At 40.1% G+C, this 72,089-nt stretch overlaps 1 protein-coding gene and 2 pseudogenes across 1 annotated transcript; 1 reads left to right on the plus strand and 2 right to left on the minus strand.

Moving 5' to 3' along the window:
- Nucleotides 1-21,395: 21,395 nt before the first annotated feature.
- LOC145087227 (RING-H2 finger protein ATL8 pseudogene) lies at nt 21,396-22,310 on the minus strand (annotated as a pseudogene).
- Nucleotides 22,311-39,199: 16,889 nt separating this feature from the next.
- Nucleotides 39,200-40,320, minus strand: LOC145087228 (putative E3 ubiquitin-protein ligase ATL44 pseudogene; annotated as a pseudogene).
- Nucleotides 40,321-41,596: 1,276 nt separating this feature from the next.
- LOC145089728 (uncharacterized) lies at nt 41,597-42,307 on the plus strand. The gene has a single exon (XM_079028127.1). The coding sequence runs from the start codon at nt 41,597-41,599 to the stop codon at nt 42,305-42,307; it is 711 nt and encodes a 236-aa protein (XP_078884253.1).
- The last annotated feature ends 29,782 nt before the right edge of the window (nt 42,308-72,089 follow it).

The following is a 72,089-nucleotide window of genomic DNA, read 5'->3' on the forward strand; positions in this document are numbered from 1 at the left end:
GCAGGACCGGTGCAGGCTCCAGCATCGGTCACTTTGAGGATCACGGGTGGAGGTCAGGGTGGAGCGGATCCCCCAAGGGCTCAGGGTCGTGCTTTTCAGCTTACAGCAGAGGAGGTCAGAGCAGTGCCGGATGCAACTGCGGGTATGTTTCTTTCTTGATGTCTTGTTATCTTGTGATTATTGTGGAGAAGTATTTATCTGCTAGTCTTATTATGTGGTTTTCGGTGCGGTATTCGTTGTTCTTTGAGGGTTATGGTTTGGTTATGGGTTAGTGTTGGGAATTTCGTTGGTTATCCTTCATGAGGGTTATTAGTGGAAATCTGGCGTTGGTCTGGATGCCAGGTAGCATCTGCATTCTGAGGATTGGTTAGCCGCAGATTGAGGTTCTTTTGAGCTCGGGTCGATCAGTGTTGATATGTGATTTTGTGAAGGTTGTTAGTGCTAGTGGGTATCAGTCCGCATGTAAGTGTTGGTTTTGTGCAGGGTTGTTTTGGGAGGTCGGTAATAGCGACCGGTGGTTGATAGACAGTCCCCTAAGTGGGGGAGAATTGGAAAATTCTCCGGAAGATCGATGAGCATGTGAGGTTGCTTAAGTGTTTGGGATTCCGCAGTGATCTATCAGCCCAGAGTGTAGGCTGGTATGAGTAAGTGTCAGGCATGCGGGGCAGGATACAGACCTAGGGCATTTGATTATGGAAGGCCTGGGATCGGGCCGGGATCGAGTATGTATGATGGAGATAGAGTTCGGAACCCCTAGAGGGCTAGAACAGTATGCATGGGAGGATTTCCCGAAGAGATAGCTCGGAATGATGAAGGTTAGTTGAGCGGTCCGGATAGACTGAAGGCCGGTAGGTGTACCAGTCAGGCCGAAGGCTCGAAGAACAGTCCAGCCAGACTGAAGGCACTGGAGGGAGATCCAGATTGGCTGAAGGTTCTGAGAGTGGTCCAGATTGGCTGAAGGCCTATTAAGGCGGTCCAGTCATGCTGAAGACTCTGCGGGTATTGTTAGATCGGTTCAAGGATATGGATTGTGTATGTTGCGGTGTGATAGCATTAGAAGGTCTGGCCCCGAGTATTGATTTTGATCAGTGAAGGTAGTGCATGGACTTGAGAGTCCTGGCGAGCAGATTCAGAGCATGTGTGTTGCATGGATAGCGGTTATGCTATAAAGGAGTGGTGTAGCGTGGGGTGAACACCGTGGCACTTGTTGTAGTGACAAGGTGGCCAAGTGGATTTCCTTGGTAAGGGAAAGAGAGAGGAGTGTAACTCTGAGAGGGAGTGCAAATTCACGGAAGTGAAAGCAACAGCGCAGAGTTATGTTTGGAGTAATCCAAGTATGGTTATTGAGTAGCATGTTTGCGGCAGTGGAATGGAATCACATCCGGTTTGGGATGTCTGCTAAGGTCGCTGAAGGAATTCTGCAGGTGTAGAGCCAAGAAGGCTCGGAAGGGATGCAGGGAGGGAGTCTTGGGCTCTCAGTATGATTCTGATAAGGGAATTGTGTATGTAGTAGTGGTTCATCCTGGGGGATGTTTGGAGATGTTGTCAGTGTAACGGGTTTCCCAACCCGAGGGTGCTAGAGCTAGTTCAACATGTGTATGTGATTGCAAGAGGAGAACTCATGGGAGTTGCTATGAAGAATGTGTCTTTCTGTCAGCGGAATGGATAGAGTTGGACTCGGATCGGGAATCCGGTGGTGCATGGTTACTTCTAGCTCATATGGATCGAGTGATGGTTGCGATTTGGAGCAGTGTTGCATCATGAGTAGTACTTAGTTGTTAAGTGGGGTTATCAGAGGGTGAAGCCGGTGGCCGGCTTGAGACGGTGGTCAGGACACCGTAAGAAAGGAGAAAGTGAGTTCGAGTTTCGATGGTTGTGCCTTGAGGAACCTGGTCTGGGTAATGCCAGGTGGCGCGTTGCGGGAGTATTTCTAGAGTTGAGTTGCTGCAGGCTTCGAGGGCGAAGCCTAATTTAAGTGGGGGAGAATTGTAACATCACGGAATTGTTGGAATTGTGTCTAAGGCTGCAACTATATTAGGCAAGTATTTGACCCGATTGTGCATGGTCCTTTTGGGTTGCCTTCACCGTAGCAACTTGATAGGATGATTTATTAAGAGAGAATAAATATTATTAATATATTATGAGAATAATATAAGGAATAATAATATTGTTATTTGATTAATATAAGTCATAAATTAATTAGTATTAATTTGGTGACTTAAAGAGATTAATTAAATAAGTGGGTATAAACTGTCAATTGTTTGATAGTTACACTTTAGACTGTAAATCCTTAAGAGATAGGGATTGGACGGATTCTAGAGCTTTGGATAGCTCAAAATCGTCCATGACTTATCTATGGTAAGGATTTGGATTGCTTTAAGGAAAGGATTGTCCAACTAGGGTTTAAGGTGAAACCCTTAAGGAGTCTGCAAGTATAAATAGACCCCATGGCATAGGGAAATCGGCACCTCATAAGAAGAAAGAAACCCTGGCCGAATCTTCCCTCTCCTCTCTCTCTCAAATCATCTTCTTTGCTTATTGGTGTTTGTAAGCCATTAGAGGAGTGACAATTGTGACTCTAGAGCTCCAAGACAACAAGATCAAACAAGAGTTTCAAATGTATACTTCTAGATCTGATTTTGTATTGTTTTATACCTAATTAGTTGTTAGAAGTCTTGGATTCAAAGCATGTTTAATTAGAAAACCTAGATCCAAGCATTAGGGTTTTGCATGCGCACATAGGAAAATTCTTATGGCTAAAACCCATCAGTGGTATCAGAGCCTAGATTGGTTTCTATTAAATTGTTGCTTGTTTGTTTGAAACTTGTGTGCAAAATACGATTTTTGTGTTTCTGAGTCATGGACTCGGCGAGTTCCATAGTGGACTCGGCGAGTTGGCCTGACTCGGCGAGTCCGAGCGTCAGGAAAGGCCAGATTCGGGATTTTTGATGATTATCTTATGGAAACTTACCTTAATCATATTAGATCAACCCAAATCCGATTTTTTGATATATATGACTATAATCTTGATCTAATTAAAGATATTTATCAACTAATAAAATATTTAATTTCCTTATGTGATAATTAATTAATTATTTTGATTAAATTGGTAATTATCTTGCAAGAAATCTTGAATAAATCAAATATAGATAATTAGGAAATTAATTGTTAATTAAAAATATTTGTTATTTGATCCTCCATGTTTTAAATGTTTAAAACTTGTCCTCAAGTTTTGAAATTTATGTTTTGTGATTAAAAGTTTTAATTTAGACAATTTAAATTTCAAACCCTAGATTTTAAAAGTTTAAAATACAACCCTATACTAATATAATATTACAAGATTAATATATATATATATATATATATATATATATATATATATATATATATATGTATGTATAACTAAAATGCTAGTCTTACCGTTAGTAGGCCTCATTCACGAAGCCGATCTATAAGGTGTGTATAAGGTTGCGGCCTATAAAATGGCGCTTAATGGGTGTACACTCACACCCACCGCTTGCTTGATCGGTGGAGGGTCGTTAGCCGAACGGGTAGGATAGGGCAACCTCATCCTCTCATTAAAAGTATAATATGAAATACAAAGTAACTATACATTTTTCTTAAAAAATTTCCCAATCTTAGTTACTTTAGGAAAAGTGAATTGATGCAATCCCATGAAATTACACTTTGCACCCTTGCTAAGAAGTTAGTGGAGCGTGTGTGGTTTACCGGCACACTAATTGGTTCTAAGCAAAGGTGGCAAAGGGTGATTCATTGTTTATCATAGTACGATGGAGCGTGTGTGGTTTACCAGCACATCGAATAGGTGATCGTTACAATGAAGGCACCATGTGAATTTGCATGGTAATTCACACCCGCTTTGTGACCCTCGGTATCCCAGTCACAAACAAGAGGGGCATATCGAGATTTAAACATGCCATTGAATAGTTTCAATGAATCTCATCCGAACCTAGGAATTCTCAATACATTTAGGACTTAAAGTTATGTTGGTGGAGAATTAGTGAATCGTCATTCACTTACCTTCATATTATTTGCATGTTAGATTACGACATCCCTTTTCTAATATGTAAATATTGTTGTTGGATCCTAGCCCTAATTTTTCTTATTGGGTGATAATTAGGGATTCATATTCTAATCTATCTTCGTCCTTTCTATTTGTAGATGTCGAACGCAAACAACGCTGCTGCTAGTTCTTTCACATTGATGAGCCTTTGTAAAAAGGTCACTTTCGATGGGACGAACTTTAGCGAATGGATAAGATACATTCACACCATTGCTCGCTATGAGGATAAGGAGTATGTCCTCGATGAGAAGCTCGAGAAAATCAACCCTGAAATCGCTACTCCGGCTGAAATGACCGCTTTTGAAACTCATGAGCGAGATGCAACGAAGGTACATTGCATCATGATAGCCACCATGAACTCCGAATTCCAAAAGTCCTATGAGGACATGTAACTGTACGAGATGCATCAAGACTTATTGGAGAGATACCATCAAAACGCGAGACAAGAGCGTTATGAGATTTTCACTAACATGATTTCCGCTAAGATGGGTCATGGAGAGTCTCTTACCGTGCACCTGCAAAAGATGCAAAGGTATGTCGACCGCCTTCGCAAGTTAAATGTTGACTTTGGGGAAGACTTGGCGATCGACATGGTGCTTCACTCTTTGCCTCCGAGCTACAATCAATTTAGGATGACCTACCACATGAACAAAGAGGAGGTCACCCTAATCAAACTCCAAGGTCTCTTGAGGGTCGCTGAGAGCAACTTCAAGGACAAGTCTGTTGCACCAACTCCCAATCCACCTGCTGCTCCTGTCTTGGCTATTGGACAAGGAAAGGGAAAGAAGAGGAAGGCTTCGTCTAAGAACTATCGTAAGGTTAAAGCCCAAGATGGTGCCTCTTCTAGTGGGACCAAAGTTGATCCCGCTAAGCCCTGCCCTAACCCAAAGGAGGCAGAATGCCACCACTGCCACAAGATAGGACATTGGAAGAGAAGCTGCCCAGAGTACCTGCAAGCCATCAAGGAAGGAAAGATCAAGCCATCTTTCGCAGGTATATACACAATTAAATCTAACGATTCTAATCATGTTATTTATTGGGTTCTTGATATCGGTTGTGGTTACCACATTTGCTCTAATGTGCAGGGACTAAGAAGAAGTAGGGATGTGGAGAAAGGAAAGATCAATCTAATCATGGAGAACAGAAGATTGTCGCCTGTGACCAAGATTGGAGTGTATTCTTTAGTGCTTAGGAATAGTTTATGTTTAGATTTGAAAAATTGTTGCTATTCGCCAGAAATGGCTAGAAACATCATTTCATTTCATGGGATGTTTAGACAAGGTTTTAGATTTTCTTTTAATAATGAGAATGGTTCTATTTTAGCTTATCTAAATGGTGTCTTTTATTTTGAAGCTATACCATGTAATGGAATATATGAAACTGTTATGATTGTTGATAACTTAGGAAATGATGTTTTAAACATAGATTCTTCCAATAGTGTGGATAGAGCATTCTTGTGGCACTGTCGTCTTGGACATGTCAACAAGAAACGCATAGCCCAACTCCAAAAGGATGGAGTGTTGGAGTCATTCGACCTTAGGGAAGATGAAACGTGCGAGTCTTGTTTACTTGGAAAGATGACTAAATCACCCATCACGAGTACGTGTGAAAGGGGTGAGGGTCTATTGGACCTAATACATACCGATGTATGTGGACCGTTTAGATCAACCACGAAGGATGGGAACCGCTTCTACGTGACTTTTACCGATGAGTATAGTAGATATGGGTATATCTATTTAATCAAGCAAAAGTCAGAAACTTTTGAAAAGTTCAAAGAGTTCAAGAATGAAGTGGAGAATCAATTGGGCAGGAAAATCAAGATGCTTCGATCCGATCGAGGAGGAGAGTACCTAAGTCTTGAATTCCACGATTATCTCAAGGAGTGTGGAATAGTTTCACAATTGACGCCACCTAGGACACCACAATTGAATGGTGTGGCAGAAAGGCGTAATCGAACCTTATTGGATATGGTTCGCTCTATGATGAGTCGTGCTTCACTACCAATCTCTTTTTGGGGGTATGCCTTAGAGACTGCCGCCCATATCCTTAACCGAGTCCCTACTAAGAAGGTTGCCAAAACACCTCATGAGATGTGGACAGGGAAAGCTCCCTCGTTAGCACATATCAAGGTTTGGGGTTACGAGGCTTTTGTAAGACGAGATACTCACGACAAGCTCGAACCTCGTAGTGAGTGATGTATTTTCATCGGCTACCCGCAGAAATCCTTTGGATATCTCTTCTATAGACCGAAGGACAATGTTGTCTTTGTTGCGAGGAGAGGGGTTTTCCGAGAGAGAACTCATAAGACAAGGAGACAGTGGGAGGCAAATCGAACTTGAAGAGATTCAAGAGTCGATAGATGAAGGAACCTCTACCGCTGACATTCAACCCGAAGAGGAAACTCCGGTTGAACCGATTGACGAGTCCTTACCTCTTAGACGTTCTGATAGAGTTAGAGTTGAACCCCAGTTTTATGGTTTTCATATTACTACCGAAGGGGATACGTATATTAGTGATGGTACACTAATAAATCTTGATGAACCTAATAGCTATAAGGAAGCCATGGCAGGCCCGAAGTCTGCGAAATGGAAAGAGGCAATGGATAGCGAGATCCAATCCATGTATGATAACCAAGTTTGGAATTTGGTTGATTATGTGCCCGGACGTAAGACCGTTGGGTGCAAATGGATCTTCAAGAAGAAGACCGACGTGGATGGTGTAACAACGCAAATTTTCAAACAAATTTTTCATCTTAAAAATATATTTATTTCCATTCAAAACAAGGCATAAATAGTTTAAGTATTCTGTCAAATACAAATAGTCCAAATCCCAAGATCATAAAAACATTCTTCAGTGTGTATCGATCACGCCGGCGCCTTCCCACGGTCCTCGCTAGTACCTGAAATACATGCACAACAACTGTAAGCATAAATGCTTAGTGAGTTCCCCAATATACAACTTACGCACATACGCCTTTCCAGGCCCTGACCTTCCGGTCCATGTGTCTCAGGGGACTTCCGTCCCTGCTGGGTAAACCTTCCGGTCCTACCCACGCCGACCTTCCGGTCCATCACACAATATATTGCCTTCCGGTCCATCACACAATATATTGCCTTCCGGCCCATAACATATTGCCTTCCGGCCCATAACATACATAGCACATATAACAAGCAGCTTACCACATATAGCATACATATCACATATCATAGCTGACCTTCCGGTCATACAGTCAAACCCTTCCGGGTACAGTATAGTGAGAAGACTCACCTCGCGAATGCTGAAAGCTAGCAAATCCTGAAATCACTCGTGCACAATCCGACGAGCTACAACCTCCCTATAGCATCACATATCCCTCATTAACACTTATATCTTCTAAGTGTGACTATCCCTAAGAAGTCAGACTTAGGTCAACTCTGGTCAACGGTCAACTCGACCGGACTCGGCGAGTGCCATGGCGACTCGGCGAGTCTAGACGTCCTCCCCAACTTCCCTTGATGTTCCCTTTCTACTCGTCGAGTATCCCTCTTGGCTCGACGAGATCCTCGTGGAAGAATCGCGGGGCCACCCCGACTCCACTCGTCGAGTCTGAAGAACAGCTCGACGAGTTCCAGTAATCTCCAAGCTACTCGCCGAGTCTGTTCATCGGACTCGGCGAGTCCATGCCATGCAGTCGATCAAACTGCTTCCTGAGATAAGTTTTGTCCCGAAATACACAAACATGGGACCTTCTGGACCTCTAAGGGTCCTAATACAGGGGTATAGTCGTTTGGGTAACAATGTATTAATTCATCTAACCACCAAATGGGTTCCATAAACCCTAAATCCATACACACATCAACAATACAGAAAGAATTCGAGATATTACCTGAATAACGCACTCTCTGTGTCCCCAAACCGCAGAACTCGAATCCCTTGCAGTTCCTTTAGCCAAAACTCTTCTCCTCCTTGCACCACAAATTCTTCAAAAGCCCTAATACCCTTCAATCTTGCTCTAGATGCCCACAGCCGTTTAGGGTTCTTCTCAATCGACTAAAAACGAACAATGACGGCATATGATGCGTTATATACGACCCAAACCTGAACGGTTAGGGTTTTCGTTAAACAGCGTAGACTCGCCGAGTCCATATCTGGACTCGTCGAGTCCGGTCGCGATCCCGCGACCAAGTCTGCGGTCCTACTCGGCGAGTCTAGGCTCCAACTCGCCGAGTCCCCTCTTAACTCACCCCAAAACATAATTTAACAATACCTGAGATTTCGGGCTGTTACAGATGGAAATATACACACATATAAAGCGCGATTAGTCGCGAAGGGCTTTACTCAAACTCCCGGAGTTGACTATGATGAAACCTTCTCACCAGTTGCGAAGATAAAATCTATTAGAGTGATGCTAGCGATTGCCGCATTTCATGATTATGAGATTTGGCAAATGGATGTCAAGACCGCTTTTCTTAACGGAAAGTTGGCTGAGGATGTTTACATGGCTCAGCCAGAGGGGTTTGTGGATCCGAAGCATCCAAATAGAGTGTGTAAGCTTGAGAAGTCCATTTATGGACTTAAGCAAGCATCTCGCATATGGAATCTTTGCTTCGATGAGAAAGTCAAAGAGTTTGGATTTGTACGAAGCAAAGATGAATCGTGTGTATATGTCAAAGTCAGTGGGAGTATAGTAAGCTTCCTCGTTCTATATGTCGATGACATATTGCTCATAGGAAACGACATCTCGACTCTGCAGGAGGTTAAGTCCTGGCTCAGGAAGTGCTTCGCTATGAAGGACCTCGGAGAGGCTTCTTACATTTTGGGAATAAGGATAGTAAGAGAAAGAAGTAAGAGACTAATAGGACTTAGTCAGAACACTTACTTAGAGAAGGTACTAAAACGTTTTAGTATGGAAAACTCGAAGAAGGGAGAATTACCGATACAAAGTAATGCCAAGTTGAGTAAGACTCAAAGTCTGAGTACCGAAGCTGAAATAGCAGAAATAAGCCGAGTACCATAAGCTTCCGCAGTTGGGTAAATCATGTACGCTATGACTTGTACTCGCCCTGATGTAGCCTTTGCTTTGAGCATGGTTAGTAGATATCAAGGGAACCTTGGCAGAGCCCATTGGATTGCGGTGAAGAATATCCTTAATTACCTTCGGAGGATGAAGGAATGGTTCTTAGTCCTCGGAGGGAGTGATGACTTGAAGGTGCGAGGGTATAGTGACGCCAGTTTTCAGACCGACAGGGACAACTACCATTCGCAGTCGGGCTGGGTCTTTACTCTGAATGAAGGAGAAGTGACATGGAAGAGTTCCAAGCAGGAAACCGTAGCTGATTCAACGTGCGAATCAGAGTACATTGCAGCGAGCGAAGCGTCGAAGGAGGCAATATAGCTGAAGAACTTCATCAGTGATCTTGGGGTTGTTCCCGCCATAAAGGAGCCCATGGAGATTTTCTGTGATAATGAAGGAGCGGTTGCCTTGACCAAGGAACCGAGGGATCATGGTAGATCTAGACATATCGACAGAAAATATCACTTTATTAGACATCGTGTAGAAGAAGGACAACTCGTAGTGAAGAGGATATCATCAGAAGATAACCCAGCAGATGCGCTTACGAAGGGACTGAGTAGGGTTAAGCACTTGCAGCATGCTAGGAGTATTGGGCTGAAGGATGATATTAGCATAGATTAGATAGTATTAGAAACGTGTAATAGATAAATGTAATTAACATTTGATGATTAAATAAAAGAGTTTTATTTATGAGTAATGTTACTGTCTTATGTTAATTGTTTAACTATTGTTTCATTTTGCATGTTTTGACTTCCAGAATAATTGAATTTGTTAAGAATAATCGGATTATTCAAATTGTCCACAATCATTCATATGTTGGAAGTAGATATGAATGAAGATTGTCGTGAATTGGTGCGTAGATTGTCTAAATGGTATTAGACATAGCAAGAGATTGTTGCGACGTTCATGAGTGCTTATGAACTGGTTTTGAGCATTGGAACAAACCCGTGCTTGCTAGAATCACCTTATGGAATATGATATAAAAGGGTGATCGCAAGATGATAATATCATATAGTCTTAAAACCTAAATATATGGTTTGTTATTTGTTAATTGGTTGTACATTGATAATGCGAAAACGCATTAGTAACTCGGTGTTATAAAACGCATTGTTGTGTATAGTTGATTAATGAATAAGTAAATGCATATAAGTCGAAGTTTATCTGTAACTTTTATCCTAAGAAGGTAAAAGCGATATCTCGGCCGCTCGATGATTTGATTTGACTTATGTGTCGGGCCCGGTTAGAACTGAATTGATGTGTTCGATTAAGTTCTATGTCAAATAAATCAGAGATCGAGAAACCTAAATGCTAGACTAATCATTCCATAGAATTGTCAGCATGATATCTAACAGAGGACTGTACGATCCCTTATCTAAAGGAAAAGATTGATTAGATCAGAGTTTGACAGCGTCTTTGAGAGCTATGATTGCAAATCGAATTGTACTTGTGCATATAGTTACTAGACTTATCCAAGTGGGAGACTGTTGGAATAGTGTCTAAGGCTGCAACTATATTAGGCAAGTATTTGACCCGATTGTGCATGGTCCTTTTGGGTTGCCTTCACCGTAGCAACTTGATAGGATGATTTATTAAGAGAGAATAAATATTATTAATATATTATGAGAATAATATAAGGAATAATAATATTGTTATTTGATTAATATAAGTCATAAATTAATTAGTATTAATTTGGTGACTTAAAGAGATTAATTAAATAAGAGGGTATAAACTGGCAATTGTTTGATAGTTACACTTTAGACTGTAAATCCTTAAGAGATAGGGATTGGACGGATTCTAGAGCTTTGGATAGCTCAAAATCGTCCATGACTTATCTATGCTAAGGATTTGGATTGCTTTAAGGAAAGGATTATCCAACTAGGGTTTAAGGTGAAACCCTTAAGGAGTCTACAAGTATAAATAGACCCCATGGCATAGGGAAATCGGCACCTCTTAAGAAGAAAGAAACCCTGGCTGAATCTTCCCTCTCCTCTCTCTCTCAAATCATCTTCTTTGCTTATTGGTGTTTGTAAGCCATTAGAGGAGTGACAATTGTGACTCTAGAGCTCCAAGACAACAAGGTCAAACAAGAGTTTCAAAGGTATACTTCTAGATATGATTTTGTATTGTTTTATACCTAATTAGTTGTTAGAAGTCTTGGATTCAAAGCATGTTTAATTAGAAAGCCTAGATCCAAGCATTAGGGTTTTGCATGCGCACATAGGAAAGTTCTTATGGCTAAAACCCATCAGGAATATCCAGAGTAAAGTTGAAGGGCTAAAAGAGTAAATTGGGAAGGGGAACTCGGCGAGTCCATGGGTGGACTCGGCGAGTAGGGTCGCGACATTGGTCGCGTGTTAAGCGGCCGACTCGGCGAGTCAGTGGATGGACTCGGCGAGTAGGCGTTGAGTGGAGAAAACCCTAAATTCGGAGGATGAGCCCTATATAAAGAACATAACATCCTTTCCCCCAGCCTCTCTACTCTCTCTTAAGTCCAGAAACGCTAGTTGTCGTGTGTGAGAGGATCAAGTGCATTTGGAGGCTTGAAGAAGTGATTGTTGAGGAAATCTTGAAGGTTAGGAGGCTTGGAGCAAGGGGCTTTGCTTAGATTCAGGTTTCATTGCTGTTGGGGCTTCCTTTTGAGGTATTATCTCGTTCTTGGGCTGTTATTCATATAGATGCATCATTTTGGAGGTGTTAGAGATCATATCTTGTGATGTATTGGAGTTTAGAGGTTAGATCTGAGGTTGCTACCTCAGATCTGGAATGGAAAAGGGTTAGAATGCATAAAAGTCCCTGTTTATGAGTGATTGAAGGAGCTAACTTGTCCCAAACCCAAACCCTAGAGTGAAAATGCCTAGATCTCCTTGGATTCACGTAAAGTTTGCCACTTTACGTGATGGATGGCCTTAGGAAGGGTAGATCTACGTTTTGGATCAATTGCATGGCCTGGAATGCTTCTGTATGGAATGAGATCGAGAGGCACTCAGCGAGTCACAAAGGTGAACTCGGCGAGTTGCTTGAAGATAGGCTGGAACTCGGCGAGTTGGAAGAACAACTCGGCGAGTAGGTTGAAGATAGCCTTGAACTCGGCGAGTTGGAAGAACAAATCGGTGAGTAGGGTGAATATAGCCTTAGACACGGCGAGTCTCTTCTTGGACTCGGCGAGTCTGGTCGTGAGGTCCCAATCTTTTCTGGTTGAGCCGAGAATGGGTGAGTCAAGGGATGACTCGGTGAGTTGTATGCGAGTGGACTCAGAATGGTTGAACTCAGCGAGTCTCGGGGTGACTCGACGAGTTGAGTCGCGGATTGGGAAATTTCTGAGCATGGGGACTCGGCGAGTCATCGGGTTGACTCGGCGAGTAGAGTCAGTCAGGGGTTGACTTTGACCTTGACTTTGACCAAGGGTTGACCAGTGATTCCAGGGGCATTTTGGTAATTGTTGGATATTGTTTTGAGTTCAGTGCCTTGGTGGTTGTCCAGTGGTGGAGATCGTATCAGTGATAGGAGCAACTTGGGTTATCTTTTCAGTCGGCAGTTTCGAGGTGAGTTATCCTCACTATATCAACAGGGTCTAAGGCACCAAGGTCGGCCCTTTATCGGATTGAGATCCGGGTATTTATTGTATGTTATTGCTTTGATATGTTGCATCCTGGTAGATAGGATGGTATATGTTAGAGACCTGGTTGAGATCGGTATCCTGAGATGTAGGGTGATGCTATGCTAGTGACCGGTTAGGTCGGTATCCTGGTTAGGATGATGATATATCATGTGATCTGTTGATCGGTTTGTTAACTGTGAATTGTTATATGATTGTATGTTTATGTGCACATGGTTGTTTGGACTGGAGTTGGGTTGAGGCGGGTCATGCTTTGTGTTGTAGGCCAAGATACCCAGGGCGGACCGGTTGTCCCGAAGGCCCAACGAGCGGTCCGGATAGGCTATAGGCCCCAAGAGGGTGGACCAGACGTGCCGAGGCTCGAAGAGTGGACCAGGCCGACTGAAGGCCCGATGCGGGCGGACCAGTCATACTGTAGACTCAGAGAGTGAACCAGGTGGATTGAAGGCCCGGTGTGGGTGGACCAATCACACTGCAGACTCGATGTATGTGGCTAGATTCGGAGAGTGGACCAGGTGGATTGAAGGCCCGGTGCGGGCGGACCAATCACACTGCAGACTCGAGGTATATGGCTAGACTCGGAGGGTGGACCAGGTGAACTGTTGGCCGGTGCGGCGGACCAGTCACACAGTAGACCCGAAGTGCATGGCTGTTCTGTGATTGGATATGTTATGGCATGTTATGCGTGTATGGTATATGTGGTTGGTATTTTGGGGATATCTCACTAAGATTTCAGGCTTACAGTTGTGGTTTAAAGTTTTTTTCAGGTTCTTCAGGAGACCATGGCAAGGCGAAGGCGTGATCGTACCGCTCCTCATGTTTGTCGTGATGTGATTCTGGGAATACTTTAAATAAATTGTATTGAAAACCTTTTTGTAATAACTTTAATGGAATCGGGTTGTTTTTGAAAAATTTAAATTGGTTGAAATTTTAAGGTCGTTACAATACATATAACAATCATATCACAAGCACAAACACTCGTACCTGGTCCAATCAGCCTCAAGCTGGAATACCAGGCACACCTACGACGGGTCCAGTCATCCCCAGGATGTAATACCCTCGTATCATGCAGATATTTGGCCCAATCAAACCTCGGGTTGGAATACCAAACATGTCAGGTCCAATCGATCATAGGGTCTGGTCATCCTCGGGATGGAATACCCTAGATTGGAACACCATTATATACATAACCCGGGTCTAAACTCATAACTCGAGATCTAGGGACCTACCCTTGCATTTCACCCAAATCTTCTGATCCAACACGACACCTTACTAAACCTGGATAAAAGATTTCCTCACTCGGGTCTAAACTCATAACCCGAGATCTAGGGTCCAGCCACCCGGTTCCCAGAACCTGGAAAACAGGGACATTCTACCCCAACCGTATTTGATTACACTATCGAGACGACCTTTCACCTCTCGCCTGTCACTCACGGCTCGCACCTCGAACCAAAAAGGTTCTCCACTTTACCTCATTGACCTCCAGAGTGCATGTCTCTCACGGATACACTTGCGATTCCCAACACAAGTTTCCACTATAAGCCATCCCGAAATGGTCGTCCATGAATCCACCCCAAGTTTCTAGCTGAAGATACCCTATATCATACAGAAAAGATCCTCAAACAGGTCGGTGATGAATCTTTCTCAAATTGAATCCATATGATACACGAAAACCTTAGTATAACCCTTGACTCTTTCCCATGCCATTAAGTAGATGATCAAACCAATAACTTTCGCAATTCTTCCGATCCCTAGAAACAACTTGCGAACAAATAGAAATACGGAGCACACATTCCGTAATTTCATTCTGATACCTGACTGGAACTCCCAATGGCCCTTGGCCATTCCCTATCCAAACCAACCGAATTATGGGTTCTCCGATCCCCATTAGCGCGTCACTACCGAGAGTATCACAAATAGATTAAATGAATAACTTGACCATTAGGCTCACAGCCTACGACTAGAATGCCCCCACTAGGTCCTCAACATAGGTCTGGTTTGCCTCTGAGCCCATATCATGAGTATGGAATGCCCTCCCCGGCCCTCAGCCCATACCTGGAATGCTCCCGGTCTCACACTGACCATGTCGGTATTACAACATTCGCCCAATACTCCAGGCTAAAAGATACTCACCTCCTTCCATTGCCTTGAAGGGACCTTAAAAAACTTCCCTCATACTTACCAATCGAGTACAACAATGTAGAAATCCTACCACACCCGATTCCCTTCACAAAGCAGGCTGTTACCCAAGCAAATCCTACGAAACCATGGGCACACATGACCCGAAAATAGGACAATGGTCGAACTCTTGACTTAGAATGAAGGCTATAATCCAACAGAACCATGCAAATTCTTAGGAAACCTAAACCTCATCCAAAATGAAAGACTTCCCGAGATAAAGCAACACACCACCTCCATTAATAACAGAAGACATCCAGATCACCAATCGAAACAAGATCCCATACTTGATCGAGACTGCACGGATCCTACCCACATGAACTAGCCCGAGAAGACTTCCAAGGCGATCTTGAAGGTTACCAAACCCGAGTCTGCTATGAATTAGAGATTCCACTCCACCATTGAGGGAGAACTTACCCAATGACCAAGGGAAGTATAAACACACTGCACTGGAGGGATTGACGCATTCATTGAATTATAATTGTCACCACTTAAATCCTTTTTGGAGAATTCTCGTTGAAAGACATAAACTCAATGACCAATGGTCTAGGACACCTTGACACATAAAATAGAGGACCACAAACCTACCTAGAGCTGGACTTATCTGCTTTTGGAGAGGATCCATCAACCAACATCTGCCCAACTAATCTGGTAACAGAAATCGAAACATGGAACTGATAATTTTCTCGATAACTGACATGCAGCCTGGGAATTCCCAGTTCTCCCCCACTTAGGGTTCTAACTGCCACCCAATGGTTAGAAATCAACTCAAAACTCAAACTGGCTCAACCAGGTACGATCATTCCTGACCATGGAATGAATAACGTACGCAAAATGATCCTTCCGATACAGATCAATCGGAACCCAAGAGAAACCTGAATTTCGGCTGCAGACTTCTGGCATTAAAATGGCATATCACGACCCTAAATAACCCAAAAATAGAAGAAAGTCAATCTAGGATACAACTTACCCAATCCATCAAAATTCCACCACAATACAATTTTCGATACAATCCCGAAGAATACAGGAGGTGTCACACTCTCAAAGGCATCCGAAGAAATCCTGACCTCCACCTCCTGAGGGCACGCATGAAAACTCCCCTTCGATCCCATGGGACACGAACTAATCCCTGTTGCAATCCAAATGAAAATTTGGCACCCGACCTGCCTGAGAATATGGTACATAACTTGCCTCACAAGGTCCTCATGCCACATCGATCCACCTGCGCTCGCCGGTACTGAAATACTGCCGCTAACTACTACGATCAATTGACCCCTAGCAGGAGATACAACCAGACCCTAGGGTCACAAGCCCGCTCATTCCTTCGAACCTGAAAAACTGAAAGAGTACAACCCTTTCCATAGATGACGAGATTCCAATCCATCAATCTACCATTCCACTTCCAGCTGCAAAACCCAACTGATCATAATCATCGGTCCCTTCATAAGTCCCCGCGACTCATATTCCCGACCTCGAAAAAACCCCCGAAGCCTCAAATCCAGAAACTCTTGTGCTAGCCTCTCCCTCTCAACCCGCAGAATGTAATGAGTACCAAACATCTCCCTGATCCCATGTAACTGCAGCTCTGTGCTCATCAGAATACGTCCAGTAACAAGTCCCCACCAGTCCTTTGCCCCGAACCTCAACAAGTTCAGAGCGCACCTGACCTTCTAGTCAGCAGAACATGAACATGTGAAGCAACATCCTTCCACGTCAGACAGCCACCTCATGGCTACAATCGGGTCCTGAACCCCATCGAAAGTCGGGGCTTCATGCTATCAAAGTCCCGATACTAGAAAGCCCGACTGGATCCTCCCCCTATCGCCGTTATAGCTGCTGCGGCAACCGTCTCAGCAATGGCTGCATAACGCTCGTTGAAATACTCAACCATGGCGGTCTTGGTAGACCAAATCATCTCCGGAATCAGTCCCCATACAATCTCGATCACCTCTTCCCAGATGATCTTCCTAACATGATCCTTCGACAATACTGGCCTATCCTAGCTGCCAGTTCCCAATCCTGATCCGGATCCGGTCTCAAAACGTCTCATATCCATCATTCGGATAATACACCAGAGAGATCTCAGATAATCCACATAATAACAGGGAACCAACTCCCAACTAAACCTCAGGGGTTGTGACTTCCTTGCTACGTGTATGGGTCTTGTGCTTTCAGTAGTACGAGCCCATACTACCTTCCGCATCTACTCATATTTGTCTCAAGTATCTATACAATGCCCTAACTGTATACATAACATGGCGAACGCTCAATCCTCACTCCTAGAGGAATGCTAAATATCTCATAATTGGCCTATCAGCCTCGCACAACCCACCCATCCATGAAACTTCCACCAACCCTGCAACACTAGTGTATGCTAGTCATACATAACGCTGGACCCTATAGACTTTCTAATACCTAATCCTACCATAAGCCCTTCATCATACAAGAATAGGAAATAAAGCCAAACCAAACATTCTCAGGCTATAGATCTTAATTATGTACGGCCATGATGCATACACTAAGCAACTACAGTAATGATGTCAATTACATATAAGGAAAACCCAATGCTATTAGGCATCATTCAAGAAACTCTATCATATAATTCCTGAAGATCCCTAGCCTAGTACTAGCATGTTGTTCTAACATATCACATAATCAAATAACTGCATGGTATTTTGGGGTCTACTTACTGGCTCTGGCTGATTGTAAGTAGGAGACTTTGCATCAAAATTTCATATGGTGTGGTTCCCTTTAAAAATTTAGAAGGTAAACGATTTATAATGTACGTAGCCGTTAAAACGCATCCGCCTGAAAATTTTATTGGTAAGTTAGCTTGAAAACCTAATGCTCTTGCGGTATTTAATATGTGTTTATGCTTTCTTTCAATCACATCATTTTTTTGCAGTGTGTCGATGTAAGAAGTTTCCAAAATGATTCCATTTTGTGATAGAAATGAGAAATGTAATGCGATTTCAACTCTAGCCCATTATCAGCCCTGATTCTCTTTATGGTCTTCCCATATTGGGTCTTGACCATGTTATAGAAGATGACCAACAACCGTTGCACCTCATACTTTTACTTAGTAAGAAATACGCAAACTCCTCTGATATAATCGTCAAAAACAGTTAGCAAATAATGTGCACCTATGAGAGAAGCAGTTTTGTATCCTACCAAAATATCACAATGAATCAATTCAAAACAATAAGATGTTTTTATTGAACTAGTGGGGAAAGGTAAGCATGTTTGTTTTCCTGTCATACAAGAATCGTATAAATTAATAAAGGAACAAACATGTTGAAGTTTCTCTTTTGATGCATGACCCAACCATCGGTGCCATGTTTCTAGCAAATATAGACCATTGCATTCCTTACCCATTCCAATCAGTTTCTTCAAGCGTAAGTCCTACATGCAAAAGAAGATTGGATAAAAGGTAAAAAAAAAGAGTTTATATCCTTAGCCATTTTGCTAACGAAATTAAGTTGCATTTGAAGTTGGGTATTTTGAAAACATTATCTATCTTTAAGCGATTTGGTAAAGTCAGGTTGCTAATGCGATTAACATGTACCCTTTTGCCATTTGGTATTGTTACTGTCACATCCCCATTAGAATGTGATGATTCAAGTGTCCCTTCTTCACATGTAATGTGTTATGTTTCCCCAAAATCGATTATCCAGGGACGACTTAATGGAAACTTACTTGCCATGTTTATTGTTAGAAATTCCTCATTGCTTTCTTCCTTTGCCTGATCTCGTCAATATTGTGTCATCAAGGTGAAATCTTCATTTGAGATTCCTTTTATCGGACATAATTTGACATGTGCAACCTTATTTGATTTTCTCCAGCCCTCACTTCTTGTTGTGCTATGTCTTTTTCCATCTCCGCTATTTGGATACTCCTCCATTTTTCTAGGATACCTAACAATGAGATAGTAATCCTCCATCCGGTGATTTTTTTTTCTCCCGCATATAGCGCACAATACTCTCTCCTTCCTGTCTACATATTGTGTTTTGTTTCTATTTTGGAATTGAAAGGCTACAACCTCGTTGTTGTTAGGATGCGCGACAATGGCGATCTCGCGTCTCTTTTCATCCTTCGAGACAAAATGTTAAGCAGCACTAAGGCTTGGTGTTGGCTTTGTGGTAAAGATTTGTGTCTTGATGGTGTTGAAGGCTTCATCGAGTCCCATGAGGAACTCATATAACTATTCCTTTTCCCGGTTCTCGACGAAATCCTTTGCTGCTGTGCAGGTTCATTTAGGTGCAAGAGAAATAGATTGGATCTCTTCCTATATCCCTCTGAGTTTCGTATAATACGTTGATACCTTCATGTTGTTTTGACGAGTTTGGGCAATATCTTGTCTTAACTTGTATGCCCGGGGAGCATTTCTGTGCCAAATCTCTGACAATTCGGTCCAAATTTGTTTTGCAGTCTTGGTATATTGAACTTTACTTCCGATCTCTTTGCTCATGGGTGCACTCAGGCATCCTCTGATCATGGTGTTGCATCGTTTCCATGATTCGTGGTCAGCTTCTCCTTCTTTAGGGGTAGGTACCGATCCATCGATAATACTCATTTTGTTCTTGGCTAGAAGAAAATTACTCATCTCAACTTCCCATTTATCATAGTTACCATGGTGAAGTTGTTATGTAACGTTAAGTTGTCCCGAACAATCGAATGGATGAAGATAGAATGGTGATTGTGTATCAGCATTTTGAGCTTCGCTCGAGGTGTTCTTTTCTTTATCAGGCATGGCTTGTTGTTCAGGTTTGAATGGAAGAAAAAATGAGAATTGGATGGTTTTAATATGACAGGATCGTACCATGCTCTGATACTATGTTGAAATTGGTATACAGTTATCACGAAAGAGAGAATTGTTCTTTTGATGTTAGAAATTTATTATGCAGTTGTACAAAGATACAAATATACAAGAGGTGGTCCATAATCTACTCCACCAGTTAAGCTATGTAAAAAGGAAACACAATATTACAGGAAAATTACAAGGTATCCCAAATGGAAATTCAATTATACTCAGTGATACCTAATATCCAATAGAAATCGTCATCATTGTCAAGATTCTACACCGTCTCTGCCGTGTTCGTGAACTTAGACTTGAACGTACTCGACCTGGTACTCCTCATTCTTCAAGAATTTGTATCACCGATAAACCCTAATGCTCCTTCTCGATAATCAAATGTAGAACACTCATTTCTTATATGTAACACCTTCTCAGAATCTCCCGTTTTCAGTGTTGATTCTATACAATCGTAAGTAATTTTGAGCTCCAATTGAAACGGTGATCGATTTGGAGGTTTGCGAGAATTTGGGGATTATTTTATATGTTACAAAAACAATACCAATATTTCCTATTATGATTGAATGGTTAATGTACAATACTGCCCTTTCATATCTGTTCCCCATTAATGAAATGCTTTTAATTTTTTTTTATTTAATTATAAAGGATAATCACTTTTTTAAATTAGCAAAAATGATTGAACCACAAAGGATCATTACATCTACACAATAGTTACAATCCACATCTCACAAGGGTTTACACTAAATCATTCCTCACGGTGAGAGCCAAAGGACTGAGGTACAAAAAATTCACATAGTATAGATGTTCAAAGTTTGAACTTTGCCGCATCCAAAATATCATTTATATTCCACAATTGACCTCGATCATGGATTTAAAGATGGGTTGATTTTGCCCGTTCATATGATCCAGTTTACTATTTGTTTTATATATTTAACAATGCAATAATACAAAATCAACCAATTAATGCTATTAATAGCCATAAAACAATTTGTTTTGGGTTTTGCCACGCCAGTCTAATGAAGGACCATACGACTTCTAAGTCATACATCGCACTCTGGTTTTACTGTCGAAATAAGAGTTCACATTAAGAATATCAATGAACAAGAATTAATAGCGTAAGATGTTGGAGATCAACAGAATATTTTAGGTGTTTGGTTTTGAACAATCGATCATCACAAAAAGTAAATTTAAACTATCATCTTTGAATTTAATCTCATCATAATGGTATCAATAATTGTATGTTCAAGATTCGTTATTAACATGTGTGTTTCTTTTAGAGTCACAACAAAAAGAAAAGTTAAATTGAAAAAAAGTAACCATTCTTGTTGTTACTCTCAAACCACAATCAAATACGTGGAGAATAACATCATTGACATGACATCATTCCCGCTTGAAATCGCTAGAACTTAAAACCAAAACTGTTCACAAAATCTTTATACAAAAATATTTTGAAATTTGATTTTTTTTTTTTTTTTTTTTTTTAATCTCAGATTCGATACAAAATCTGTTCACAAAATCTTTATACAAAAATATTTTGAAATTTGATTTTTTTTTTATCTCAGATTCGATACCCTGAATAACAATTCAAAAGAATTTTGAATTGCTTAACAGAATTCAAATTTGAAAAAACAGAATGACAACTAGAACAAGATGAAAAAGAGAAAGCGTAAAATTAACTATTTCTAATTTCTGATACAACTGTTCAAACTCTTTATAGCTACAATACAAAGCCTCAAATATCACAACCATCCGCCGTTAAACTGGTTATCACGGAGGCGGAGCTTCGGACAATTGAGCTAATTAATACACAAAGATTACTCCAAGTTTTTTGAAATTTTCATGGTAAATAATCACTTGAACAAGAGCTTGTATCATGTTGCCTACCTTTATGTTCCTCCTCCGACGAAATTTGTCCGCCGGAAACCGTCGGAAACTCGCCACACTTCCGGCACCTCGTGACCACCAGGATCTGTCTACAGGACGGACATGAGGAATGCGAACCGAGCCACATATCAATACATTCGACATGAAATCCATGTCCACACTGCGGTAAAACACGGATCTCAACTCCGTCGGTGTACTCCGCCAAACAGATAGCACAATCTCCGGAGGATAACTTCAGATCGTTTCCGCCATCGTAAACGAACTTCGGGAGCGCATCAATGATTTTCTTCTTAATTCCTTTATTCGGAGTCTGCTGGCTAGTATTCCTGCCGGCGTTGGAGGTGGATCCACGACGGAGCCAAGCGCAGCGAGCTACTGCGAAAAGGCCTAGAACACAAATCAGAGCGCAGAGGAGGGCGGCGAGGATAACAACGAAATCAGACTCAACGGCGACTGCCTCCGGCGGTTCAGCGACCATCGGATCGAAAGATGAAGATGAGTTAGCGATTGAAGACAGGAATCTGTAGGAACGAGTCATAATTCGTTCACAAGAAAGGAAAGAAAAGGAAGTGGATAGATTTTTTGAGAAGACGAAGATGGAAGTATTAAGTATATGTAGCTTTGTAACTGACAAAGGATTGTATCCGGTGTTTCTCACCTACAACAACACTCTTTTTCTTTAGATATTAATGCCATCAAATGAGCTGTTTTGGAGGTTTGGTTGCTATTTTAAAAATATACAAATAAATAAATAAATAAATAAATTATGTTAAATATTTGGTTTTCCAAAACATTTTATTTTTAGACAAAACTGCAAAAATTGTCCCTGTGGTATGTATTTTTTGGGGGTTTTAGTTCGAACCCTGACTTTTTTGACTTTGTGGTCCTTTTAGTCATGTTTGTACGTAAATTTGGTCCCTCGTAAAATTGAAATGACTGTAATGCCCTTTTGATATATTTTTTTTATGTTTTTTCAATTTAATTTAAATGAAAAAGGAAATAAATAATTAATTTGGGCTCACGTCTCTCTCTCTCTCTCTCTCTCTCTCTCTCTCTCTCTCTCTCTCTTCTTCTTCTTCTTCTTCTTCTTCTTCTTCTTCTTCTTCTTCTTCTTCTTCTTCTTCTTCTTCTTCTTCTTCTTCTTCTTCCTGTTTCCTTTTTTTATCTCTCTAAACTCTCCTGAAAAATTAGAACATATCACATATACATACACGGACGACACACACATACATACATACACAACTCAATAAGATGAAGAGGAGGACAAACTAGATCCGTCTGCATCCTTTGTTCCCGCAATTCATTGGAGATGATTAAGGACGACAAGCTTGCAGAAACTAAATTACTTGTGAACCGAATCCGAGCTCGAAAACCTCAAAAATCTTAGATCTTACACAAAGCTTTGCAGAAACTGAAATTATGATACAAACTAGGTGTTGAAATCAAGTAACAAATTCAATTGATGATGATGAAATAAATGAGAAATCAATCGACTTACTGTTGAATCAAACCTGCAACTCTCGATTCAATACTATGGACCTGCAACTCAAGACAAAGAACCCACTAGGAAAAACTGATATTGTTTCGTAAAATACAAAAACCAAAAAAAAGCCTAAATTAGCCATTTTTACAGTAGCTTACATCGATGCTTTCTTGAGGGCGTTTCCATGGCCGATCTCTAACGTGAGCTTCGTCTTTGTCTTGAGCTTGCTAGTCAAGGTATGTTAATGACGATCTTCCCAGATTGGCCACTGAGATTACAATCAACTTTTTTTTGGCGACGCATATGATGGAAATCTTATGCTCTGGCCCGAAAACTACTGATTGCAATATTGTCATCACTAGAAGTACAACAACTACACAATGCCCAGAAACACAATCGCTATTGTTGTAGTTCTGGAGAACTTAATCACACACCAGAGCCACCGCCTTGGGTTATGAAACCCTAAATCAGAGTTAGCTAGATGTTGAGGAAAACAACCTTAGGTTCTAAAACCCTAAATCAGAGTCGGCTAGATGTTGAAGAAAACAGATCCTTACCAAGAAGCTCCATTAAATTTAGGACCCTAAATTGGAACCGGAGTATGCTCTAGTGAGGATGGAGAAGAAGATCCATTAATTTAAGGTGATATAAAATGATTGTTAATGAGCTATGTGATGGAATTTATTTTTCAAACATTTCCAGTTTTTAATTCCAAGAAGACGACCATTGCGATGGAGAGAAAAAATACTTGAGGGTAGTAAAGAAGAATAGGTTGGAGAAGATGAACTCAGAGGGTGCTTCGTACGAGAGAGAGAGAGAGAGAGAGAGAGAGAGGTGGGCCCCTTCTTAATTTATAAATTATTAAAATAAATATATTAGTGTTAGATTTAAAAAGAAATAAAATTAAATTAAAAAATAAATAACCTAAGGGTATTACAGTCATTTCACTATTCATAGGGACTAAAAACGCAACAAAACTAGCTCAAAAGGACCATAAAGCCAAAAAAGTCGGGGTTTAGACTAAAACCCAAAAAAATGTATACCACAGGGACCAATTTTGTAATTTTGTCTTATTTTTATAATTTGACTAAACTGCACAAATGTTCATTGTGGTTTGCTTAAAACTACCACTTTGATTAAAAATATTTGGACTAGAATGAGAGGTCCAAAATTTTAATTTTGTTGCTTGTTTGGTCCAATCTGTTTTGATTTTTTTTTCAGAATGACGGATTTGCCTTTGTTAGTATGATTTTCTCTTTTTTCTTATTTGTTTTTCTGATTTTCAGATTTAAAAAAATAAAAATAAAAATAAATCTCTCTCTCTCTCTCTCTCACACACACACACACACATGCGACATCCACTATGAAACACACACACAAACAAACAAACAATTTATTTTTTGGAACATATACACGTAACACGCAAAACTCATTTTGTTTATGGATTTGTTCTTTAGAAATAGATTTATGGGTTTCCGATTTACATGTTTTTTCTTTAAAAAATTTGGGTTTGTGTGTGTTCTTGTTTACTAAAATACGGAAAATGATATCGTTTGCGTTCTTGGTCTGCAAGTAAATAAACATACACCTTCATCCAGTCATCGTCTTCTTCACCCATCTCCGACCACTGCTACACCCTCCACCTCCGACCATAGCTACACCTTGTTACCATTAGCCACCATCGACCCTACAACCCATCATTTTCTCCATCAGATCTTCACACCACCATTGAAACACCATCGATTGTCATCAACACATGACGACCGTTAAACCACCAACAACACCAAATCTGCCAAAAAAATAAGAAAAAATTAACCAGCGGATCTTTTTGTCACCTGACTTGTTTTTCACCCCCTTTCTCTTTTTTGTCGTCGAATATGGAAAGATGAAGGTAAGGGCATTTGTTCAACAAGTCAACGCTAGGGTTTGCTGATGAAGATGACAGAGTTAGGGTATTTGGTGGATGATAGCGACACTGAAACAAGAATAACCGATTACGGTTTTCTGAAAACCCTAACTCATCACCACCCTTCGTTTTCTCTAGAACGTCGTCACCAAATCGCTAGGGTTTGCTGATGAAGAAAGCGGAGGAAGATAGAGATAAACGAGGCTCGTCGGAAGAATGGTGGTTTACAGATCTGGAGCTTCGTTGAGTTGCAATAGAGTTTTTCAAATGGAATCTCCTATTATCATCATCTCCCACACCCTACACATCCACGGATCCACTTACTCTCCTACCTACCATCCCATCCCGCCCCATACCCACCCCACCCTTATAAGCCCACTCCTATAAACCCACCTAATATCCACCCCACCATTATAAGCCCATTCTTACAAACCCACCTTATAACATCCTTTAAAATATGGAGAAAAGTGTTCTATTGACATTTAATGAAAAAAAGGCAATTTAGTAAAAAGTGATAAAAGTTATGAAGTGTTAAGCACTAATTTTGGTTAATGTCTTTTTACATGATAAATTGATCTTTGGAAGTTGATTTTTGATTATTATAACAAGATTTGGATCATTGGTTGTGTAATTTTTAGCTGCAAAGGTAAAATGGAAGATTAGCAATGTACTAAAATCTATAGACTAGAACACAATGCTTAATCTTGGATTACGTGACACGTAAAAGCCCTTTGTCATAGAACAATATAGTAAATTGTTATTTCAAAAATAGGAAACGTACAATGTGAATGTGACACGTAAAATGGTATTGACCAGTGTGTCCAAAAGTACAACGTCAAATTAAGAGTAACGAGAAAATGACATGTTCATGTCAACCTGAACACGTTGCAACTTAAGCAATACACAACGCATATATATATATATATATATATATATATATATATATATATATACACACACACACACACACTCACACGCACACACACACACACACACACACACACACATATATATATATATATATATATATATATATATATATATGTAGATTATGTGTCGCATAACAGACATCAAGTAATATATTTATTAGGATCTTAGTCTTTAGCTCATATATCATATCTAGAGACGAAAATGAGAGCTCAAGATCATAGAATTTGTTGAAATATACAAAATATTATTGGTCTCAAACTTATCATTCATAATATCCTTTTGTTATATATTTTTTTTGTTTTTTATTTATAGTTCAAGGTTTATTTTGAAAGTTATTGGATTGTATTTGTATAGCTTATTTGCGGGAGGGACTTGAGTGAACATTTGGTAATTCTTCTAGATTGTGGCTCGTATTATCTGAATCTTATTATGAACGCGAATCTTTTATGGATCAGGTCATACTTATTGAAGTGGATGTGGTACCGATTTGATCTGTATTTTACCTAAAGTATGTGTATTTTGGCCATAACTGAGTCATTTGTTCAATTTACTCTATGTATTTTGTGTCTGTTAAGATGGTATCAAATCCATGTTTAGCTATTGGTTTGATATGAGTCTTATTTTGATCATTTTAGGGTTTTAGGTATGGATTTAAGGGTTAGGTTTTCAGTCTAGATCTAGTCCTACTCGGTCGATCTGTTCTTTGATCGTTTTATGGATCGATGTTTGTTTTCTTGGTTTGTGTATAATCGAGCCATTTTCTTTTGCTTCTAGATTTGTTATCAGATCTTGAGGTTTTCTAAGATCTTTTATCAGATCTTGTGATTGGTGGTGTTTATCAACTTGGTAGTATTCTTGTCACACATTTGAAAGTAAACGTGTGTGATAGCAGTAAAAATTTAGGGTTAACGCTTGTTAAACCTAACGGTCAACACTATCCACAACGTTCAACGTCAAGTGTGTGCAAACAAGGTGCTATAAACACTGTTGGTTGTGGAAATTTGAATGCCTTGTCTTCTTCAGTGGTAAATCTGAGTATCAAATTTTTCGAAACTACTTTGCTGCTCGGTGTGCTTTTTTGTGGATCGCTGTAAGTCCCACACACCTTTTCTTATTTGTTATTTTTTTTTGTTTGTGTACCTGATTTATCAGCTATCTACTGATCATGATTGTTCACATCTACAGTTCAGCTTGTTCTTTCCTTATATGTGCTATGGATCTGGTTTAAACTATAGAAACTAATATGTGAATTTTCGTGCTTAGGTTTTATATTCCCGGTTCTTCTGTATTTTGTGATTGTTATCAATCATGACTAGAGCACCAATAGAAAGCTCTAACAAGAATGAGATAATTGATTTGATGATCCTTTATATTTGCATCCATCTGATAATTCTGTTACGATTATTATTAGTTTTAAATTGCTTGGTACTAAGAATTTTAGAGTATGGATGAGTTATATGATTAGAGCCTTTAAGGCTAGAAATAAAATTGGGTTTGTTGAAGGTACCAACATTAAAGATAAAAAGGATGCTATTAGCTCTCTTAAATGGGATAGAGTAAATGCTATTGTTTGTTCTTGGATCCTTAATTCTCTATCTGAATCCATTTATATTGGTCATGTATGCTTTAAGTTTGTTCTTGATATTTGGAATGATTTGTCTAAAACATATTATAAAGCTGATGGGTCTGTGGTGTTTAATATACATCAATGTATAAATTCTTTAACTCAAAGTAGTTTATCTGTATTTGATTATTTTAATAAACTGGATGGCCTTTGGAAATAATTTGACGTTTTGACTAAATGTACTAAGTGTGTTTGTGAACCTGTTACTTAGCAAAATAATCACTCGTAATTAATGAAATTCATGCATTTTCTAAGTGGTCTTGATGATTCTTTTAATTAAGGGACATATTTTAATCATGGAACCATTACTTGATGTTAAGTCTGCTTTCTCTATAGTTTCCGGGGAAGAATCTAATCAGAAAAATGGTTATGTTTCTGTTATAACAAATAAGGGTCAATCTTCTACTTTTGCTGGTAAAATAAATGATCCTAAAAAATTCAAAAGTAGGAATCAAAGTCTTTTGTGTAAATATTGTGGCTTGAAGGGTCATGCTATTGAAAAGTGTTACAAATTGATTGTTTATCCTAAGGACTTTAAACCACTAATTGAATTTAACAAATTTGGTTCTATTTTTGGAAGTGCTTCTTTTTCTAATGATTCTTGTAGTTCTTCGGATGGTCCTTCTGATAAGGTGGATCATCATGTTCTGACTAATGATCAGTATACTAAACTGATGGCACTTCTTAATGAAATAAGATTTTTTGAAGATGTTTCTTAATGATTAGTATACTAAACTTATGGCACTTCTTACTAAAAAACATGTGATACATCAATATCATGATGACTCCCAATGCGAGTCTCATCTATTTAATCGTTGTAAAGAAGCACATACAATGGCAACATGTTCTACAACTTCCTAGATATAAGACTGAACTTTTATTGAGAACCACATGGCTGGGGACTGTCAACTAATATCACTGAATTAACTCAATCAATATGTTTCTCGAGATCGGGAACTCATCAGATCTAAATTTCAAAACACATATCCCATAACTGATATTCATCCATTCATTGAACCTACCGCTTGTCTTTAACTAAGAACACCACCAAACATGCGAAATGAAGTACTCAAAGCACATCGATCGCGAATTTCAACCAATTCCAAATCCATAAGATGTACTAAAACCTTGAATAAACCCTTGACTACCTAACATGCCATTACCAACCACTGCTCCTACAAGCATACATGATCAATCCAAGAATTTTCACATCGTATTCCAACCGTTATCAGCTCAGGTGTACCCCCACCTGTAAAATCACTCGAGACATTCACAATGAAATTCATGATTCGAGACTCCATAACCAATATCCAACCTTGGTAACCAACCCCTAATAATAGCTTGTGAACAAATGAAATTTATAATGCAACCACTCTGCAAGAGACTTCCTGCTACATGACTGATACTCCCAACAACCTTAACTGCTCACTTTATCCAAACCAGCTGGTTACAGGATCTCGCAAATCCTAAGAACCATGCACTGCATCTAACCATGCCAAAGACTAACGATCCGAGACTTAAGAGTCTCGACCAAATGACTACCGGGTCTAAAGATACTCAACCATCGACCCAATATCTTGCAGAGAACCTATTCAACAATCCTTTCAACGCTTACCGAACACTATCCAAGTCGTACCCTTCTCACACGTACAATTCCTTGCAAAGAGTATGTTACTTCAAATCGCATAATTGGACGAAACATGGTCACACCTAACCAACGAATGGGGTTGGTGGTTGTATTCATGCTCCAACTCAAGGGCTACCAACCAAATAAGTACTGAACCAATAAATTCATACCGGAGTTCTCATTCTATCTTACTTAGTTCATATACACCTCCTTATGACGATATTGACGAGCCACTACGATATATATCCCCAAAAGGAAGCACATAACCATGTCTAGATCTATTGCCTTCCTTCTTCCTCACAACCCTTACCCAAAGGGTGAAGTGTCAGTAGATATAATGAAATGACGATCCTCAACCGCTATAAAAAACATCCTTATGGATGATCGGACCAAATCCCACACCTTGGTTGAAACTAAATAGATTTCACTAGTACATAACTAGCTCGAGAACACTTCCAAGGTGATCCTGAATGCTACCAAAACCTGAGCCTGTTATGAACCAAAATTCCCACACCTCAAACTCGAACAGATCGATGATCCTCCAAGCAGATACCTAGTTCTCCCCCCACTTAGGGTTCGAACTACTACCCACTGGGGTTGCAAACCAAACCATATCTCAAACAGAATCGACTAGGTACAAACCATCCCTGACTCTTGGAATATATAACACACGCAAGATGATCTTCCAGATAATGATCAAGGAAACCCTAAGAGTTTCTGAATTTAAGATGAAGGCCTTAGAAATTTTCAATCATACCCACTTTTAATATTCAGGATTTAATATAAATTTATAAGCAAAACACCTATTTGCTGTCCAAAACATACACTCCTTTCCTGCAATACCAACGTCAATCTGGTACCTTACCTGTCTATGTCCAAGGAAAATAGTCCCTTGATCGCATCTATACCACATAGATCCTCCTGCGCATCCCCACACCGCTATACCGCCACCTAACACCACAACCAACTAGCCCCATGTTGGGTTTACATCTCAACTATGAAACCCACAAGCCTACTAACTTCTTCTCGGAAAACCGTCAGGATGTAATCCACACCATAGATTGCGACATTTCTATCCATCTGTCAACTACTCAACTTCCAGTTGTAATCCTCAAGCCGATCATAACAATCATTCCCTTCTTGAGTCCCGTGACCCAAATGCACGACCTTGAGCAAGGCCTTCGAAATCTCAAAACTAAAAAACTCACTTAAGTCTGCACTATTCAAACCTAAACCGATATCACCACTAAGTCCCAAAGTAACTACCAAACCCATCCTCATGCCTCAGCAATCATAACCAAAAGGTCAACAGATACAGAACTACTGCCACGGATCATGGTATCAAACCATGATATATTCCCCAACCATCCCTTACAATCCCCAAAATTTTCCTTGATTCGAGTATGGATCATGTGCTTCCAGTAGTACAGGCCCAATACTACCTTCCACACCTATCCATACTTTCCTCAAGAATCATCACGAGTCCTTTAAGTCACTTACTTATAATAATACTCCTAATACTTGCTCAACAACGTAGCAACTGCACTAATATACTTCCTATGCTCTCTCCTAGGACTCCCCACCTCCCCTGCCATCAATTGCTGAAGGACCACAATCAATGTCAACTAACCACTTCATGAATACAATTACATGCAACAAAACTTAAATAATCTTTCGACTAAAAGACCCAACCCTACAACGGTTAAACTCAAACGAGAGCTACACAATAGGACTGAATCCTTCACTCTAAGATTATTTAACCTTCGTAGCATGTAATTTAACATATTCATTTTATAGTTAGCTCACATCAATGTGGGACCCACAAAGCACAAAGCAAGCAACATTCGAGCAGTGGAGTCGACTGGAATTAGGACATACTAAAATCAGGCAGGTTCTCACATGAAAATTCTGACTACTAGGCCCAAGCATCTAGTATACACCTTCATCCTTCCCTTACTCTCTCAATAGTGGCAAATCATTCCTTATGCCATCCTGTTGCAAACTGCACCCACTCATGAAACTTCCACTAACCCTCCAACCACTTATGCATGCTAATCATACATAACGTTGGATCCCATAGACAGACAAATACTTGACTCTACCCTAAGCCCTTAATCAGACAAGAACAGGAAATAAGGCTAAATCAAACATTCTCAAGCTATAGAATCTTTGTTATGTACAGCTATGATGCATACACTAAACAACTACAATAATGATTTCAATTTCATATAAGGAAGAAACCCAAGGCTACCAGGCATCATTGTAATCAGGAAATTCTATCATGCAATTGTTGATGATCTCTAGCCTAGTACTAACATACAGTTCTAACATATCATAACAACATATAACAATGTGGTAATTTGGGGTCTACTTACTGGCTCCGAATGATCGTACACATCGCATCCTATATTGATTTCTTTTGAAAACAATTGTAAAAATCATTTTTAAAATTCTTGCAATTCCTAAGTTTGAGACTGAATTCACACGGGTGTTGCTCTAATTCCCTCAAACCAAGGCTCTAATACCAACTTGTAACGCCTCAAAAAACACAACCAATTTAAACTTTTCAAAACAACCCACTTACTAATAAAAGTGTTTACAAAACCATTGTTTCCAAAAGCATTATTTAAAATCAGAGTTTCCCCAAGATCAAATACATGAAAATTAGGATGTGTACAGTCACGCCTTCGCCTTGCCATGGTTCTCTGAAGCACCTGAAACAATAAATTGAAACTGTAAGCACGAAGCTTAGTGAGTTCCCCCAAGGTACCACCATACAATCCACATAGCAAACAAACAACATGCATACAGAGCCTTCAGCCTGACTGGAACACCGGGCTGGCCTACAGACTATTTGGATCGCTCACAGAACCTTCAGCATGATTGGAACACCTCACGGGCCTTCATCCTATCTGGACCATTCTCTGGGCCTTTGGCCTGACTGGTTTGCCTCCCAAGCCTCTAGTCTATCTAAGCCACCCTGGGTCTCTTGGCCTTCAGTCTAAACCGGTCTGCCTCAACCCAACAACACACAAAGATGTCGGCATATACATAACATATAACCACACATATAACCAATCAACAAACAACCAGACAGATCTATAAATCACTAAGAATAACATCATCCTATATACCATGATACCGATATAAGAGATCGCTACAACACAATAATATAATATCAAATAACATGATATGTAATCCAATGGGTCGGCCTTGGTACCTTTGACCCATAAGTGCAGTGAGGAAAACTCACCTAAAGCGGCTGAATATCTCAGACAAATGCTCGGAACGCTGATCCGGAAATCCTCGTGCGCTAGCACCATCATCATCAGATTAATAATTGAATCTCAACCCATAATTAAGAATTTGAATTACTTGCCTAATGACCAGGGTAAAAGACCAATTTACCCTTTTTCTTACTTGGCCCAAAACCAAGGTCTGATATGGCCCAACTTCCTAATTGGGCCCAAAAACCATCATGAATCAAATTCCAAGAATTCCCATAATTAATCCATGGCCCAAGGTCAGAAGTCCCATGCCCCAACAAGGCCCAAACTAGGGATGAAAGTGGCTCAAAACCCGGACCGGATGGACCCGGACCCGGAAAACCCGGAACCGGTTAACGGGATTTTATAGAGTCGGAAACCGGACCGGTATAAAGGAACCGGTTCCGGTTCGGTTCCGGGTAAAGTGGGTCTAGAACCGGAAAACCAGGAAACATCAAAGTGGGTAGGTTGGAACTGGATAAAGTGGGTTTAGAACTGTAAAACCCGAAAAACCGGAATGTTTTGGTAATTACTTACTACTTGGTGGGTTGAACTTTGAAAATTTTCATATTGATATCCCGAATTTGGGGGACCGTAACTCATTGAATATAAAACCAAAATTGAAAAAATTATAGTCTAAAATGAATTACAAACTCTAAACTATACTCTGGAAAAAAACCGCATGTCAATCCGACTTTAAACGAAGGAGATATGCATGTGTTAACATTTTCACAGAATACAATGTACAAAAACAAATAGTTGAAAAGTTGAAAATTTACATTTTTAATATCCTGACTTTGGGGGACTGTAAATCATTGAATATTATACCAAAAATGACAAAATTATAGTATAAACTCATATACAAACTCTAAACTACAAGTTGGAAAAAACCACATGTCAATCCGACTTCAAACAAATTAGATATGGATGTTTGAAAACATTCACAGAATACAAAAAAACTAAAAAACTAAACTTTCAACTTTGATATCTCGACTATAAGTCAATGAATATAAAACTAAAAATAGCAAATTTATAGTCTAAAATAAAGTACAAGCTCTAAACTACATGTTGGAAAAAACCGCATGTCAATCGGAGTTGAAACGAATAAGATATGCATCTTTTAAATGTTTCACAAAAACCGGTTTCGGCCCTAAAAGTGGTTCTAGTTTTTAGACCCGGTTTACACAGACCCGATGGACCCAAACCCGGATTACCCAGAACTCGGATAAATCTAATTTTTAAACCCGGAACCGGAACCGATTCTATATATTCTGGTTCTAACGGTTCCGATTCCGGTTTCGATCCGGTTTTCCGGTTCTAAATCTCATCCCTAGCCCAAACAAAAAGAATCAAATTACCCATCTTGGGGAGTACGCCTCGCGTACCAGTAGTGTACGCTCCGCGTACTCACCCTCTAAGTGCAATGTACAAGTCCCTAAAGCATGAAACTCAGTTTACGTTGAGCGTATTTCTTAGTATGCCCAACATACTCATCAAGGGCCAAAAATTCACATTAAGCTCATATTGGGTTAAGTCAAAGGCATCCAACCACTTCTCTTAACCTTAAATGATGTCTTAAAACATAAAGTCGAAACCTTTAATACTTTGCATGGCTAAAGAGGGAAAAATCTCCAAAATCTTTCCTTTCACAACACTACCACTTAACTCTTGCATGGTGCTAAGGAAAGGATCAAGCAAGCATTTTTATGGCTCAATACAGTTCAAGACCTCAAAAGGATAGTTAATATGCTTTGGAGTACTCCATACTCACAAAGATCCAAACTTTGGGAGAAAAAGCTTTTGAAACTATGCCATAACACGATCTATGAATAGAGTCATCAAGTTTGAAGCTTTATACCTTGAAAAGGTAGATCAAGATGCACTGAGCATGGATCCACAAGCTCCAACCAATCCCACACTTCTCCAAAAAGCTCATTCTTCTTCTATGAGCACTAAAATGCATGAAATACCACCAAAAACTCTAGAACCACACCAATGGAGGCTAGGGTTTCATTTTTAGGGTTTAATGGGATGGAGACTGGAGATAATAGGGTTTGGTGGTGAGTTAAGGACCTTAGATAGGGTCCGAGACCTTAAATTAGGGTTTGGGTCTGACTGGAATACGTCCTACGTACTTTCTGGTACGCCCTGCGTACTCCCTTATGCATCTGCGACCAATTTTCCTAGTATACCCAGCGTACGTCCATGTACGCCCAACATACTAGGCTCAAGACTAGTACGCCCCATGTACTAGGTCTAACCCTTAAACCACCAAACTTCCAAAGGTCATAACTTCTTCGTTCTAAGTCCGTTTTCGACGATCCTTATATCCCCGAAAAGTTAATGAGAAGCTCTACACTTCTATCAACTCATACTTTCCTTAAAACCTTCCGAACAAAAAATCCAAAACTCATAAAAAACCCGACAGCTACTTTACGGTTATACCATTAGGCTCCAAATCACAAATCGAATTCCAAAAAAAATCCAAAACTCATAAAAAGCCTGACTGCTACTTTACGGTTATACCCTTGGGCTCCAAATCACAAATCGAATTCGCAGATTATCTATCCTACCTTATCCACACTCAAATGGGTCTAAAAATCTCTTTCTCAAAGGCCCTAAATCTTATGATAACCGGTCTTTGGTTCACGGCCCTGCATTTAGAAATGATTCGGAACAGGGTGTTACATTTCTTGTACTTGTTGGTTATTGATTGTTATTGTATATGTCGACATGTTATGGTTTGTTGGGTTGAGGCGCTCCTGATTTGTGTGTGGATAGGTTATAGTCCCTGTAAGGCGGTCCAGTCAGGCTGAAGGCCCGAAGAGTGGTCCAAATAAGCTATAGGCCCTGTGAGGCAGTCCAGTCAGGCTGAAGGCTCATATATGCATGTTGTTATTTATGTGGTTGTAAGTGATACTTTGGGGGAACTCACTAAGCTTTGGGTTTCAGTTTGAATTTTTGATTTTAGGTACTTCATAGGACAAGGGCAAGGTGAAGGCTTGATCGTGCAGATCACCTTGGATTTTTATGAGATTATGATTTTCTGATACTATGATTCATGTTTATGACTTTTGGAAACTATATTTTGTAAACATTTATGGTTTTGGACTAGTTTCAAAAAAAAAAATTACCTTGATTTTTTGGATGTTACAGAAAGAAGATTGACTCAAAGGAAGAAGTGAAGGATAAAAGCCAAAGTGGTGGTTAGTTTCCATTCATCAACAAGGTAAGTTTTGTAAAGCTTTTAAATAGGAATACATGGCTTAATGAATTAAGAATTATGTTTTAAGTTCTCTTTACAAGAGTAAGTATTGTGATTTTCAAATGATAAAAGTATGATATGTTATATGTTATATGAATTGAACTATGATATAGATATCGATGTTATGAACTCTTTTTAAAATAAATAAATTAGTGATTAGACGATAAATGTATTGAAATGAGTTAAAAGGATAAAAATATGATACAACATTTATGATTTGTGTTGAAAATGAATATGTTTGATATGAAAATGTTTTATACAATGTAATTTATTATGATTTATTTGTAAAGCATGACATTGTGTGTGATAGAGTACTGAAAAGAAAAGTGTGATCATGCATCATTGAGCGAATGCATAATAATGAAAAATAATGTAAAAGTAGGTTATCCTAGGGGTCCGCAATGGGACTAATGAGACTATGTTAGGAGGGTATCTCATGTTGCAAAATAGGAATCTTTCGAGCAATAAGGCTACAAGTTAGTAAGTGAGATCATGTAATGTGATTGGGTCCACATTGGATTATGAAAACAAATGATATGAAAAGGGGGAGCATCCCATAATTAGATGAAAACTAAAATTGAAACGGTATGAAACCCGTAAGTTTGCATTATGTGAAGACATGTATTGCATAGTCAGTCAGGTGTTTTAAAGTTTATGAAGGCTTATGAAAAATGAAAGTTTTATAAATTGTTTGAAAGCTCATGAAAGTGAATTTTTTATGAAGTCTCTTAAGTTTATGATAGTTATGTAAGTGAAAGTTTTCCCATATGTTTGAAAACTTATAACGGTTTATGAAAGTGAAAGTTTAATTATCAAATGTTGTAAATGTTTTGGGTCTAAACCCATATAACTCATGAGACATTATTGTCTTACGTACGTTTTGTTTTAAATCTCATATATTCGAGGTTTAGACACAAAATGTTAGAAGACTGTGATTGTCTCGATAACAATGAACCTATGAAGGATAAACACCAGACATAGTCTCTATAAAGTATGTATATTCGTTGCTTTACTATGGTTTTGTTTGTATTGTTTGTAACTCCCAATTTGTGTATTTTGTAACCTAATAGAAGTCGTTTCGTAACAAACATTTTGGGACCATGTTTTGATAAATGAAGCTTAATGCCAGAAAACATTTTAAACCCATATTATTTTGTTTTATAAAAATTTGGGTGTTACATACCCTCGCCTTACCCCTAAATCTACCCAACCCAACCTAAAAACCCACATCCCTCCCGACCCACCCATCCACCCCCACCCTATATTACACCCACACAACCAACCCTAACCATCACACACACCTACAAGTGTGTGTGTGTGTGTGTGTATATATATATATATATATATATATATATATATATATATATATATGTGTGTGTGTGTGTGTGTGTGTGTGTAAACAATCACTCACTCCACCCCACCCTTATACCATCATTCGAACACCCTACACCCGAAGGCACTCACCCAATCCTACTCCTACACCAACAAGCCTGCATAGGTTTGAGCGAGAATAATTTAATTAACGAACGTTTTATCATTTTTATTAAAAATAATAATAAGTTATAAAAAATCAATAAAATAGTAATTTGTTCATATTACATAATTTACTTTCCATTTTTTTTGACAAATCTATAAACCAAACTGAAAAAAGATTTTATTTTATGTCAACCAATCGAATAATAGACTCCAATTCCCTTTAAATTCCAATTCCATTTATATATTTTATTTATTCCAATAACATTTTGCGATCCTCTAAAGAAATCAATCTAGTAACCAAAAAATGTTAATTAACTTGTATAAACAATCTTTACCACAATGACATGAAATTCATAAGAATGATGTAAAGAATATAAGATATATTTTGTCTTTATCCAGATGTATTAAAATGCTATAATGGTTGGCCATTTTATCCGTTTTGATTTGATTATTTCCTTCTTCCGTTCATTGTTTCTCTCCACTGTTACAATCAAGTGTGTTCATTAAGTTTTGTTTTTGAAATTGTTAATGTCTCGTGTCTCTAGTTTTGCAAGAACTTTGAATGATTTTTCTTTTTTCGATTTTAAAAACACACCAAAGTAGAAAACTACGACATTTCATTTCATTGTGTTGTTTAAAACTAAAACCGCACCACTGGAGAAAACCGTAAAACGGCAACATTTAAAAAAGCGACATCATATTTTAAGATTACAAAAGCCAATGCATAAGATTGACGGTTCGATTTTGACATACAACCATACCATAGTTACCCTCTGGGTATAAAAATTAGGTTTATAGAGATACTAAGGTTGGGTTGGAGAGTCATCTTAGTTGGCCTATTGGTGTTCATTTATTGACTGATGACATGTCTAGCGATTGGACTTTGACAATTGATTGATATAGTCGGCTTATTTGTTTTCATTTATTGACATGTCTAAGAGTTTGGCAACTCATCATGGATTATCTTTATGATGGCGTGTAGAGCTCAGGTGTGTTGATGATAATTTGTTTAAACTAGATGCATACGAAAACATGGATTAATTATATGTTGTTTTTCAAATATGACATTTCTATGTTTGTCATATCTTACATGTGATGGCATTTTATTTGTTTTAACTAATGTATCAAAGGTTTTGTGAATTACTCTCTTATGAAAATAATTCCTAATACACATAGCTAAATGCTCATTATTTAGATAATGGTAAAATTGCAATTAATCCCGTTTTTTTTTTTTGGTAGAAAAGTAAAATAACTTAGCAAAGAATAATATTAAGCATATCTTGTGATAGGCATTACCTAAATTAAAATTTTATGTAACAAGCATTTATGGTTATATTATAGCGACCCGACAATATCATGTTATAATTCCAGATGTTGGCATTGTTTTATCTCCATTCAAAAGATGTTTATATGTTGGCCTACACCTTAAACCTAACCCCCCTTACATTGTTTTCCCGATTAAGACCTCTACCAAGAAGAAACATCTATCAACCTTAGATAGCTCCTTCAACAAACTTGTTTGTTTCTAGATCGATCTCATATGTTTCGCTAATTAGATAATACTAAATAAATTTAAATCACCAAAAGTAACCCCTTAAAATCACTTCGTTGCATCTTATTGTAATTTTACATGAAGACTGATACCCAATAAGCTGAAAAACGCTGGGACACGGACTTTTTTTCAATGTCTTCAGTATAAAAGACACGAATGTACTTATTATTTTTTATCATAAATAATAATCATAGAATTTGTTAAACCTCACATTTTAAGGATAATTAGGAAGTTTCCTCACATGAGCCTTAGTGCATCAGTGCATCACCATGACAATTATATGACTAAACTTAAAGACTAAAGTTGTGACAAAAAGTATGTTTTCATCATCATAAACCTTATCATCAAAGTTATGAAAGAGAAATGTAAAATCAAACAATAGTTGGCATCAATCGTAATCCTCATTAGGTTACAACAAGTCTGGAAATATATGCTCAACTGATTAATATATATTTCACTTTATTTCACCAAAAGAAAAATCGAGTAAAGTTGAAACATGAAAGTGATGGAACTTGACAAGATCTAATTTAACCTTTTTTTTACAATGCCAAACAAAAAGACGAAAAAAAGATGATAAGATAAGAAAAAGAAGGAAAAACTGAAAAACAATGTGCTACTTCTGGTTCTGGATTCTCTAATCTCACAAAGCCCTAGAGAAAAAGTGGAGTCCCCACCCTGCAACTATCTTTAGCTACAGAACAAGTTACAAAGTTCAAAGATCAAACAACCCGTACATACACCGTCGATCACCCTGATTTCCGCGTCACAATCATCAAGTAGGTTAATTTATCGATGAATTAAGCATCAGCGGCGGATGATATATTTCTCCGTTTTTTTTTTCATTCCAAATTTGAAACTGTCATGCTAAATCTTCACTTGAACTACTAGAGCTATGACTATGCTTTCCACCTTTATCTTCCGCCTCCAATGGAGTTTTTCCGGTGGAAAACGGTGGCAATTCACCGCAGGTTATGCACCTCGTGGCAACAAGATTCTGCCTACACGACGGACACGAGGAGTGAGAATTCAGCCACGTGTCAATGCATCCAGCGTGAAATCCGTGTCCGCAGTGCGGCAGCACACGGATCTCATCGCCGTCGACGTACTCCGCCAGACAGATCGCACAGTCACTCGAAGACAACTTTCCACATCCCCCGCAGCCTTTATCTTCCTTGTCAGAATCATATGTAAACTTTGGAATCGTTTGAATCGTCTTCTTCTTTAATCCTCTATTTGCAGCGCGCTGGCGGGGAATCCGGTTGCCGGTATCGACGGATCCGCGACGGAGCCATGCGCAGCGAGCTACTGCGATGAGACCTGCAACACAGATCAAAGCACAGAGGAGAGCGGCGAGGATGACAACGAAATCTGACTCGACGGCTACTGCCTCAGGTGGATCGGCAACCGTCATCGGCTTGTCGGCGGTCTTCAGGAATCTGTACGGACGAGTCATTGTTCATTCAACTTTTGAATTAGACAATTAGTGTCTGTGTGAGAGAGAGAGAAATTTCGAAAGGGTTTAGAGAGAGAAAGAGAGCAGTAGATAAATTTTGATGCGTTGCTTGGGAAGACGGAAAGTGAATATATATATAACGTGTGTGGGGACCACAGCTGCAACTGTATATGCACATGTGGCATGGTAACAGACATGGATTTCAGTCCATAGTCCGCATGCTACGAATTAGCCACGTAATCTCAATTTCTTAACTTTAACTATAAAGTATAAACTACAATATCGAGTAGACTCATCCGTAGTACGGATCCGAGTTAGGGTGCGTCTAATATAATTACGCATGAAGTGTAATTTTTGTATTGTAAACGAGGTTTGTTTGTGGGGAAGAAAAACAGCAGAAAAATATTACTCTTCAAAGCTGACTTTAATAAGGCATTTGACTCGGTAAACTGGAAATTCCTTGACTTGATGATGCAACAAATGAATTTTGGTATAAAATGGAGAGTATGGATACAGGGATGTCTAGAATCCGCTAGGGCATCGGTTCTAGTGAATGGATGTCCTACGAATGAATTTCATCTGGAGAGAGGCGTAAGGCAAGGAGATCCCCTTTCACCGTTTCTCTTTATTTTAGCTATGGAGGGATTGAATATTGCATTAAAAGAAGCTGGGTCAAAAGGAGTTTTTCAGGGACTCTCTATACCTAATTCCAATATCCAGCTCTCCCACCTATTCTACGCAGACGACGCCTTGTTCATTGGTGAATGGTCAAAGCAAAACATAAAAAACCTGGCTAGGATACTCAAGTGTTTTCAAGTATCCTCAGGGTTAAGCGTCAACTTCAACAAATCGAAAGTCTATGGCATTAATGTGGATATACATAAGGTCGAGAGGTGGTCTTCACCGTTGGGTTACGAGGCGTGCGCATTACCATTCACGTATCTCGGAGTTCCTGTGGGAGCAAATATGAACCGTAAAAGTTCTTGGATGCCAGTGATTGAAAAAATCAACAATAAACTCTCTGGATGGAAATCAAAGACATTGAGTTTCGGTGGGAGGGTAACATTAGCTAAGTCTGTTTTGGGGAGTCTTCCCACTTACTATTTATCAATTTTTGCAGCCCCTATGGGAGTGATTGAAAACTTGGAGAGAATCCGGAGGAATTTTATTTGGGGAGGGCCTAACAATTCTTTTAAAATCTGGTGGGTAGCATGGGAGAAAATAATTGCCCCTAAAGAGGTGGGTGGCTTAGGCCTGGGACCCATTAAAGCATTAAACTTTGCGCTTCTATCAAAATGGAGATAGAAACTCTAACATGAGGGGAGTGCTTTATGGGCGAGAATAATAAAAGGAATTCATAATCTGGATGAGAGACTTACACATCAGATGGCGTCCAGATACCTAAGTGGTGTTTGGAAAAATATTGATAAATGTAAAATTACTCTTGATAAGCTAAATATTGCAGGTTCTGATGTTATCTGGAGGAATCAAGCGGGAATTGGATGGGACTTGGACTTTAAAGTTGATGCTCAGTTATGTGTTGTAGCACTAAGGGAGAGGATTGATCGTGCAGGCCATTTGATTCCGGATGGTGTATTTCAATGGAGCAAATGGATTCCATTCAAAGTCAGCTGTTTTGTATGGCGTGCAAGATTGGATCGAATTCCATCGGCGGATGCTCTTGATCAGAGGGGGGTACAGGTCCATTCTACACAATGTAGTGCGTGTGTCTCCGGAAGGGAAACATCGGATCACTTGTTACTTAACTGCCCGTTTGCAGTCGATCTTTGGAACCGGATATGGGATTGGTGTGGTGTTCCACCAATGATGTTCTCTAGTATAAAGGAGATGTTAAATTATTCAGCCAAGTATGGGCATTGCCCAAAACGTAGGTTGACATTACTCTCAATCATTTCAGGTGCAATATGGGGTATATGGCGTGCAAGGAATGATAGAATCTTTAACTCAAAATTCATATCCCCGAAATTGGTGTTTGACGGAGTTAGATCAATGGTCCATGTTTGGATCAAGCATAGATATAGGAAAGGAAACTTTGTTTGGGGTGAATGGATTAAATCTCCTTTTTATTTTATGTAATATTTTATATTTTATGTTTTGTAACTGCGGCTCCCTCTAGCTCCTTGTTAGGGGGGTGCCTTTTAATAAAATTGCGGGTTCCAAAAAAAAGTTATATATATATATATATATATATATATATATATATATATATATGTCGTTGGAAAATGCTAGAGCTAGGTTTAAATATGGATTGACATCGATTCTGTGAACGTGTGGAAAATGCTATTCTGTGAGAATTACAAATAAAATATGTCGTTTGATAATATGATTACGTTCAATCTTACATAACTATTGTCATGATCACATATTTTTACAAATTAAATTGTTTATAATGTTATCATAAACTTTTTTTAATTATTCTCATTTTGTCAAAATGTTGTCAGAATGTTTATTGAGTCGTATTCTGTAAGAATGAAAATGAGTGAAAAACGATGCGTGAGAAAATAAATAAATAATAATCAGTGAGAATGCATGAAAATGATGATAGTTGTATGAGGTTGGACGTATTCACATTACTAAACAACCTATTCTCTTAGTAATTCTTATAGAATAGCAATGTCCACACATCTGCACAATAGTTGTCCATCCACATTATAACCTAGCCCTCTAATCACATATCACTTAATTTATGAACAATACCTAAGTCGGGTACTGTTCATGACCCATGTACTGTTCATCGAACTTAGGGTTACTTTAATCCGATCCACTGTCTCTCCTATCCCACCGCTTCCAACTTCTGGAACCTTTCTCTTCAATGCTCTCTTCTACATTCATTGGCGAACCCTCGTTTTTCCATCAAAGACATAGTCAAAATTGAATCTCTCATTTTCTTCAGCTCTTTTTCTCGGTCGCTCTAGACTCACACCGCCACTACCACAATGACCGTCGCCACCGCTGTGGAATCTACCTGAAGAATTGTTGGGCTATTGTTAGTATACTTTTTGGTATCGACTGTTTCAGGTATAGAGCAAAGGGATTACGCCGGCGATACCCATGGCCAATTTCGTTTGCTACCCTAGACTGTTTTGTCTCTTTCATGATTCCCTTCGCTGCTTCAATGCCTTATGGCCTCCTCGTTGCTAGACGCTTAATCCTTCCCGTTTGCCTTTTCAAATAGCTTAATTTCAAGGAAAGGGTGCCCTCAAAATCAAGCTTTATCTTCGACTTTCTATTTTTGTCCTTCTAATTAATGCTACATCTTTTCGTTTATCAAACTAACCTGCTGTTTGGGTCAAGTTTACTCATCTTAGGTTTAATAGAAGAAAGATTTTATAAAGTACAAGTTTTAGTAAATTTGGATGAAGTTATGGCCGCTACCCACCATGTATTCGATGAAATGATTAGGTTCCTCTCACTCTTTTTCTACCATTTAGGATCAAAATCCGATTGGTGCTTTCCAAATAATTTAAAAAGAGTGAGAGGGATCAAAATCCGGTTGGTGTTCTAAGTATTATGTATGATGAAAAGCTCATAAAACTAATAATGCCTAAAGCTGATTGCCCTTTGCACTTTCAAGATTTTTTGGTGTTTGGAAAGAATTATGTTTCTTAAGTTGGTTTATGAAGAAATGTTCATCTTTTGACTTTTGATTTTCAAACTTTTTATATTGTTGCCGGTTAATTTCCATCGATTCAATATCAAGCTTGTCTCCTTTATTGTTGTTCTTTTTTGACTTGATGAACCATGCTTTTTCCATTTTTTTCTATTATATACTATCAGGATAAATTCTGTTTAAAAAATATTTGAAAAAGTTCTTGAATACACGGGGTAATGGAAAGAAAACGTATACATAGGCAAATTTGTAAAAAATGTATGACTAAGAGAGGAATTCATTCCCTTCTCCCAACTTTTTACAAATTACCTTCATTCGATGGAATGGTGGCAATATGAAATGAAATGTTAACAAAAATTTTGCATTTTTTTAGTTTAATTCATTTTTATCATGAGAAAATTTGTGTTTTTTTTTTGTAACGCCTGTGTTTCTGGGCTTGCCATTTTTAATAATGTAATAGTCTAGGTTAACCTTTGTAACTAAATTTGAAATAATAAAAATGTATTATTTGTGAATTGTGTGAATTATGTGATTTATGTGTTTATTTTCTTGATTTTTATAATTTAATGAATTAAGAATAAAATAAGCGTCAAAATTAAAGTGTGAGATAAGCCCGATATCTTTGCATAAAGTTGTAGTGGTCGAAACAAGAATTCCGGAGATATAAGGAATGCCAAAATCCGAGTTATAACGAAGAAGTTATGACCTGTCAAAGTTTCGCAACAGAACCGGCACGACGCCGAGTGACGTAAAATATGAATTTAAGATATAGCGATATTTAGCCTTAGCGATCTAAACGAAAGTTGTAGATTTCGTTAAACCGAGAGCGTGCATAAAAGGAACGCCCAAATCTGACTTCGTATGAGGAAGTTATGATTTTTTTAAGTTTCGACTTAGCAGTATGCAGCCCGAATACTCGATTTGAGATCGGGCGGTTTTTAGCCGAAACAATCTAAATGAGAATCGAAGATCTCTTTGTTAGTAGCGAAACGATGAAAAGATAGGCGAGAACGGACGTCGGACGAAGAAGTTATGATTTTATAACGAAGTTTTCCTGTCCGGGCCTTCTAAAAATAAATAATAAAAAATAAAGTCAAATTACGCCCAGCGTAGTCTCACCTATGCGTGGATATAAAGAACGTCGAAAACGGAGCTCGTATGCGAAAGTTACGGAATTTAGAAGTTTGACGAGTCAAATTACGCCCAGCGTAATTTGAGTACGCCCCGCGTACTCAGGCGGATACAAGTTGCCTGACCAATACTCGAGTGCCATAGATCGACGTATGCAGTGACGTCAAAGTACGCCCCGCGTAACCAAGTTACGCCCCGCGTACTGAGTACACCCTGCGTAATTTGAGATTACGCCCCGCGTAATCCCAGACCCTCAGCCTATAAATAGAACTCGAAATCAGCCATTTTCTCTTGTTCAAACTCTTCCCTCTCTCTAAGTTTTGCCTCGATTTGCGTGCCAATCATATCCCGAAGCCCCGATATCATTCCCGAGCCCCGAAGCAAGATCCGAAGCCCCGAGGATCCCGAAGAGCGTTATTCCCGAGCCGAAGCTCTGCCCGCGAGGAGTTCGATTTTGGTGAAGATCTTCCAGATCTATCGAAGTATACTACTTCTATAATCCGTTGTGCTGTCGGATCATCTTCTGATCAAGTGAGTGTGTAGTTACCTTCTTCCAACACATTATTATAAAGTATTTTATATAAAATACGTGCTATGTGTATATATTTTGTTGTTATATGTGTGAATGTATATTCACTCTCTTCTATCTCATAGATCTGAGTTATTCTCTATGAAATACGTGTTATGTGTGTGTGCCTCATCTGTTATGTGGAATATGTATTGATTAAAGCATGCTATACATGTTTTAAACTATGTATAAAAATGTATATTTTTATCTACTAATATGTTGGGTAGAACATGGGTAGATAGTTGGTGTGTAATAAACAGATGAGAGGCCTCGATGTTGTTTTGATTTAGTCATCTAGCGGAGTTTAGATGACGACCACAGACTTTTCTAGACAGTCTTGTGGAACACTAGCAGGCTCGCCACCTGTAGGTGTTAATGAACTTGCGTGTTCATTCGCTGTACTCCATCCCCCCCACGGTTGCCTTATTTGACATATATTGCCGGGAAACCCCCGAATGCATGTGTTATCGCCCCGATGAAATATTCTTAGACTAGGTCCCTTGTGTTAGTTATTTTAGGGACATAAAGTGAGAATAACGGGAATGGGTAATTGGGTTATCGTTGGTTGATGAAAAAAATTAATTTAATTATTTATTGTGGGTTGAAAACCCTATATGCTCACCAGGCTCCCAAGCCTGACCCACTCAGTTTCTTTGTATTACAGGAAGTGGCGCGAGGGCATAAGATGGATAATCATCAAGTTGTTTTTGTTTACAAGTCTGTATATGTATATATTTGTTGAATGACTTGTAATGTTTATCGTTTATGCTTTATGGTCTGTATCGGAACATGACATCCCGAGTTTTGGTTATATAATGAAAATACATTTCTTTATGAAATGATTTGGTAAATATTATTTTATCATACTTTGTTTTTGGGAACAAATTCCGCATCTCTTTTAAAATCAAAAAGATTTACTCTAAAATTATTTTAAAAAGCATAAATGAAACCGGTCTTTTCTGGCCGTGATTTTGGGGATGTCACAGTTGGTATCAGAGCATTAGTTTAAGCGAACTAGGAATTTGTAGGATTTCTAGACTTAAACTTAGATTGCTAAGTGAAATTTTGAGATGTGTGTCTGTGATATTTTAGACACGAGCACTAGTTTATTTTAGGAGAGTTGCCTAAAATGCTTTTATGTGCTAAATGTTATATGTTGCCATACATGATATTAATTGTTCAGATCTACGGTTTGTTGCCAACCGGATCTGAAGGTTTATGTGTTTAGGATTCTAAGCGTACGTCTACGATATTAGAACTAGCATGTAAACGTTTCGGAGTGATAAGGATGATTTGAATATCTATCGTGAATGAGGATCTAATTTCACCTTATTCTGTGTGTAGATCAAAAATGGTGAGAACAAGAAGTGGAGTTGGAAATGCTGATGAAAACAGGAATCAACCACCCGTGATTGAACAAATACCTGTCGTAGCAGCAACACCTGAGCCGATAACAATGGCTGGTGTACAAATGATGATTCAAACAATGTTGGATCGTCAAATGGAGGAAACAAGACGCTTGCTTCAACAGAATCGTGAAGAACTGTCAATTCGTGTGGAAGAGCCTGAATTAAATGAAGGGCACTCGGAAGGTGGAAACTTCAGTGGGTCTATTGGTCAAGCCAACCCACCGATAGTTAGGCAAGACAACCATGGTGAAAGGAATGATGGAATGGGATGCAAGTACAAAGACTTTCTAACTTGCAAACCATCGACCTTCAATGGAAAGGAGGATCCGATCGGAGTTATGGATTGGATCTCAGAAATGGAGTTAGCCTTCATGACTTGTGGCTGCAGAGGCAAGTTGCAAACTATCTATGCAGTGCGTCAGTTCCGAGGTGGAGCCGTTCGTTGGTGGAACACTCTAGGGAAGACGTTAAGCCCTAATGAGCCACTGCAATTGACATGGGCAGAGTTCTTGGTGCAGTTCAAGCGCAAGTTCTGCTCGGCTCAAAATCTGTTGGAACTAGAGAATAAGTTTTTGGCATTGACGAAAGGCAGCATGTCAGTCGATGAATACACCAATAACTTCACCGATAAGATGGAGTTTGCTTTGCGCATCGTTCCAGATGAGTTGAAAAAGGTGGACCGGTATGCGAAGGGACTCCCATGGGAGTACGAGGTGCCAGTACGTCAGGCACATACTCTAGAGGCAGCTATCTGGGCTGCCAAGTCTGTTGAGAACAAGATTAAGGGGAGAACCACCGACAAGGTTGAGGTTGGTGAGAAGAGAAAGTTTGAGGGAACATCTGGTTCCGGTAAGAAAAGCAAATTTTCGAAATCTGATTCGAAAAAGTTTGGAGGAAAAGGAGGCGAAGCGAAGTGGTGTGATAAGTGTAAGAAAAAGCACTTTAGGAAATGTAGCGAGGATGTAACCTGCTACAAGTGTGGAAAGGTTGGACATTTTGCCAATGAGTGTCCGAACAACAAAAGGATGTGTTTTGGTTGCAATGAAGAGGGGCACATTTTGAAAGACTGATCAAAGAAGAAGGAGGAAGCGAGGCCCAACATTCCACCAAAGCCGAAGGCGAGAGCCTTCCAGATGACACTTGAGGCTGCGAAAGATGAAGCTGATGTCGCTTCAGGTACCTTTCTTGTTAACGAACTACCTGCTCAAATTTTGTTTGATTCTGGAGCCAACTACTCCTTTATTTCGCATGAGTTTGGTAGGAAACTAGCTTTGCCTGTTGATAGACTAGATAATGCTTTATTAGTCGAAGTTGCTAGTGGCAAGTTTGTACCTGTTAGCCATTGTATGAAAAACATCTTAATCGACCTTAATGGGAATAAGTTTCTCGAGGAATTATTGCCTATTGAACTTAATGGTTTCGACATCGTTTTGGGAATGGATTGGCTTAGCGCCAACGATGCTGAGATTTTGTGCAGGAAGAAGACAGTAAAAGTAAACCTGCCAGGGAAGGAATCGTTTATGGTGTACGGGGACAAACGGCGAGTAAATTTTGGAATCATTTCCCTAATGAAGGTCAGAAAGTGTTTGACCAAGGGGTGTACATCATATTTAGCATTTGTGATCGATGCTAAGAAGGAAAAGAAGGTGATGCAGAGTATACCAGTGGTGTGTGATTATCTGGAAGTATTTCCCGAAGATCTTCCTGGATTACCGCCTGATCGACAAGTGGAATTCCGTATTGACTTGTTACCAGGAACCACGCCAATAGCAAAAGCACCTTACCGATTAGCACCGACGGAGATGAATGAGATGATGATGCAACTTCAGGAATTATTGGACAAAGGTTTCATTAGACCTAGTTCATCACCCTGGGGAGCTCCGGTGTTATTCGTGAAGAAGAAAGATGGAAGTATGAGAATGTGCATTGATTACAGAGAGCTGAACAAGGCAACAATAAAGAATAGATACCTGTTGCCGAGGATTGATGACCTGTTTGATCAATTGCAAGGTTCGAGCTATTTCTCGAAAATCGATCTAAGGTCGGGATATCATCAGCTAAAAGTAAGAGAGCAAGATATCGAGAAGACTGCATTCAGAACACGATATGGACACTACGAGTTTTTGGTTATGTCATTTGGACTAACCAATGCTCCAGCAATGTTCATGGATTTGATGAATAGGGTTTGTAATCCGTTTCTAGATAAATCTGTGATAGTGTTCATAGACGACATTCTGATTTACTCGAAAAGCCAAAAGGAGCATGGCAGACACTTGCGAGAAGTGTTAGAAGTCTTGAAGAAGGAGAAGCTGTATGCAAAGTTCTCTAAGTGTGATTTTTGGATTCGAGAAGTCCAATTCTTGGGTCACGCGGTCAACCAAGAAGGGATAATGGTTGATCCAGCGAAGATCGAAGCTGTGATGAAGTGGGAACAACCAAAAATTCCCACGGAGATCCGAAGCTTTTTAGGATTAGCCGGATATTACCGAAGGTTTATCCAAGGCTTTTCTTCGATTGCTACTCCATTAACAGCTTTGACCCACAAAGGAGCTACTTATGCTTGGAGTGATAAGCATAAAGAAGCATTCGAGAAGCTAAAGAAGAAGCTATGCGAGGCACCGATACTTTCTTTACCCGATGGAGTTGAAGACTTTGCTATTTATAGCGATGCGTTTGGGGTTGGATTGGGTTGTGTTTTGACCCAAAGAGAAAAGGTGATAGCATATGCGTCTCGACAGCTGAAGGAACATGAAAAGAATTACCCGACTCATGATTTGGAGTTGGCAGCGGTAGTTTTCGCTCTGAAAATATGGAGGCATTACCTCTATGGCACGAAGTGCAAACTTTTTACTGATCATAAGAGTCTCCAATATCTCTTTAATCAGAAGGAATTGAATATGAGGCAACGACGCTGGCTAGAATTACTTAAAGACTACGACTGCGAGATACTTTACCATCCTGGTAAAGCTAATGTTGTTGCTGATGCTCTCAGTCGGAAAGTCAATCTTGAAAGTAAAAGGCCAAGAGCGTTGAGAATTGAAGTTGTCTCGACTATTGTGGAGAGTATAAAGAAAGCTCAAGAGGAAGCTTCTGAAAAGAATGACCGAAAGGGGGAACGTTTGGGCAAAACGTTGGTGTTCGGTGTAAACAGTCATGGACTGAAGGTATTCCAAGATCGTATTTGGATACCTAAGACAGGAGGAATCAGAGATCTTCTGATGGAAGAAGCTCACAAGACCATGTACTCGATTCATCCTGGTAGCACTAAAATGTATAGGGACCTGAAACCCTACTACTGGTGGCCGACGATGAAGCTTGATGTTACAAGGTATGTGGCTGAGTGTGTGACTTGTGCGAGAGTAAAGACACAACATCAGAAACCGTACGGGAGTTTAGAACCATTGCCTGTGCCTATGGGTATGTGGGAAGACATTGCTATGGATTTTGTCACTAAACTGCCCCGAACAAAGAATGGTCACGACATGATTTGGGTGGTCGTTGATCGATTCACTAAGAGTGCGCATTTCATAGCAGCCAAGGAGAAATGGTCTATAGAGAAGCTTGCAAATTCTTACGTGAGGGAAATTGTGAGGCTTCACGGTGTTTCGTTAACGATTGTGTCGGATCGTGATAGCCGTTTCACCTCGAGATTTTGGAAAAGTCTACAAGAGGAATTAGGTACCAAGTTGTGTTTAAATACAGCTTACCATCCGCAGACTGATGGCCAGAGTGAAAGAACAATACAAACACTTGAAGATATGCTGAGAGCATGTACCCTGGAATTCCTATGTAACTGGGATGAACATTTACCTTTGGTAGAATTTTCCTACAATAATAGTTTCCACTCGAGCATAAAGATGGCACCTTATCAAGCTTTGTACAGACAGAAGTGTCGTACGCCGTCTTGTTGGCTTGAGGCTGGGGAAAAGCAGTTTATGGGTCCCGAGATGGTCCATCAAACCGCCGAAAAGTTGAAAATAATTAGAGAAAGAATGTTAGCAACTCAAGATCGTCAAAAAAGCTATGCTGACAAGAAGCGAAGGCCAATGACCTTCGAAGTTGGAGATTCGGTTTTGCTTAAAGTCTCACCGTGGAAGGGACTTATAAGATTTGGTAAAAGGGGAAAGTTGAGTCCAAGGTTTATTGGACCGTTTAAAGTTTTTCAGAGAGTTGGGAACCAAGCTTACAAGCTCGAACTACCAGAAGAACTGACTGGAATTCATAACACTTTCCATGTGAGTTATTTGAGGAAGTTCGTGGGAGAAGTTCCCGATATGATTCCAATTTCTGAATTGAGAATTGATGAAAACAAGAGGTTAATTGAAGAACCAGAGGCAATCGTTGACTGGAAGACTAAGAAATTGCGACGTAAGATGGTTGAGTTAGTGCTTGTCCGATGGAAACACACGAATGGGTCGAATCTCACCTGGGAGACGGAGAGCGACATGATGAGTCGCTATCCGCATTTGTTTGCTGTTGTGTGATTCTGGGGACGGAATCATTCCAAGGTGGAGAGAATTGTAACGCCTGCGTTTCTGGGCTTGCCATTTTTAGCAATGTAATAGTCTAGGTTAACCTTTGTAACTAAATTTGAAATAATAAAAATGTATTATTTGTGAATTATGTGATTTATGTGTTTATTTTCTTGATTTTTATAATTTAATGAATTAAGAATAAAATAAGCGTCAAAATTAAAGTGTGAGATAAGCTCGATATCTTTGCATAAAGTTGTAGTGGTCGAAACAAGGATTCCGGAGATATAAGGAATGCCAAAATCCGAGTTATAACGAAGAAGTTATGACCTGTAAAAATTTCACGACAGAACCGGCACGACGCCGAGTGACGTAAAATATGAATTTAAGATATAGCGATATTTAGCCTTAGCGATCTAAACGAAAGTCATAGATTTCGTTAAACCGAGAGCGTGCATAAAAGGAACGCCCAAATCTGACTTCGTATGAGGATGTTATGATTTTTCTAAGTTTCGACTTAGCATTATGCAGCCCGAATACTCGATTTGAGATCGAGCGGTTTTTAGCCGAAACAATCTAAATGAGAATCGAAGATCTCTTTGTTAGTAGCGAAACGATGAAAAGATAGGCGAGAACGGACGTCGAACGAAGAAGTTATGATTTTATAACGAAGTTTTCCTGTCCGGGCCTTCTAAAAATAAATAATAAAAAATAAAGTCAAATTTAGCCGACGGAGTCTAAACGAAAGTTGTAGAGCGTATTCTCACCTACGCGTGGATATAAAGAACGTCGAAAACGGAGCTCGTATGCAAAAGTTACGGAATTTAGAAGTTTGACGAGTCAAATTACGCCCATCGTAATTTGAGTACGCCCCGCGTACTCAGGCGGATGCAAGTTGCCTGACCAATACTCGAGTGCCACAGATCGACGCATGCAGTGACGTCAAAGTACGCCCCGCGTAACCAAGTTACGCCCCGCGTACTGAGTACGCCCTGCGTAATTTGAGATTACGCATGCACACTATGTTTTTCTATGATGTTTACTTTGTGAAATATATCGATTGAACATAATTCCAATGATTTTCTTTTCACAATCCAAAATTCATAAAAAGTCCGACTACTACTTTACGGTTATACCCTTTGGCTCCAAATCACAAATCGAATTCCCAGATTATCTATCCTACCATATCTACACTCAAATGGGTCTAAATATCTCTTTCTCAAAGGCCCTAAATCTTATGATAACCGGTCTTTGGTTCACGTCCCTGCATTTGGAAATGATTTGGAACAGGGTGTTACATTTCATGTACTTTTTGGTTATTGATTGTTATTGTATATGTCGACATGTTATGGTTTGATAAACATAACATTTTTAATTTTTTTTTTTGTATTTTGTTTCTTTTCATATGAACTATGACTTACTAAATTTGAATTTTACCATCCAGAAATAGATAAAATTATGAAATGGTCTGTACTTTACATTTTCCAAACGATACAGAAAATTTGTAATTTTCTTTATTCCAATTTTTTCCCTTAATTTTCAACTAACTAGTTAGGTTGTATGCAAGAAATATAAAAATATGCTTACCGTTATATATATTTATTTTGTTTATACAAATAAAAAAATTTCAACATGGTAATTGTTTTGTGAAAGACTACTGATATATTTTCATGTTGCACGGAGCAAAGGCTATTACTGAGTTGGTAAACAATAAGTCAAACTTGGGGACTTGATTTGATATGTGAAAACAACTCAGGATCTTGGAAAGTTCATATGTATGTTGCTGCTGCTGGTATCAATCTACAAAATATATGAGGACCACTGAACAAATTGATCTGGATAAAAATGATTGTTATTTGTGTCCTGCTGCAGATTGACAACAATTACCTGTTGCTGTAAATAGTTGGTTTTTTCCGAGCACAATGCCCTAATAAAATATCAGATAATACAATGTTATACTTATTAGAGTACAATGCTACCATAAATTTATTCTGGAAAGTATATTGTTATTCTTTGCATTTAGCCCCAAAGGAAAGCGCATTGTGGAACAACATCTGTTAAACTTGAATGCACCTTGGAACATTGTTGATGTTTCTAACCCGCGCAATGCGCGTGATACATTTTCTAGTTTTTATTAAATCTTAATATATCATTTTGGAGTTAATCACATATTTGTTAACAGAAAGACTCGAAACTGAAACCAAAAATGAAAAAAAATACTGAAACCAAACAAAAAAAAATTTGAACCCGAACTGAAAAGGGTGCACAAAAAGACCGCGAGACCGGACCGAAAACAATCGGTCATATTAAGAAGTAAAGAGGAAAACAAGAAAAACCAAAAACACATAAGACACAGTATTTATTTGGTTCGGTCAAGGTGACCTATGTCGACGGTCTTTATTCATGAGCTCTCAAAGAGAGGTTACAAATACAAATTCACCAGAGATTTGGCTATCACTCTAGAATACAAGACACTTCAATGACAAAGTAGACATCACTATTTATAGTGAGGGGATCAAACTTTAAACTCTAATGGGCCAAGCACATTAGCTCATAGTTCCATGAATGATGTCAACCAATCACAATATGTCATGAAATAGTTTCTGAAGCATTCATCCATAACATATATCACATGAGTATCAGCAACGCACATGATGGAGTACAATGAGTCATGGTGGAGCATCGTGATGCACACGTGGCCCAACATCCATTATGGTGTCCCAACATCCATTATGTTGGCACAACATGGTGTATGTCACACCCCAAAACCGAGATCGGCGGAAACGTTCTGGGGCGGAGGACGTCTTGTAATGTATCACAACAATGTAAAGTAGTAAACAAGCAACAACATCATCCATTGCATTAATAGAATAATTTTAATTACAAGTGTGTTGTTTTACAATATAAGACAACATAATGAATCATCAAAATAAAAGACGAGTCTGAACTGCTCCGTCTTCACAAAACCTGGTTGTCGTACCTGTCTATTTATGACCTGAGAATACAAGTTATTTTGAAAGCGAGTATCAGCCAAAAAGCTGGTGAATTCATAAGTATTAATGTGTCTTTGATTTGTAAAACTTGCAATGAAAGTCTTGACATTGTTTTGAAAGAAAGTTCGTATAAGTATGTAAATGTTTGTAAGAAATGGAAAGCGTTTGAATAACCCTAGAAATCCCTATGATCCCTATAAAAGAAGTCTTCTACCAAGACCCTACTGTTTTGAAAGTAAGCATCTCTGTAAATGTGATGGTTTTTCCCTGGTTAACTATAGTATACCTCATCGTTTATGTGTATGAGTCACAATATAAAGGTAATAAGGAAAATAATTATCTATATCAAATATATCCTACCTCGTCGATCATGTGAATGTGTCACAAAGTAAAGGAAGAAATATTATAATGACCTAAGTATTATCCTTTTGTACTAGGATAACTAACAGTGTTAACTTAAGACATCCGTAGATGTACATTTACCTCTGTAGCTAACAGCTGGGTGTAGGAATAGTTAGTCCCTTAAAGTATACCTATAATGGTATCAACCGAAGACATCCGTAAATGTGCATTTACCTTTGTAGCTAACAGTGGTGATAGGAATGGTTAGTCCCGCAAAGTATCCTTTAGAACGAGGATATAAAGTCCAATCTATCTCGTCGATTATGTGTTTGTATCACAAAGTAAAGATAAGAAGGAGAATTATATATAATAGTATCTACACATATAATATGTAATAGTAACTCGCCATATAACATCTACGTAAAAGTATTCAAGTAAAATTATTCATGTAAAAGTATTCATGTAAACGTACTCATGTAAACGTACTCATGTAAGCGTATCTATGTAAACGTACTCATGTAAGCGTATCTATGTAAACGTACTCATGTATCATGTAATGTACTCATGTATCATGTAATGTACTCCTGTATCATGTAATGTACTAGTATAGACTCATGAATGAACTGACTCTTGTGTGATTCCCTGTACTTGGAATAGTAAGTGGTATCTCCTAACTATACCTATAATAATTACTAACCATGTACGTGTATAACCTGAAGTATGCCTTTGCTACCCAAAGGTATTGAACTGACTGAGGAAAACTTTTATGTCTCTATATGTATACATGATATATAACTGATAGTTAAACGACCTTCGGACGGATACCCGATACCCTACCAGACCACATCCCAACGGGGAAAAGGAAATAAAGCGGGTTACCCTTCCTAAGTCTTTTAAACATTATTTATATAGATATACATATACATGCATGCAATTGACAATATAAAAGCATATAAGGAGTTTTATAAAACCTCTAAAAAAGATTAATACCTAAGAAAAGATCGACTTGATGTCAGTTTATAAAACGGTTTGGAAGTATTTGTTTGACGAAAACAGTTTAAGTATAAAGGAACCTTTGTTTGAAACCCAATGTAACAGAGTTTTAAATGAACATACAGTGTTTAATAAACAGTTTAATAAAGTGTTTTAAACACCTAAAAACGTTTAAGATGAACATTTGAAGAAATTTGATTGGTAAAACAGTTACGTAAAGTAAAGCCATTTGCATGTTAGTTATTAATCACATGTGATTGATATAATAACTAAACATGATTCAACTTGTATCCCGGCCCCCCTATAAAGCATTTATAAACATTTAACAAAATTTAAAAGGTTAATTCAAGGGGTATGAACTCACTTGATAGATTGAAGAAAGCGAGACGGAAACCGAGCAGAACTTCTACTCGAGAAAGCGGATTTCTCGGGAATCTTGGGAGCGTAAAACTTCCTTCCAAACTTGGATATGACAACCGGAACTTCTGGATGTCTCCGAGGGTTTAAACGCAGATCTTCGGCGCAAGAAAGAGAAGAATTGAGCAAAAATGGTCGGCATCCTCGCATCCCGTTTATAGGGGCTGAAAGCCTCGCGTACGCAGGGCGTACTAGCAAGGGTACGCTATGCATACACAACGTCATCTCTTACCGCATCCTTGGACGAAGCATCAAAGCGACGTGGGCGAACCGGAGCCTAGCATCCGAGTACGCTGGGCGTAACTTGGATTGGTTCGATGACTCCTCCTTCGGATAATACCGGATTTTGAATTAAAATTATATTTTAATTATTTAGTAAACTTCAAAAATTCATATCTTCCTCATACGAACTCCATTTTCGACGTTCTTTATATCCACGCGTAGGTGAGACTACGATCTACAACTTTCATTTAGACTCCGTCGGTTAATTTTGACTTTATTTTTAATATTATATTTTTAATAGGTCGGGGTAGGAAAAGTCCGTTAAAATTCCATAACTCCTTCATCCGATGTCTGTTTTCGCCAAACTTTTTACCGTTGTAATACCATTGATGATATCTTCGATTCTCGTTTAGGTCATGTTGGCAAAAAAAACCGTTCGATCTCGATTTTGAGTCTTTAGCTGTCTACTGCTATGTCTGAAACTTCGAAAAATCATAACTTCCTCATATGAAGTCAGATTTAAGCATTCTTTTTATGTAAGTTTACGGTTTAATGATATCTAAAAATTTCATTTAGATACCTAAGGCTAAAAATTATTGTATCGAAACTTCGCGTTTTACGTCTATCAGTGTTGCCGGTTTTGCCGAGAATATTCGGTTGGTCATAACTTCTTCGTTATAACTCGGATTTTAGGGTTCTTTATATGTACGAAAACCTTGATACAATTCCTACTACTTTATTTAAACCAAATAAGATTTTAGGAAAGTTGAATTTTGACCTAAATTTGACTTGTGTTCCATCATATTGTCTCGAAATATCGGGTTGTCATAGTGTATTCCTTGAGCATCACCAACTTCTGAGCATCCTTGAACAATCCTAAGCATCCTAGAGGACTCCATAGCATATGTGTGCATCTTGTGCATGGACGGCACAACATCCTTAAAGCTTGACACAACTTCCTCCTAAGTGACACAACTTCCTTTCAAGGTGGTACAACTTTTTCCACTTTAGCGCAACATCTACCAGCGTAGCACAACATGGTCCAAAGTGGCGCAAAATGTTTGCCAAAAGCTCAAGATGCTTGCCACTTGGACCAACACTTAATCAAATGGCACAGTTATGCATCAAGATGTGTTATTCCACTCCTAAGTGCTCCAAACCTCTTCCAGATGCTCCATACCCCCCTTTAGACGATCCATTCCTTTGGCACTTGATCCTTTCCTTTGTTAGATGATTCATTCCCTTCTTAGATGATCCATTCCTTTGTTACATGATCCATGACCCCGAAGTGATCTATTAAGTTCTAAGTGATCCATTGAACTTAAATGCTCCTTGAGAATGCTCCAAATCCTCAAGTCATATTTAACAATCTCCACCTTGACTTGAGCATCCTCTATACTCCACCTTAAACAAGAACTTCCTCTCCCTTCCTACCGTCAAGCCTCGAAGGGGAATACCACCTATGAACATCAACCAAGTCCAATAAAAGCTTGAAATTTTCTCTAGGTAACATCCTTGTCACCATGTCTTTTGGATTCTCCTTGGCACCAGACTTTTAAATGCATAACCTATCATAGAACATGATAGGTTTCTCTACCTTCAAAAGAAGACTCTGAACGAGTCATACCGCCAATGATCTTCTTATCTCCATATCACTTTCATGGTCTAAGTCTATCAATCCAGCGAAGAACCATACACCAAAAAAACATCAAGCGTTCCCTTTAAGTGTTGAAAGATCCACTTGACTACTTCCTAATGAGCTTTTCCCCGATCGTCTCAAACCGCGAAAGAAGTACCAATAATTTGGGACTGAACACAATAGAATGACCGCAAGACTTTCTCAACACAGTGAGAAATATATAACAACCCTAGTCCTTTATCACTTTGAATTTCCATCCTTGCTATCTTTTTTCAGCTCCTAAATAGCTCATCACAAGCTCATTCTCTAGAAGCTTCTTCAAGTTGTTTTTTCCCGATGTCAGCATCACCAGACACTTTTGTTGGGTTTTGAGCGTTCTAACACTCCTAAGTGTACATGCAACCCTAAATACCTTGGATCTATGTTTTCTCTAATATACATGCAAATATGAATATTCCAAGGTATTACCCTATCTAGCATACAATCTTTGATACTTGGGTAATAAAATAGATATAATACATACCTTTTTTATGTAATTTGTCTTCATGAAGCTTGAGTGCCTAGTGCCCCAAGTGTGACACCTCAAATGGTTCACACAACACCATGAACACTTGGAATAACCTTGAGAATAAGGATACTTTGGTTCTCACTAGTGAAAATCGCCTTGCCCTTTTGTGTACACACACTAGTGCCATTTCACCAACCAATGACATCTTTATATAGTGTGGTGATTAGGGTTAAACCCATGACCCTTCATTTCATATGATCCATGGGTTAAACACTCCATGGACTATCCAAGAAAGCTTAGCCGAACCTAAATGAACTTGGCCCATCACACACATATATCTAAGAGCCCATATTTAATTAGTTCCTTTTGATCACTTAATTAATTAAAAATTAATTATTGATCAATACTAATTAAATAATATGATTATATATTAATATATTAGAACTTATAATATATTAATATAAATCACTAGTATCCTTTTTCCTCATCTTGTCAATCCAATTGTCCCGATGCCATGCAACGTAAATGGACCATGCCGGGTCGGGTTAAGTCTTACCAATTATAGTTATGGACTTAGACATTAATTTAACAGTCTCCCACTTGGATATGTCTAAAACTATTATTGCAAGTATGACTTCATAACTCAACTAGCAATCGTAGCTCTCAAAAGCTTCTGTCGAACTCTGACCTTGTCGATGAACTCTGACCTTTGTCAATGACTTGTCCATTAGATAACGGATCGTATATTCCTCCATTCTAGATATCATATGTGTAACACCGTAAATTTTCAAAATAATTGTTCTTTTTCAAAATCACATAATGTATCACATCACAAATCAAAATCCATAATCAATACTGTTTTCAAAAACAAATCCCAAGATCTCTACACATAATAAACTCCATCGGTGTGTGTGTACGTGTCAAGCCGTCACCTTCCCACGATCCTCGCTGGTACCTGAGACATCAAAATACAATAGCTGTAAGCATAAATGCTTAGTGAGTTCCCCAAAATACCACATACCACGAATACGCCACTCAAGGCTAAATCCGACCCTCTGGTCTAGATGTCTTGGCGGGACCCTCCAGTCCCGCAGCTCGTCGGACCCTTCGGTCCAGTCACAGCTCATTGGGCCCTTTGGCCCGGTCAGAATCGTTGGGCCCTCCGGCCCGGTCAAAATCGTTGGGCCCTCCGGCCTGGTCAAAATAACCATACAACATACAAATAACACATAGCACAAAATCTCTAAGACAACACATAATCTCATAGCACATAAGACCCTCTGGTCAACTCGAAATACCACTCAAGGTAATGTATAGTGAGAAGACTCACCTCGCGTGTCTCGGTAACTCGTAAATCTCTTAACCACTAGTGCTCGATCTCCTGAGCTATCGTCCTCCTACAACACAAGCGTATTTCTACTTAATACTACTTGACTCTGGCTGACTAATACCACGAAGTCAAACCAGTCAACACTGGTCAACGGTCAACGGTCAACGGTCAACCCGACTCGCCGAGTCTGGCGTGGACTCGCCGAGTTCCTACAGGAACCCGATCCCTCTGAATCTCTTCCGACTCACCGAGTCACTCACCCAACTCGGTTACTCAACCCCTAGTTTGTAATCATTGAACAACCCGCACCAACTCGCCGAGTCTGGGGAATGGACTCGGCGAGTGCATTCCATGCACAACCCCCCAAACGACCTTCTGAGGTCAGATCCGCTTCACTAACTCATAGATCCAGTCTCCTTAAGCTTATTGACAACGTAAAGTCCAAGTCTTGATGCTCATCAAGCATTGAATAGCTCATGAATGGTGTTTTAGCCTCAAATACATTGATCCCAAGCCAAAACCTCCATGGATGCATATAAAGCTTTGGTAATGAGGTGCTCTGGACCTCTATGGGTCCAGATCCAGGACCTTAACTCGCTAAGGGACCATGCGGACACTAGATCTAGCCACAAATAGGTTCAAAAGCCCTAAATCTACATGAACATCACAATAATAGAGAATGATTCGAGATTGTACCTCAGTTATGATGTTCTGGAACTCAAATCTTCAAGAATCCACCCCTCTCTTGCTTCCTCTTGGCTAGATCTCCTCTTTCCTTGCTAGACAACAACTCCAAGATCAATAATGGCTCCTTCCCTCACTTGAATCACTCAATTGCTCTAGGGTTTCACTCTGGGGACTGATGAGTGTAAATGACGGCCATAAGGCCCTTTAAATATGCCTCAAACCCGAGAAATTAGGGTTTCATTAAACAGCGTGGAATCGCCGAGTCCACTCTTGGACTCGCCGAGTCCGGACGTGAACCCGCGTCCAAATCCACGATTATACTCGGCAAGTCTAGGCTCCAACTCGCCGAGTCTCCTCACAAATTACCAAAATAAATAAATGAATAATACCTGGGAATCCGGGCTGTTACAATTCTCCCCCACTAGAACTAGACTTCGCCCTCGAAGTCTCACTCTGCAAATAACTCCGGATGCTGCTCACGCATCTCACGCTCCGGTTCCTAAGTCATCTCGGACCCCCTCCGATGTTGCCACTGAACCAAAACCAAGGGCACCTCCTTGTTCCGCAGAACCTTGATCTTTCGATCCACAATCGCAACTGGTCTCTTCGCGTAGTTCAGGCTCGCATCCACCTGAATGTCTTCTAACGGCACTACCTCCGACTCGTCGGCTATACACTTCCTCAACTGAGACACATGGAAGGTATTATGAATCCACTCCAATTCCACGGGTAGCTCCAAGCGATATGCTACCCTGCCCACCCTCGCGATCACCCGAAACGGCCCAATATACCGGGGCCCTAGCTTGCCCCTCTTCCTGAATCGGATCACTCCTTTCCAAGGAGATACCTTCAGGAGAACATAATCATCGACTTGGAACTCGAGCTCGGTTCGACGTCTATCTGCATAACTCTTATGGCGACTCTGAGCGGTCAACAACCTCTGTCTGACCTGTTGGATCTGCTCTGTCGTCTGAAGCACTATCTCCGTACTACCCATCATGTGTTGCCCTACCTCACCCCAGCAAATAGGGGTACGACATCTCCTCCCATACAACAGCTCAAAGGGTGGCATACCGATGCTCGAATGATGGTTGTTGTTGTAGGAAAACTCCGCCAAGGGCAAATACGCGTCCCAGCTCCCGCCGAAGTCCAACACACATGCTCGAAGCATGTCCTCGAGCGTCTGAATCGTCCGCTCACTCTGCCCATCGGTCTGTGGGTGGTATGCGGTCCTAAAATGCAACCTCATACCCAACTCCTCATGAAATTTCTTCCAGAATCTGGAAGTGAAACGCACATCTCGGTCTGACACAATCGAGATGGGTACGCCATGCCGCGATACCACCTCCCTCACGTACAGCTCTGCCAACCTCTCCGCAGAAGAACTCTCACTAATAGCGAGAAAGTGAGTGCTCTTCGTTAATCGGTCCACTATCACCCAAATCGCATCGACACCCCTTGACGTTCTCGGCAATTTGGTGATGAAATCCATGGATATCTGCTCCCACTTCCACTCCGGAATCTCAAGTGGTTGCAACTTACCATGCGGTTTCTAGTGCTCGGCCTTAACCCTACGACAGGTTAGGCATCTCTCAACGAACCACGCCACATCTCTCTTCATGCAGGGCCACCAATACTCCCTCTTCAGATCCAGATACATCTTAGTGGCCCCAGGATGGATCGAAAACTTCGATCTGTGCGCCTCTTCCATCAAGATAGTACGAGTCCCGCCCAAAAACGGTACCCAAATCCGTCCCTAGAAGGTCATAAGCCAACGACTATCGGTAACAAACTCTGACACCTGCCCAATAACTCGCTCTCTCTTACGGTTCTCCGGTCTCACCGCCTTGGCCTAGGACCTTCTGATGGTATCCAATACCGGAGTCATCACCGTCAACCTCATACAGATATCTCGCATCGGCGCACCCTCTGCCCTACGACTCAGGGCGTCAGCTACCACATTAGCCTTGCCCGGGTGGTACAGGATCTCGCAATCATAATCCTTTACCACATCCAGCCATCTCCTTTGTCGCATGTTCAGGTTGGGCTGATCCATCAAGTACTTCAAACTCTTGTGGTCCGTGTATATCGTACACCAAACCCCATACAGATAGTGACGCCAGATCTTGAGGGCGAACACCACAGCCCCCAACTCCAGATCGTGGGTGGGATATCTCATCTCATGAGGCTTTAACTGCCTTGATGCATACGCAATCACATGCCCTCTCTGCATCAACACCGCTCCCAACCCCGATATCGATGCGTCACAGTACACCACGAAATCCTCCATCCCTTCCGGTAGTGCGAGTACAGGAGCTTCGCACAATCTCTGGCGAAGGGTCTCAAACGAGGTTTGCTGCTCTGGATCCCATGAGAAAGTAACACCCTTCCGGGTCAACTTGGTAAGTGGCACGGCGATCTTTCAGAAATATCTGATAAATCTCCGATAGTAGCCTGCCAGCCCTAAGAAGCTCCTGATCTCCGTAGGTGACCTCGGCACCTCCCAACTCATCACAGCCTCAATCTTGGCCGGGTCAACCAAAATCCCATTCTGGTTAACGAGATGCCCTAAGAACTGGACCTCCCATAACCAAAAATCGCACTTGGAGAATTTGGCGAAAAGCCTCTCCGCTCTCAGAACTCCGAGGAACTCCCTCAAATGTTCCTCATGCTGCACTCTGGTCCTTGAATACACCAGGATGTCATCAATGAATACAATGACTGAACGATCCAACATCGGCCTACACACCCTGTTCATGAGATCCATGAATGCCACTGGTGCATTGGTGAGCCCGAATGGCATCACCACGAACTCGTAATGCCCGTAACGAGTCCTAAACGCTGTCTTCGGGATATCCTCATCTCAAACTCTCATCTGATGATACTCCGACCTCAGGTCTATCTTGGAGAACCAAGATGCCCCCTGCAACTGATCGAATAGATCGTCGATCCTCGGTAATGGGTAACGGTTCTTGACCGTCAACTTGTTCAACTCCCGGTAATCAATGCACATCCGGTGTGAACCATCCTTTTTCTTGACAAAAAGGATCGACGCTCCCTAGGGAGAGCTACTGGGACGGATGAACCCTTTCCCCAACAGCTCTTGCAGCTGTGAGGATAACTACTGCATCTCTGGCGGCACTAGGCGATATGGCGCCTTAGCGATAGGTGCAGCCCCGGGAATCAAATCGATACGAAACTCCACCTGCCTCTCGGGAGGCACACCCGGCAACTCCTCGGGGAACACGTCCGGGAACTCACGCACTATCGGCACATCATCCACTGAACTTGGCCTCCCAACGGCCTCTCGCATATCCGTTACATAGGCTACGAACCCCTTGCAGCCCTGCTGCAAACTCCGCCTCGCTCTGGCAGCCGAACAGAATACTGAACCACCACGAGTCCCCTCGCCATAAACTGTCAGCACTCCCTCACTAGGATCTCGGATCGTCACCAATTGACGCTCGCAATCTATGACAGCCCCGGAACGGCTCAACCAATCCATGCCTACTATAACACAAACATCCCTCATGGCAATCGGTACCAAATTAATCGGGAACTCCACCCCGAAGATCTCCAGTACGCACCCACGTATCACCTCGGTAGCACACACCTCACGCTCATCGGCTATGGAAACCTGCAGAGGCCGAATCAACGCCTCCCTCGGAATACTAATGTGCTGACTAAAAGTCGCAGATACGAACGACCAACTCGCACCCGAGTCGAACAACACTAATGCAGGTACAGAACTCACAAGAAAAGTACCTACGCATATCATATAGCAATTACCATAGCATAAACTCAAGATAAAATAGATAAAGAATACATACCCGCCACGACGTCAGGCGCTGCGCGGACCTCCTCCGCAGTCAACTGGAAGGCTCTTCCCCTAGCCTTCGGTGCTTCGGCCTTCGCTGGTCGGGTCTCGGTAGCTCGAATCGCAGGTGCAGATCCCTGCGCTGACCTCTGAAGTTGGCGGCACTCGGCCTTCCGATGGCCGGTCTGGTTGCAATGAAAGCAAACCGAGAACCCCTTAGGACAATCCCTCGCGAAATGTCCTTCCTTCCCACACTTGTAACATACCCCAGTCTTGCATGACCCATCATGGCTCTTGCCGCACTTCCCACAAGTACGGCCCCTCGAACTACTCGTCCTCGAATCAGCGGGCTTTGCCCGCTTGGCGGCCGGCTGCGACTGCGCCGGTCGCCGATCACCCCTCTGAGACTTGGTCTCCTCCCTCGCCTATGTCTCAAGCTCAATCTCCCTCTTCCGAGAATTTGCCTGGAGCTCGGCAAATGTCTGGTAAGTCGAGTTCGCCACGAACTCATGGATGTCCCTCCTCAGTATACTCAGATAACGGCTCATGCGAGCCTGCTCAGTGGTCACCAGTTCCGGGAAAAACAACGCCCGCTCATGAAACATCCTCGTAATCACTGTCACTGACTCAGTCCCCTGCTTGAGGGTCAGAAACTCCTGGGCTAAACGTTCCCTCTCCACCTGGGGAACATACTCATCACAAAACATCGCAGTAAACCTCTCCCAGGTCACTGCAGTCAGCTCAGCTGTCGAATAGCTCGCGGTTGCAAACTTCCACCAGTCCTTCGCCCCCAAGCGAAGCTGGTTGAGTGCAAACCACACCCTCAAGTGCTCCGGAAACGAGCACGTATAGAAACACCCCTCTATGTCAGAGATCCACCTCATAGCGGCAATCGGATCCTGTGTACCATCGAACTCTGGTGGTTTCGTGTTGCTGAACTCTCGGTACAGCAACGAATCACCACCCTGGGGTCTCGCAGCAGCGACAACTGCGGTGGCTGCAGCAACAACAACATCAGTCAAAGCAGCGTAACGCTCGTCAAACGTCTCGATCAGTGTGGTCTTAATAGACCCAAACATCTCCGGTATCTCAGCTCTGATGGCAGCAGCCACCTCCTCATGGATGATCCGACGGATCTCCTCATCACTCACCCCACTGCTCCCGGTGGTCTGGCGTTTCCCGACCATGATCAACCTCTGAAATACAACATGAGGAATATCAGGGAAACTCTCGAGTATACTCACACTCGATAACTCAATCATCCTCAACTTCTGGTACCCCCAAGGATTCTTACTTGGACTGCGCACCAATCCGGTGTCTTCAATAGTACGGGCCCAATACTATTGTCCACACCGAATCGATATACAACCCAAGTCCTCCTCCTAGGATCCCAAATCACAAATACTCTACTCTCGCTATGCACTGGCTACCCTCAATAGCCCTCTACTGAGCTCCTCACTGCTACTTACTCACTCTCAAAGTATCTCATAGCAGCAGCGATCTCCTAAGCTAAGGCATCACAAATCAGGCCCACTCTAGTCCTAATAGGAATACCTAGCCTCTCTAACATGCACAACATAATATCTCATAACTCATAACATATAATGTAAGGGTATTTTGGGGATTCACCGTTCGGGCGTTGGCTGACCGTACACACATTCCACTCTGCTTGTTTCCAAAACCTCTTTTTCTTTTTAGAAAATTTTAGTTTTATTCGAAAATTTCTCAAATCCTCAGTTTGAGTTCAAATACGCCCGAAGGTGCATCCGAATCCCTCAAACCAAGGCTCTGATACCAACTTGTAACACCGTAAAATTTCAAAATAATTTTTCTTTTTCAAAATCACATAATGTATCACATCACAAATCAAAATCCATAATCAATACTGTTTTCAAAAACAAATCCCAAGATCTCTACACATAATAAACTCCATCGGTGTGTGTGTACGTGTCAAGGCGTCGCCTTCCCACGGTCCTCACTGGTACCTGAGACATCAAAACACAACAACTGTAAGCATAAATGCTTAGTGAGTTCCCCAAAATACCACATACCACGAATACGCCACTCAAGGCTAAATCCGACCCTCTGGTCTAGATGTCTCGGCGGGACTCTCCAGTCCCGCAGCTTGTCGGACCCTCCGGTCCAGTCACAGCTCATTGGGCCCTCTGGCCCGGTTAGAATCGTTGGGCCCTCCGGCCCGGTCAAAATCGTTGGGCCCTCCGGCCTGGTCAAAATAACCATACAGCATACAAATAACACTTAGCACAAAATCTCTAAGACAACACATAATCTCATAGCACATAAGACCCTCTGGTCAACTCGAAATACCACTCAAGGTAATGTATAGTGAGAAGACTCACCTCGCGTGTCTCGGTAACTCGTAAATCTCTTAACCACTAGTTCTCGATCTCCCGAGCTATCGTCCTCCTACAACACAAGCGTATTTCTACTTAATACTACTTGACTCTGGCTGACTAATACCATGAAGTCAAACCAGTCAACACTGGTCAACGGTCAACGGTCAACAGTCAACGGTCAACCCGACTCGCCGAGTCTGGCGTGGACTCGCCGAGTTCCTACGGGAACCCGATCCCTCTGAATCTCTTCCGACTCACCGAGTCACTCACCCGACTCGGTTACTCAACCCCGGGTTCGTAATCGTTGAACAACCCGCACCAACTCGCCGAGTCTGGGGAATGGACTCGGCGAGTGTATTCCATGCACAACCCCCAAACGACCTTCTGAGGTCAGATCCGCTTCACTAACTCATAGATCCACTCTCCTTAAGCTTATTGACCACGTAAAGTCCAAGTCTTGATGCTCATCAAGCATTGAATAGCTCATGAATGGTGTTTTAGCCTCAAATACATTGATCCCAAGCCAAAACCTCCATGGATGCATATAAATCTTTGGTAATGAGGTGCTCTGGACCTCTATGGGTCTAGATCTAGGACCTTAACTCGCTAAGGGACCATGAGGACACTAGATCTAGCCACAAATAGGTTCAAAAGCCCTAAATCGACATGAACATCACAATAATAGAGAATGATTCGAGATTGTACCTCAGTTGTGATGTTCTGGACCTCAAATCTTCAAGAATCCACCCTCCTCTTGCTTCTTATTGGCTAGATCTCCTCTTTCCTTGCTAGACAACAACTCCAAGATCAATAATGGCTCCTTCCCTCACTTGAATCACTCAATTGCTCTAGGGTTTCACTCTGGGGACTGATGAGTGCAAATGACGGCCATAAGGCCCTTTAAATATGCCTCAAACCCGAGAAATTAGGGTTTCATTAAACAACGTGGACTCGCCGAGTCCGGACGCAAACCCGCGTCCAAATCCGCGATTATACTCGGCGAGTCTAGGCTCCAACTCGCCGAGTCTCCTCACAAATTACCAAAATAAATAAATGAATAGTACCTGGGAATCCGGGTTGTTACAATACGGACTAGGGAATAGATTATAAATCATTCTCTCTGTCCATCTGTTGTTTCCCAATTTCCGATTTATGATGACTGACTGATTGAACAAATCAAATCAGTCCTGGCTTGGCCAAGCACTCACATGTGTCATCGCTAAATCATCGAGGGCCCCACATATATCACTTTTATCCCGAAGGTAAAAGGAATGGATAAACTTTGACTCATATGGCTTGTTCTACTACTTGTTGAATCATACACAAAGCCACATTTTATAACATCAAGTTACCCATGCGGTTTTGTGCAATCAATGTATAACCAACTCATAGTAACAACTCATATCTCTAGGTTTGAAGAATATAAGATATTATCGTCTCATGATCACTCGTGATAAAATCCGTGGAGTGATTCCAATGAGCGTGGGTTGAATCCAATACTCAGAACTTATGAGTACTCATGAGTGTTATAGCACCACTTTGTCCAACAACTTGGACCTCTACAAGCCAACCCATGACAGTCTTGATTCATATCTACTTCCAACATATGACCGACTGTGGATAGTTTGAGTAACTTAGTCATTTAGGAAGAACGACCTAGTTATTTTGGAAGTCAAAACATGCAAAGTGAAACATAAGAATAACCGAATCCAATATGGTCTCAGAGCTTATGAATATAAATAAAACACCCTTTATTTATCACCATATTGATTACCCTGTTGGATTAGTGTCTAATTCCATAACTATTTTGGTATGTACTTGACCCGATGGTGCATGGTCCTTTTGAGTTGCCTTCACCAAAGCAACTTGATAAGATGAATTATGGAGAGAAAGGATTAAATATGATTTATTAATATATTATGAGAATAATATATTAAAGGAGAAATCATATTGTTTTATTAATATTAGTCAAGAATTAATAAGAATTAAGTTTGTGGCTAAAAGACATTAATTAAACTTAAGGGACTAAAACTGTCAATTGTATGATAGTTGAATATTGAGCTAATGGACTCCATATTAAAGGGGGTGGACGAATTCTATGGGGAAACCCATTAGAAATCGTCCTAGGCCTTTAAGGAAGGAGCCCATGGGTTGCTTAGGGCTTAAGCATCCAAATTAGGGTTTCCTTGTTTGATAACCCTAATAGCCTCACTATTTAAAGAACCCTTATGCCCCAAAAACGTGGTGAACTTGTTGGTTAGGGTTTCCACACGTTTTGGGCAGCCTCTTTCTCTTCTCTTCTTCATCCTCTTGCTCTTGGTGTTTGTGAACCATTAGAGGATTGACATTTGTGACTCTAAGCTTTCTAAAGTCGTTACAAAGGAGGATTTGAGATTGTTATTGCTAAATAACAATCAAGGTATGATCTAAACCCTAATTTATATGTTATATTGATTATCATATGCTAGATCTAGGGTTTATAGTCTTGGATAACTTGCATGTACAATAAAGAAACCTAGATCCGAGCATTAGGGTTTGTATGAGCACATAGGATGTTCTTATAGCTAAAACCCATCATACCCATCATTCATTGCATACTGTTTCAAACTATCAACTTTATACTTGAATTAAAACAATAGTTGTCCCATGCTCCAAGCATGTACACTATGTTTTCTAAACACTAGTCAAGCCATACACCAAGTATGCACACTATGTTTTTCTATGATGTTTACTTTGTGAAATATATCGATTGAACATAATTCCAATGATTTTCTTTTCACAATCCAAAATTCATAAAAAGTCCGACTACTACTTTACGGTTATACCCTTTGGCTCCAAATCACAAATCGAATTCCCAGATTATCTATCCTACCATATCTACACTCAAATGGGTCTAAATATCTCTTTCTCAGAGGCCCTAAATCTTATGATAACCGGTCTTTGGTTCACGTCCATGCATTTGGAAATGATTTGGAACAGGGTGTTACATTTCATGTACTTTTTGGTTATTGATTGTTATTGTATATGTCGACATGTTATGGTTTGATAAACATAACATTTTTAATTTTTTTTTTGTATTTTGTTTCTTTTCATATGAACTATGACTTACTAAATTTGAATTTTACCATCCAGAAATAGATAAAATTATGAAATAGTTTGTACTTTACATTTTCCAAACGATACAGAAAATTTGTAATTTTCTTTATTCCAACTTTTTCTCTTAATTTTCAACTAACTAATTAGGTTGTATACAAGAAATATAAAAATATGCTTAGCATTATATTTATTTTGTTTATACAAATAAAAAAATTTCAACATGGTAATTGTTTTGTGAAAGACTACTGATATATTTTCATGTTGCACAGAGCAAAGGCTATTGCTGAGTTGGTAAAGAATAAGTCAAACTTGGGGAATTGATTTGATATGCGAAAACAACTCAGGATCTTGGAAAATTCATATGTATGTTATTGTTGCTGGTATCAATCTACAAAATATATGAGGACCACTGAACGAATTGAGCTGGATAAAAATGATTGTTATTTGTGTCCTGTTGCAGATCGACAACAATTACCTGTTGCTGTAAATAGGTGGTTTTTTCCGAGCACAATGCCCTAATAAAATATCAGATAATACAATGTTATACTTAGAAGAAACTAGAGTACAATGCTACCATAAATTTATTCTGGAAAGTATATTGTTATTCTTTGCATTTAGCCCCAAAGGAAAGCGCATTGTGGAACAAGATTTGTTAAACTTGAATGCACCTTGGAACATTGTTGATGTTTCTAACCCGCGCAACGCGCGTAATACATTTTCTAGTTTCTTTATTAAATCTTAATATATCATTTTGGAGTTAATCACATATTTGTTAACAGAAAGACTCGAAACTGAAACCAAAAATGAAAAAAAAAAATACTGAAACCAAACAAAAAAAAATTGAAACCGAACTAAAAAAGGCGCACAAAAAGACCGCGAGACCGGACCGAAAACAATCGGTCATATTAGGAAGTAAAGAGGAAAACAAGAAAAACCAAAAACACATAAGACACAGTATTTATGTGGTTCGGTCAAGGTGACCTATGTCGACGGTCTTTATTCATGAGCTCTCAAAGAGAGGTTACAAATACAAATTCACCAAAGATTTGGCTATCACTCTAGATTACAAGACACTTCAATGACTAAGTAGACATCACTACTTATAATGAAGGGATCGGACTTTAAACTCTAATGGGCCAAGCCCATTAGTTCATAGGCCCATGAATGATGTCAACCAATTACAATATGTCATGAAATAGTTTCTGAAACATTCATCACATGAGTATCAGCAACGCACATGATGGAGTACCATGAGCCATGGTGGAGCATCATGATGCACATGTGGCCCAACATCCATTATGGTGGCCCAACATCCATTATGTTGGCACAATATGGTGTATTCCTTGAGAATCACCAACTTCTGAGCATCCTTGAACAATCCTAAGCATCATAGAGGACTCCATAGCATATGTGTCCATCTTGTACATGGATGGCACAACATCCTTGAAGCTTGACACAACTTCCTTCTAAGTGACACAACTTCCTTTCAAGGTGGTACAACTTTTTCCACTTTAGCGCAACATCTACCAGTATAGCACAACATGGTCCAAAGTGGTGCAAAATGTATGCCAATAGCTCAACATGCTTGCCACTTGGACCAACACTTAATCAAATGGCACAGTTATGCATCAAGATGTGTTATTCCACTCCTATGTGCTCCAAACCTCTTCCAGATGCTCCATACCCCCCTTTAGACGATCCATTCCTTTGGCACTTGATCCTTTCCTTTGTCAGATGATTCATTCCCTTATTAGATGATCCATTCCTTTGTTACATGATCCATGACCCCGAAGTGATCTATTAAGTTCTAAGTGATCCATTGAACTTAAATGCTCCAAATCCTCAAGTCATATTTAACAATCTCCACCTTGACTTGAGTATCCTCTATACTCCACCTTAAACAAGAACTTCCTCTCCTTTCCCACCATCAAGCCTCGAAGGGGCATACCACCTATGAACATCAACCAAGTCCAATAAAAGCTTGAAATTTTCTCTAGGCAACGTCCTTGTCACCATGTCTTCTGGATTCTCCTTGGCACCAAACTTTTGAATGCATAACCTATCATAGAACATGATAGGTTTCTCCACCTTCAAAAGAAGACTCTGAACGAGTCAAACCGCCAATGATCTTCTTATCTCCATATCACTTTCATTATCTAAGTCTATCAATACAATGAAGAACCATACACCAAAAAAACATCAAGCGTTCCCTTTAAGTGTTGAAAGATCCACTTGACTACTTCCTAATGAGCTTTTCCCCGATCGTC

This window comes from Lactuca serriola, chromosome 2, assembly GCF_051521515.1.
Source record: "Lactuca serriola cultivar US96UC23 chromosome 2, Lser_US96UC23_V15, whole genome shotgun sequence".
NCBI lineage: Eukaryota > Viridiplantae > Streptophyta > Magnoliopsida > Asterales > Asteraceae > Lactuca > Lactuca serriola.

Coding starts and splice junctions, on each gene's coding strand:
- LOC145089728 (XM_079028127.1), top strand. CDS start 41,597: ATGGCGTCCAGATACCTAAGTGGTGTTTGGAAAAATATTGATAAATGT.